Genomic DNA, 72,089 nt, shown 5'->3' on the forward strand with positions numbered 1-72,089 from the left:
TGTTATTCTCTTGGTATATTAAAATCATCATTTAATTTTCTTCTGTCTATGATAATTTCTGATGAGAAATGAATTGTAATAAGGTTTTTCAAAGATAAGGAGTTTTTATTTTCTTTGGAATATTTTGAATATTTTTTTCATTTCATGCATGATAATACAATGGATTTAAATGGAGTTTCTTTTATGCTTTTTATATCATTGGTACAGATACAAGACCTACCTTCCCTTCTTCCTTTTCTTCCTTCCTTCCTCCCTTTCTCACCCCCTCCCTTCCTTCCTTCTTTTTTTTTCCTTCCTTCCCTCTTTCCTTTCTTCATTTTTTTCATTTTTGTTTTCAGTACTTAGGATTCTTCATGTTTTCAAAGATGAGGATGGGGGGATGGAGTCCAGGGCATTGCACATGACAACTAGGCAAAACTCTACCTCTTGTTTTTTGTTTTTTGTTTTTGTTTTTGTTTTTGTTTTTTGTTTTTTGTTTTTGAGACATGTAGGCCAAGCTAGCCATAGACTCATACTGCTCCTGCATCTGTGTTGTGCGTGCTTGGGCCACAGGAATGTGCCTTTATGCCAAGCTTGTAGCATTTCTTGAATCTCCGTATCCTTCAGAAACTTCAAAAGTTTTTCAGCCAGTATCTCTTCAAATGTTGATGGAGACTTGTTACACGTCTCATTCTTGTCAGAATGCAATCACACAATACTTAGAACTCTTCATCTAGTCTCACACACCTCTCAAATACTTGTCTTTGTTTTCTATTGATCTCTTCTTCCTATGGTTCTATCTACATATTTATATCCCATAAATACTCACACTTATTCTCCATCATCTGTTTTTAGTCTATCATATATTAAGTATTTAATTTCAGTTTTAGTGTTTAAATTCCTTGGAATTTCTTTGATTACTTAGTTGAGTACAATTCTCATCTAAAATTTACATCTTCTCCTCTAATGGTTTTTTAGTGGAGAAATTTCTGGTGAGGACAGATAGAGCTTGTAAAATCCTTCTCAAGATGGGAGATTAATTGAAGCCCACTTATCATCTCCTCTTAACTTACCTCTACCAAATAGTATGGTCTGTGCCACCAAAGATGTCACCCAAAGAGAAAACTGACCACATCTGGCACATGTTTAGAAACCCATAAGCATGGATTTCCTCTTATTTATAAAGTAAGGTAAGGGTTTATAGCACCCTATTCTCTCCCATACCCACAATTCAAAGGGCTTTCATGTTCCCTTTGTTCATGTTATTCACTTCTTCTTCCCATAACCCTAACCCCAATGGTCTGTCCCTTTAACTCCCATTCCCCTTAGTTTGATCACTACAACTCTTTGCACTCACATGTTTCCAAATATTTACATATATATGTCTAGGAAATCATACCAAGTAATAACTGTGTCCTTACTCAATGCAAATTGCCTAGCAGGTGCTCACTTACCACACAGAACAGAGTAAGTAAACGGGCCAGTTTCCCTTTCTCTTGGGGGTACTGTCAATTCTCTCCTTTCTGTCATTAATTCAAGAAATGCTCTTCTTTATTACCTATATTTCGAGAGTCATAGGACACCATACAGGATGCAATCTGTGATTTCTTCAGAAGCGTCACACTGCATCCAAAGCCCCAAGAAGCACGGAAGAATCTCCTTAAAGTCATTTCACACAAACATTTCAATGTGTCTCGCCCCTTTCCATGGGCAAAAGAGCTGAAAATGAAGTATTTGGCTCTTGGAGAGTTATGGTACCATTCTTGGCTCACCTTGATAAATATTGATCTTGTATAAATTACTCAGGAGAGGCAGACGATGGTTCTATGAGCAGCACACAGCCCCCAACTCCCCTTTATGCAGAGACATAAATCATCCATGAATAGGGCCCCACATGCTCTATGAATAAGTCCCTTGGATTCCAGGATGACTGATACTCAAGTATTTTTCTCATTTGAGTGCAGACCTAAATTTAAGCAAGCAATCAGACTACAGACTATGTGAAGTTACAATGCCCTTTTGTTCACAGTAAGGTGAGAGATGCATAATAGGCTTTCAAGGGTAAACATCACATGTTTCAAAATAAACACCATTAAATGTGACTGCACATTGGTGCCCTTAATAAAACTGATGGCAGACAGAAAGTTTCTTTAGAAACATCTCATGTCATGTTCATTCAATTTTAAATTTTAGTTGCTGGTAGAAAGAGGAGTGTGTGTGTGTGTGTGTGTGTGTGTGTGTGTGTGTGTGTGTGTGTGTGTAATTGTGGAGAATTGGTCTTCTTTGACTACAGTTGAATTGAGCCTTTGGTTTCATCTAGAAAGTTGTGAATAGCACAATGAAGGGTCTGTGTGTGGCGAGGAGTCATTAAAACAGAGGACCAGAGGGCAGCAAACATTGGTTTTCTGAGATTCTTGTGGTAAGATTAATAATGAGTGTTTAACCTCTGGGGACTTCATCGCTGGAGAGACATGAAGGAAGATAAATAGACAAACTGACAAATAACTTGTGGTCTCTTGGCAGGGCCAGGAATTTGTCATTAGGGCTCACACAAAGGGTTGAAATGCTGAGACTTCTTGGGAAAAATAAAAGAATGTGACTTATGCTTTTAGGCACCTTTATTGATGTGACTTTCTCCACCTTCTATGCTTTTGTCCTCTGATTCGATTTTTTTTTTAATCTGTGAATTTCTGTAAGTGTAATTTCAATGGCATCTAACTCATCCTTAATAGACCCTACTTTTAGAAAATGATGGACAGAAAATCTTTAATGAGGACTTACAGGCATATATTCAGGGGGGAACTGTGGTAGAATTCTTTTTAGAGGACACGATGGAAGTCAGCCACATGCCAATAATGGGAGACTGACTTACCAAATTAGAAAATATTCCTTTCAGAGAATAAAGGGCAGGAGGTAAGTTCTCAGGCAGACATGGATGTGTCAAACAGGAGGTTATCTAAGTTTCATTGAGCTTAAGCAAGAGATCCAAAGTGATTAAAACCAACACATTGCGTGTATATACACAGTTCTGTGTATGTGGTCATGTCCTGAGAAATATAACCAGAGGAAGACTTCCATGCCCTACATTAAGTATGGCCATGTTGGATTAATTTACAATAACATATAATTTTTTTTTCATTTTTAAACTTTATTTTGTATACCAATCACAGTTTTCCCTCCCTCCTCTCCTCCCATTCCTTCCCCCATGTCTCTTCTACCCCTCCCATCCACTCCTCCGCTGTCTCCATTCAGAAAGGGCAAAGCCTCCCATAGGAGTCAACAAAGCAGGGTATATCAAGTTGAGGCAGGACCAAGCTCCTCCCCCTTGCATAGTGACTGAATTTTTAAGTATGAAATTTTATCTTATTTACAAGTGAACTGTGGACTTTGGGGCCACTATTATAGAATACATTGCATATTATTGTGATATAATGAAGAGAATAGTTAGTTTGCACTGGGCTGTCTGAAATTCAAATTCAATTCTACAATGTTCTGGCCATATAATAACTTTGGGAAATTACATCAGTTCTAAAGCTACATTTCTTTCTACAACATGGGAGAAGCAGTGTATTACCTTAAGATTTTTGGGAGTTGTAAAATGAGATGCACTAATACACTCACTGTGGGTGCATGCCTGTGAAGTGTCTTTTTGTGTCTGCAAAGTTTATTTCCTGTGAGGGCTGACACTACTATCCTCACTAACTATTTGTTTACTAGTTCAGGCAGTCATTGTGTTAGATACATGCTAAGCTTCAACATAGAACAAGCAGATTTACCGATTAAGTCCAGAAATCATACAAATGAACATCAGCTAATTTCCAAGAACTACAAGAGAGAATTGGGAAATCCCTTCTAGAAAGTGATCCTCAACTCACTTCCTCAGAATAAGCTTTAGCTGGTGAAGGATGGAGAGAGGGATGGTAGAGGCATTCTCACTCACAGCATTACACATCACAGAGGGGTTGAAATCTGAAGGGCCTAAAGATGGGTGAGATGATCTGATAGGGGATCTTAGACCTCCCAGACATGCCTCCTTCCCAGAGTTAAAGCATAGAATCGAAGGACAAGTTTAAGCCAGCAAACCTAGGATATTGGGGAGTGAGAGTAAGAGATTCATTTATATTTGTTTGGATTTGGGTACACTGGGCAGCTGAATACAGTAGCATCAGTATCCTTGGAACAAAGCTACTGAGAAACTAAGAGCAAAGATCCAGCAAGAAGGCATAGATATGCCTTCAAATGTCATTTGTTTAAAATGAAGACTCTTCTGATCCAGCAGAAGCATTGGCATTAGGAAGGCTAGTTGAAGTGTAAACGATGTATTTGAGTGAATCTTAGAAAGGGATAAGAGTCATTCTGTTTCAGCGCTCCAATATGCCCTTCAGGTCATCTGACACTCTCATTTCATAAAGGAAAAGACTGAGGTCCAGGAGAACAATCCTTAGTCATTTATCTATTCCAACACTGATGCATCACCTCTGCTAAGGTTGTAGGCAGGAAGAGGGAGATAGAAGGTTCTTGACTGCACAGTGCTTATGATCTAGTAAACAACAGGGCAAGATATTTGATGATATGGCAGAATGGATCCTTTTGAGTAGAAGCTGACAGGAGGAATTCAAGGAGGCTTGGGAAGAAGTTGTAGCACTGATTTTTTTCCCCAAGGATTCATAGCAGCTGTATACCTATAATCCCAGTACTTGGGAGAAAGCAGGAGGCTCAAGAGTTGAAAGTTATCCTTATCTACATATGAAGTTTGAGCTTAGCCTGAGCTACATAAGACCTTGCTTCAGATATGCTCCACCACAAAAGAAAAAGAAAAGGATGCACAATCTTTTTTGTAAGAACAGAAGCAGGTTGATAACACTGTAGGAAGTAAAATCAGGGCACTCAGATAATATGAATACACTGAAGACAGGAATTGGAAATGGAGCATTCACAACTTATAGTACTAGCATCCTGTCTGGACCAATATGCATAGGACTTCCATGATATCAATCCCACACTTGAGCAAAAAAGTAATCTTTGGGACAGGGGGGAGATTAATGTCTGTGACACTATACTTACTAAAGAAGAACATCCACAAATATATAGCAGGTTTACGTTTCTAAGGAGTTTAACTTTCAGTGAGTAGAAGTCAAACGTGGGCACCCTGATGCACACTTGGGGCTTGGGCAGAGGTTAATCTGGACTTGCACAGCAAGACTTTGTTACAATAAAATGGAACAAAAGGATCAGGGGAAGAGAAGAGCATGAGTGGGCCTTATCTCCTTTCTTCAAAATCTTAGGTGGGTGGGGAAATGTAGTGGGAATGAGACTGTGTTCATCTAAAATATGCAAAATGATTAAGTGCATTATTTATTTAATGTAAATAATAAATGGGAGTGAAAGTGTGATTATGCCCCAATTTAGGGATAAGAAAATAAGGTCTGATGATACTCTATGGATTCTCGGGAAACACAAAGTCCAAAGGATCCAGGATCCTGCTTCCACTGTCCTAGCAAGGATGTGACAATTTCTCATAGAAACCCTGGAAAGGGACAGGGATACCCTGAAATTCTGAGAAAGCAAAGGGAGCAATGCGTGGAGGGTGGGGTGCACAATTCCATGCATGAAGACTAAAGGAGATAGAGTTTATAAAGGAGAGAGAAATTTCATCCAATATTTTCTTATAATAAATTTGAAACATATGGCAAGTTAAAAGAACTGTATATTGAATACCCATATATTCCATGACCTAGATTCTACAATAAACTTTTGCTGCAGCTGCTTATTAAGCCTGTCACTTTTCTTGCTGTGTGGTGGTGGCACACGCTTTTAATCCCAGCACTCGGGAGGGAGAGGCAGAGGCAGGTGGATCTCTGTGAGTTTGAGGCTAGCCTGGTCTACAGAGTGAGTTCCAGGACAGCCTCCAAAACTACAGAGAAACCTTGTCTCAAAAAACAAAAGACAAACAAAAGTTTCTTACTTCTTACAAGTAATTTCTATGCAATCACTAGTAGTTACAACTACAGAGTCTATAGTCAATTATTAAAATTCAAATACTGTATCATTAGCTATAAAAGGTCCAGGATAAAATCATCTGTGTCTGTATAGCCAATGCTCAGCATAGGTACTGAGACAGTTGGTTCCTTAGACATCTTTGGTGAACACGTGACAGGTAATTCCAGTAAGGACAACTTGATTCAGCTAATGGAGCTAATACACTCTTTGACATATTAGTAGTAGAAGAGAAAAATATATGGTGGATGGAAGGAACCAGAGTCTGCAAGGGACCGGAGTCTCAGAGGGTTGTCAGTTGGAAAAGGACAAGAATAACTGAAGCTGGTCTTCCTGGAAATCCTAACACACTGCAAATGGATGTGAAGGCTCAACACCTACTTGGTAAATGCCCACTGTGATTCAGTGTAAAATCTTCTTCTGTTCCAGCCAATGCTCCGTTACACAAGTAGAGGCTATGGGGCTGTGGTTTAGCAGTTTATAGATTTAAATTTGGGGGAATTTGTAGAGAGAAAATTGGTTATTACAGGGTAATAGTGTGCATGATTGATTTAAAAACATAAAAATCCAAATTTGCATTAACAGGAAAAACTGGCTACAAAAATTATAATCGCGTTGAACTGCAAGTTCTCTCAAAGCTGGAGAAATTACTTTAACATAATACATATAGTGAGACTGAATAAACAGCGGATTCTGAAACAGATGATGCAGTTTTAATTGATAAAGGCCTAGAAGATTATGGTAAGGGGTTGGACAGTGTGACCCATGGGAGCCAGGTAAAGGTGAGAGGAGAGAGCCAGCTCCACAGAGTTGCAGTCCAGCATCCACAGACACAGCTTGGCATGCTCATGCCTCCCTCACAGACATCATGTGCACACAAACACACAATAGTTGAAGAAAAAAAATATTATAAGATCGTTAAAGGAACTGGAAGTGTTTAGACCAAGGGAGGTGTGGTAATGATCTTCAATTGAATGGTGGGTAGAAAAGTAGAAATAATGGTCTTTAAAAGTTGTTAGGCTGACTTATAGCTACATATGCATATAATATATGACTACGTACTCACAATTTGCATATTTGAATACAAAATGTTAATATTTGCAAAATGCATGTTTAAACGAATGTGAACTAAGACACAACACTTAGAGTACCACTGTGACTTGTTAATGGATAGAAAACGGGTGAGATAACATTGCAGAGGAAGCTGCATGCTGGGATAACGGTGACAAGCACAGCTGAAAATGACAGGAAAGACAAGGATCATCACTGCTCAAAACTGGTCATAGATGCATCTTACAACTCAGGTGAAAGTAGATGGTGGATAGTCCAACTAATGGTCCCAGTTTGTATACATGCAAACACATACATGCATGCATATCACATGTACCTACACATGTACATACACCTGCAACGAGATGACAACAGGGGATGTGGAACTTTGGGGACCTCCTAAGTGTTGGTGACACAAAAGATTGCCCTACATGTAGAGCTGATGATGCTGTGAGTCCTGCCATACTCATCAGATGCAATACCAATGCACTCTGCACATGGCTCACTGGGACCCTCTGGCATGGTATCTCACAAGGGTACTGCAAAGTTCTACTCAGAAGGATCGGCTTCCAAATCACTCAAGACCTTGGTGGCAGAGTCAATTCCTGCCAGGCCACCCAACTGACATCTCACCCCCTAGATGGCCATTGGCCAGAGGCCACTCTGCTTTCCTTGCAAATGGCCTCTGTATTATCAGAGAAAGTAAGAAATGCCAGAGGAAGGGCATGAACAAGAGTGGGAGGTCCAATGTTCACAGTCTGATCTTAGATGCCCCAACGATTGCTTTTGTGCTAGCCTCTTCTTGAGAAGCAAGTCCACAGATCCAGCCCACACATGAAGAAGGGCATTACACCAGTGAGTGCATGCCAGGAGGACAGACTACCAGAGCCAAGAGAAAATGCTGCCTGCTCTGGGCACGGCACCAGAGCTGGGGGAAGGGCAACCCCAGAGGATGGGGGTGATTGATGAGAAGATCATGTGTTTGGAGAACAGAGAGAAAGCTAGAGAGGAACAACAACAAAAAAAAGGAAGAGAGACAGAGAGAGAGAGGTGGGGAGGTACAGCTTTAAGGGTTGGAGATATGATCTTAGGTCACATGACACTTTTTAGGTCAAGTATTTCAGATATGATGAGTGTGAACACAATCCCTTGGACTGATTGAAACTGATAAGGTTAACATCATCTTTTAAAAAAAGATTCTGTGTGTGTGCCTGCGTGCATGTGTGCGTGCGTGCGTGCGTGCGTGCGTGCGTGCGTGTGTGTGTGTGTGTGTGTGTGTGTGTGTGTATAGGTGTCTGCAGAGGCCAAAAGAGGGAGTTGGATCCCCTGGAGCTGGAGTTGCAGGTGATTGTGAACCATCCAACGTGGGTGCTGGGAACTGATTTCAGGGCTGCAAACACTTTAAATTGTCCAGCCATATCTCCAGCTCCAAACTCATATTTCCTTTATGAAATCATGGAGGTAGTTTATTTCTCTGTCTGCTTACTTGGTTTTATTTTAATGGCATTCTAAGAGGAAGCTGGGAAATCGTGGTCAATTGTCCTCCACAGCATTTTTTTTTTGAACCTTATAATCCCCTAAACTAATGATCTAGAGGGAGTGGGTGTGGGGGGGTTCAATATGCTGTTTAGGGAAGGGAGAGTTAGTTAATATTTTGTTTGGGTTTTGTTTTTGAGATAGGGTCTCATGTGGTCTCTTGAACTTCTGATCCTCTTGTCTCAACTTTCTGTGTGCTAGGATTACAGGCATGCTCCAGTCCAGCACAGTAAGTCTGTATGAATCTGGGGGCTCAAACTCAAGGCCTACCAAGCTACAACCCCAGATCTACTAGATCTTTTATCGTGACTACTCACTGTAGTCAGTTGAAGCTTTCCCACTTCAACCTCAAGCAAGGTAGGGGAAACAAGGAGTAGGGATAGGCAGCTGTGAGGTTGGTATGATCCTAGTTGTGCGTGGTGTGTGTGTGTCTGTGTCTGGGGAGGGGGTCTCCCATAACCTATGTGCTTTCAGGAACTTAGAGGAAGGCTTGTTGACTTCCTGAGGGAGGTGGAACACACTTAAGTTGCTGAATCTTTCTCCCTGTTATCTGGGTCAGTTAACCCCAGCATACAGCTGCCAGCTGAGCTCTTCCCTGGCCAAGCTGATCCGCTTTGAAATTCTCCCCCAGGCCACCTCACCCAATGATGTCAGACCCGGGAGAGCAGTGCCAACACCCCCAACAACTCTCCCAACCCCCCCAACCCCCCCCCTCACCTGCAAGATGATGTACAAGGGGAAATGCATACTGTCTTTGCTCAGGAAACATCTGCTTGGTCCAGCAGTCCTCAGGCAGGTCACCGCTTTATAAGTTAGTGGAACACAATCAGATGGGAAGGTGGGGAGCTTCGGAGATTATTCAACCTCACCATCAAGAGTCACAAAGGCAAGTGAGATTGTGAGGAAACGACCTCCAGAGCAGACGCTCTCCAGGGACCGGGCACTGGTGCACACAGTCACATTTCCTAGCTTGTAATGGAAAACGAATGCTGTTTACAAGAGCTTAAAGTAGCTGGAATGGGAGTGTGAGCCAAGCTGTGTAGTGGAGGGTAAACTCTTTTTGGAAGCTTTCAGCAGGCCTGTAATTATTCAATACCTGGCCTGAAATATAGACTCCTAATGAAGAATGTTATTCGGTCTCCCTTGGAAAATGAAACACCACATTCATCGGGAAGCAGAATCCATGACCGTTTAAACACAGGTCTGGGCCCTCCAAAGCTGCATGACATAACACAAATGTCCCTGTATGGCTTGCAAGGAGCTAAGTACCATTCTCATATTGCTTGGATTCCAGAAACTGTTTCTCAGCTCATGAGCTGACCCAGAGGAAATGAGTACAACAGATAAGACAAGATGGATGCTTGTCCTCCTCGCCCCCCCCCCCCCGGCTCTGGCCAGGAAAGAGTGCTGCTCTTTAGGGTCAGGTTAAGGCCCACTAGTGGCACGGCCTTCGCTTTTGTCCCTGTTTGATTCCAATCCCTCCCTTCTCTCAGCGAAACCATTCTTGCTGGTCCTAGAGGCCTTGAATCAGAATGAAAAGGCAAATTGTAATGATGAGGAAAGGGAGAGGAAAAGCCTTGAGACAATAAATGACTCATACTAAACGTTTAAAAATTCTGAAAAGTGTGCCTCACCTGGTGGCCACCCCCCCCCCGAATCCTTATTTGGGGTCAACACAGATGAGGTAGAAGCAGGGAATCACAACGATAGTTTGCTACACTGAATCTTCTACTTTCGTCTTAGACTCATCATTTCTCAGACATGATGAATGGGGCACAATGGAGGTCTCACCTTTGAGGACCCTGAGCTGAGAGAGGTGCCTATTGCATTCTTGATGCTGGCAAGTGCTTGGTTCCATGTCCACACCTTTACTGTCTTCCACTAAAACTCATTCCTTTGGGATCCCATGGGACAATCAGCAGTGGGTGTTGATCTTGTGTTAAGTTTCCCTTTATAGCTTGGTGAGCCCATGCCTTCCCATCATCGTACACATGTGCTATGTCTCGGTAGACTTTGAGTTTCCAAATAGAAGTCATCCCATGTTCATGGATACTCCCTGGCAGATCCAAGAGGAGAGGAAACCTGACCATGATCTGTCACTGTGCTATTGCTTACCATGAGAAAGGGTGCACTTAACTGGTCCCCATTTCCTACAGTCACATGCACCAGAATAAATACACATGCATGTATTCATGGAAACACGTTATAGACTTTCCCCCATAGACCTTTATTTGAACATTCAGTCCCCAGTTAGTGGTGCTGTTTGGAAAGTCTATGAAAATAAAACATTTAGGAGGTGGAGCCTTCCTGAGGAAGTATGTTTTTCAAGGTGGCCTTTGACTTTTTGTAGGCTGCCCCCTACCCATTCCCTCTGCTTCCTATGTGCAGATGAAATGTGATCACCCTGCTTCCTGGCTGCCATGCCTCCCCTGCCTGTTTTCTCAAGAAAAAAAGAAAAAAGAAAGAAAGAAAGAAAAGATATTCTTTCCTACAGTGACGGAGTATTTGAGGGAAAGAATTACTTGTTTTTTGAGCATCTCATAGACTGTGCAATGGTTTTTGCTCTGACAGGGTACACAGCATGGACAAGGGAGGCAAGCTGCACATGGATGCCTGCCTTCATCTTCCTTTATTTTTTCAGTTGAAGACCAGAGCACGGACCACTCTACACAGTGCAGGACACAGTAAGAAGGCTTCAAGAACCTTGGAGACACCCTTAAGGTCACACGAAAGGAATCCCATGATTACAGCTATCTGGGGCCATGGGGAAAATGGAAGGCATTAGGAATGAATAAATCTTATCAGATCATTCCTCCAGGTACAATCCTTCAGAACTCCCTGGTGGCTTAGATATCAGATCCAGAGTCCTCGTGTGACTCTCAGGGTCTCCCCTGGCCTGATGCTACTTTAGGCATTCAGAACACTAGGCCACTGCTCCAGCTACACCAGCCCTGAGGACTCCTCTTCATCTGGAATGGTCCTCTGCCTTCTCTCAGCCAACTCCATCTTACAGTTTTCCTTTGCCCCTCAGACTCTCCCAAGTGTCCCATGTGAAAGCAGACTCTGTGTATCCCTTCTGAGCACTCTCCATTCTTCAGCAGCTTGTTCACTGTCTCCCTCAGCACACCACAGACTCCTTGAAGGCAGAGGACAGAAAGGTCCCCAGACAGACTCATTCATTCCAGGAACCATCCTGCCTGCCCTGGGTCCTGATGACACCAGCGTTTGGAGAAAGACCTACAAGGTGACTCAATGTCTCCATGCTCTTACGGATAGCTCTCCCAGCTGACTGGGTGGTGTCTTCCTGATTTGCCTCTTCCGAATCCTACTGGGAAGCAGGAGGGGCGAAGGGCAGGCATGGCGGATGTGGGTCCTGAGGGAGAAAACTCAATCAGAAAGGGAGGCCAGGGCTCTCACTGTGAAACATTTGCTAGGGAAATGACTCTTTCTGGGAACATCAGTGCCGAGATGATCTTTAACTTGGAGTTGTTATGCAGTGGGGATGATTTGCCTGTGCGAAGAACTTAGCACCACAGTGGCATAGCTTTTGCCATTGGCTTTTACCTGGAATCCTGGGTAATCTGGGGTGCACTTCGTCCAGACTGCCCCATTTCCAAACATCACAGTGTAACTCTGCATATGGCTGAGCAGCAAAATCACCCTACTCCAGGGCAGGACTAAGTCCCTGAAAAGAAGGACCAGTGAGAACCTAGGGAACCTACTAGAATGCCCTAAAACACTGATTTGGAGAGTCAGTTGAACTGAATCAATTGAGATGAACCTTTCTGTCAGAACAGGTTTAGTCTTTTGAGTTTACATCATTTGTTCAACTTTCCCTAAATCGTTTATTAAGTTGGCATAGTTTCCGGAGACCAGTAACTAGTGGAAAATAACTGCTACTATACAAACAACTTCCTGTCTGGGTGAGGCAGGCATGTGGAAAACAGGCCCAACAATGTAGAGGAATGGGGGCATGTTTACAGCTTTTCAATTCAGCCTCTATGGAACTATCAGGCACCCTCATGAAAATCAACTATATGTCCTTTTTCTAGCACGAACTTCAGTGCCGGATGTTCAGAGTCCCCCTCCCCCCCCCACTCCCCCTCTCCGCACACGCACATGTCAAATTTTAATATTATGTCATATAAGATTGTCTTCTACTCCAAATAAGCCAAAAGCCATCTGCGATTACATGAACTAATTAATATTTACTTTTAAGGTTATTTGTAATCTTGAATAAGTAAGAGGGTGGGTATTGTGCATATGAGTGCAGGTGCCCATGGAAGTCAGAGGCACTGGCTCTCCTAGTGCTTGTGAGACACTGGATGTGGGTGTTAGCTACCTAACTTGGGTACTCTGCAAGAGTGGTATATGGCTTTAACCACTGAGCCATTGTTCCCACCCCAAATTCACCATTTTTCCTAAGTGCCTTTCCTAAAACTTGGTATTATGACGGTGGTGCATGCCTGTAATCTCAGGACCTGGGAAACTGAGGCAGGGGGGTTTTGAGTTTGATATGTGGTCTGCACAGAGACTGTATCTCAAAAAAAAAAAAACTAAGACAAATAAACAATAAAACAATCTGGTATTCCACCAGCCTGGTCCCACAGCAGGTTTAGGCCCAAATAACATGCAGAGACACTGTATTAATTATAAACTGTTGGCCAGTTATTAGCATTTCTTATTGGCTATCTCTGTCTTAAATATTACCTCATTTCTATCAATCTAAGTGTCTCCATGTGGTCTTATCTTACAGGAGAGAAGGCCTGGACCTCTTACTCCTCTTGGTCCTACATTTTGATTCCTCTCCACTACATCTTCCAGAATCCTCCTTGTCTCCTAGTCCTGCCTATCTTTCTTTCCAATTGACTAACAGGGCTTTATTCATTAACCAGTAAGAGAAACATATTTGCAGAAAGACTTCTCCCATCATCCATACAAAATCCTTAGCTGTTGAATGAAATGGCTTCTTGGAGCTGGAGTGATGGCTCAGTGGGTAAAGCATTGGCTGTTTTTCCAGACAACCTGGATTTGACTCCCAACACCCACATGGCAACTCACCACCATCTGTCACTCCAGTTCCAGGGCATCCAAATGCCCTGTTCTGGCTTTCACGAGCACCATATACACAAGTGATGCACAGACCCATGCAAGCAAAACTGTCATATATCTTAAAAACAAAACAAAAACCTCTTCAAGAAAAGAAATGGTGCCAGGGTGTGGTAGCACATTCCTTTAATCCTAACACCCAGGAGTCAGAGATAGGTGCATCTCTGTGAGTTCGAGACCAGCCTGAGCTACAAGAATGAGTTCTAGGACAGCCAAGGCTGTTACACAGTAAAAAACCTGTCCCAGAAAACAAAACAAAATGAACAAAAGCCTCTTTAGGAAAGCAAATGGCTTAAGTGACACTGTTTCATATCAATGCTCTGTTGAAAACTATGACCTTCTAATCTTCATGCTTATATTTTACAGGATCATTGTCAGGGGTCAACTTCCATTCATAAAAACGCAAGGCTATTAGATGCCACATTCCTAAAATCAAATGCCAGCCACTTATTGATAATGACATTTTAATAACAAATTTATAAAGCATTCACTTACTTGAATAATCTTATTCCCAGGACAATTAGGTATATGCCATAGAGAGTTTAAATGACAGCGAAACAGTATTCATTTGACAAGGAGTCCGCCTTCCTCCTGCCACCCCCCTTTTCTCCTCCTTTCTTGCTTCCCTCTCTCCTCCCCGCCTTCCCTTCCTCCTTCTCTGTTTTCTTTCCTGAACCAGTTCCTCTAAGAAGCCAAATATATGTGGCCTTGAATGTTTACGTGAGCTGTAAAACTATCTCTTCCTAAAAAGACTTTAATTTAGTGGGTGTTTTGCACTCAGTACCTGCAGACACCAGAAGAGGGCGTCGAATCCCCTGCAACTGAAATTACAGATGGTGGTTGAGTTGCCCTGTGAGTGTTGGAAACCTAAGCCTGAACCGCGGTCCTCTGAAAGAGCAGCCATCTTTCCAGCCACAAATTTGGATTCTTTCTTTTTTTAAGTCTATGAGCTGGTCCAGGTGTCAGAGCAAACAAAAGAGGCCTAACTAGTTCATTCTTTCCAAAAGAATGGGGCAAGAAAGAAACAGCATACAAGAGAAGTGCAAGTCACTGTGTATTTATTCACAGAACACACCCTTCTTCCCAGAGAGAACACACACTCTAAGGAATGCCGCTTTCCCAACCCCTTTCTTCTGGCTTTGCATCCTGAGTTTCCATATCCATTCATCAAGGTTTACACAGAGTTATTGGAGATTTTCCCTGAGATCACCAAGGCCGTGTCTTGGCCACAGAATGTATTTTCCTACAAACATTCAGGACAAAACCAGGGCTCTGAGAGTCATTGATTTGAAGAGGTAGAATTCCAAAGAAAAAAAGGCAAAGATCACACCAAATCACTACTTCAGTTTTACTTGGTTGAAAACTATTATTGTCCTTTCAAAATCTCTAAATGTTCTCGAAGGGAAAGCCATCTTCCTACTCAGGAAGACACAATCATAGTGCTGAGCAAAAGCTATCTTCATCCCTGAAGTCTTGGGGCTTGCAGTCAAATGCACAGCTAGAGAGGTATAGGCAGTGTTTTCCCAGTGGTTTATAGGAAAGAAAAATTACAGATGTGGGCAATTAGGGACATGTGGTCATCTCAGCATATGCTCAGTCAGGCCTGGGACACTCTTAGGGGTCTGATATCACAGCAGACACTGATCCTGCTCAAGTAGGAATACTTGATTCTTACCTCAAATCCCAGGCTATTCAAGTCAACAAAGCATAAAGAGAGTGGATATCACTGTGTCTCCAATATTGGGACTTGGAAGGCCAACTGTGGGCCAAGGGCCACCTCCAGCAGCCACTCCTGAGTTATAAGCAAGAGTATTGAAGTGAGCCTGCTTGCCAGGAAGGATCAATCTTATGTTTTGTCATCCTTCCTCCTTTTCTTTTATCCCCCTAAAATAGTACAACAGAATTTCCCTAACTAAAAATAAACAAGTAGAGGCCACCATTCTACAGTGGAAGAAGGTAGTCGGCCCTGAGAAAGACCAGTGGGAAAGAAGGCAGCAAATGATCCAGGCAACAGGCAAGCATGCCTGGGATACATGTAGACTTCTGAAGATGGAAAGTGTGGCGGGAAGGCTGAGCATCAGTTGGAACATACACAGAGGTGGATGTGGGGTCCCAGTCTCCTTCTTAGGCTTTCTTGGGGTAATTCTGACAAGCTTTCACCATGTCTTTCAAAAAGTTGGGAACCCCATTCTGCAAAGAGGAAAAAAATATGTTTCTACATATTCTTCATTCTCTGGGATGTGCCAAAAGATAAACAATGATGGCTTAGGGGGCAATAAAAGGAAATGAGGCCCCTGATCCAATTTCTACATGATGCGGTCAGAAAAGGGAACAAGGCAAGACCCAGACTGGCTGCTGCTTCAAAGATAGCCTTCCGCGTGACTTTTGCTCATAAAAACTACAGAGCCCCTTTTGAAATATTTACTAAAAAGAAAGGAAAGGGGGACTAGCGAGATGCCTCTGGGTCTAAAAGTACCTTTTTCTTGCAAAGGATGCGAGTTCGGTTCCCAGCACCCATGGCAGGTAACTCACAGTCACCTGGAACTCCAGCCCCAGTGACTCCATCAGCTCTTATGGACTCTGCACATTCCCCACACATACACATAACTTCTTAAGAATAAAAAAGGAAAACAACAACACCAACAACTTCAAAGCAAAACAGACGACCAGAAGATGGGATCTCACCACCCAGCTTCTCTGGCTAACTAGTGTGGCTACTGGGATTAAAGGTGTGTGCCGCCACTGCCTGGCCTCTACGTCTGGGGCTAGCTTTGCATTCTGACCTCCAGGCAAGCTTTTTTAGATCGTAAACAATATATCACCACATTCTTTCATAAAGAAGTGGGAGAATTAGCAAACAGTGTTTGGGGTTAGAGGGTGGGATCATGGTTGTTTAGTGTCAAGCACTGTGCAAGACTTTCCATAACGTCTTACTGACTTCTACGCCAGTCAGTAGGCAGTAATCACCCTTATAAAGTTGGGGCTTCCCCAACTAACACAAAACACTCAGTAGCAAAGCCCAGGTTCTGAATCATGTCTGTTTGCCTCTGATGCCTAAGGGTGTTCTCACTCTCCCACGGGTCTCCTGAGGTCACACAGGACCTGTATGAAGCCTGCCAAATAGTCACAGCAATTCAGAATCCTAGGAGTAGCAGCCTCTAGTGATCTGGGCCACTAGCACAGTTCTTTGGCCTTGTAAAATGAAAACATCAAGGACAACAGTACCAGGGGCTTCCTTTGGTCTGTCTCTAAGCCAAGTCTGTCTGTCTTACCCGCCATAATCAGATACGGACTGTGTCATTTTCCCTACAAGGAACAGACTTTTGTCTGGAAGTTCCAGAGAGTGATCTTGGAGAGTCTGGGGCCACCAGCAGGGAGGGCTGGCATTCCAAGCTAACAGATTCTTTGTCCTTTGTCACAGTCTCCATTCTGGGTGTTGGCCACTCCAACAGTAACCAAGTCACTCAACCACGTTCTTCATAAAAGAGGCTCGTTACCCTGGGGCAATGTGTCTCTTTAACATGACAACCCCCAGGCTAAAGTCAACATTTGTCAAATGCACATACCCTGTCCCTCTCCCCCTATCCCCACCCTTGGCTGCCTCCTGGGACCTCACCTTGGCTGCCCAGTTAATGAGCCAGGACGGAATTTGGCCACCCGGGTTATCAAAGTAGTACATGAAAACTAAAAGGGGAAAAGAAAAGACAATTCAGAAGGGGTGGGGGAGGAGGGGCGGTACTGGGAAAATGCAGTAATAAAACCCTGTAAACCGTCTATCTTCAGATTCAGGCCTGAGAGGACAGAGGAGGGAGCAAGTGATCCCAGCAAACTGCCCCGACCCTCCTTGTGGCCCTGTTAAAAATACAGCCAGGGGGGACAATTGGTTGTGACTCTTAGCTGCCTGACAAATGCTAGACACTTGGATGTCATCTCTCATTTTGTTACCCAAACAGCCCCAAGGAACTGACAGTTAACCTACCTTATGTGTGAGGCATACAGACCAAGAGTTACATGACAGACCCAACAAGCATCACAGGTGCAGCTCAGATTTTTTTTTTTTCCTGACATAGACTACACTCATGCCAGTATGGTAGGAGGTGACGACCCATGCTTCCCTTTGAGGGGAATGGAACTCAATGTTCCTGAGTCTCTGGCCTTGTGCTGAGCCGAACTGTATCCTTCAATAAGCACCTGCCAATCCACTGGCCCTCTCCAGGCTCAGGCCCCATAGCCATAGGCTAACCCTGAAGTGACTCTTCCAAACCCCTCTGCTCTACTCTCAAAGTTCAGATTTCATCTGGCCAATAGAATGCATGAGTAAGGGGCAGCATTGGTGAGCTGGCTCAGCACTGAAGAACACTTCTCACTCTTATAGAAGACCCTGGTTTAAAGCCCAGCACCCACATGGTGGCTCACAAACTACCTGTCACCTAGGTTCCAGAGGATCTGATGCCTTCTGACCTCCATAGATATCAGGCATGAAACTCATGCAGGCAAAACACTCGTGCGCATGATATAATAAGACAAATAAGTCTAAACAAATAAGCAAAACGGGAATGCATTGGGTCAGATTGAAACACCTATGTCAAGCCCTAGCCAATTTGGGATTTGGGTTGAGACTCTTCCCCTGGGCGCTGACCTCCTGTCTACTTCATTCCCAGGCCATGTTTACCTTTAATAAATGAGCTTTTGTACCTGATCTGCCTCCTAGCCACCCAGCCTTCAAGTGGCCCTGGCCAGCTGCTGACCCGCACCCCAGGCTTTACCTCTGCTCCCCTTCTTGTTATCACTCTCGATCGCCAGGCTTTGCTTGTACTGCTTCACTCGGATCACCCCAGACTTCTCAGGAAACTGAGGCACTGAGATGCTCTGGGCCAGAACCACGTAGATCTTCCTTCCGTCCACATCCAGGTCCCGCCGCTGGCGGGTGTAGACATACTGCATAGCCAGTCAAGGCACGGCACCAGAATGAAGAAAGCAGCCCACATTGGTGGCAATGGGAAGGCACTCTACACCTTTTCTACTCAGACCTCACTTACTGCCTACTTTCCCTGCAAAGCTGAGCCTCCTGTCCAACCACAGCTCACTTGGAGAGCACTATCAGCTACCTGTGAATGATCCCTTGGGCTCTCAGTTGCACAGGGATCACATTCCTCCTTTCCCCAAGAAGGCACACACAGAGAGCACTGTTCACTTAGCTGTAATTATGGGGAAGCTAAGAAAACTCTCTCAGACTCAGTTTCCCTGTCTAGGAAAAAAAAGGTGTGATTGGGCCTCAGGTAGAATGTTGGGAGCATTAGAGAAACCCAGGCATAGAAATAGCACTGGATAGAAAGTGTCAGTCCTGTGTCTTGTCGTCATCCACAGCTCTAATCACTGGTTTCTACACACAGCAAGTATCCACGTCATATCTAAAACCATAGAAGTCACATAGACCCTTCAAGTTTTAGTAGGTAGATGTTCTATTTGAGATAGGACTGGTACACCAAGAACGGCAAAGCTACTTCATCTCTAAAAGCATGCACAGAACTTCCCCAAGGTGGACAGCATTATTCTATAACAGACAGTGGCATCTTTAAAGACTTCAATGCATGTGTGGCCCATCTTTATTTTCTGTTCATTTTTAAGGCAGTGTGCAGGGTGATGAACTTCATCATGGCATCTTCATCGATACATATCACATAGACATCCATGTACATCATACTTCCCACCTCCACTGCCCTTAGACAGACTGTTGTCAGGAATTTGTTCACAGAAACAAGTAATCAATATGCTTAGATGTGAGAAAAACTCCCTGCCATTCAGCCAAGCGCTTTACTTTATAAGCAAAGAAATGGAGAGGAAAGGCACTGGGTGTGAAACAGCAGCAGTCAAGAGGACCACGCTGGAGGGAGAAAGCTAGAAACCAAGAGGGTGAGTCCTGGTTGCTCTCTCGCCAATGTGATGCCTGTCATCTCGTTTTCATGGTCCCCACTTCTCCTCAGTAAGATAAAAGGGTCTAGACCAACACTTCATAAACTGTTCCTCCTGGACCCCCAATTCTAGGCTCATCGATTTCCATCTTTGGACACTTTCTTTGGAAAGGCTAAGTTACCTTCTAGCGACCCTATATGTGGTTACTGTTCCATGTGGTCACACCCAGAAATCACACTCCAGTCTCTGAAAGTCCCACAAGCAGCTGCAGCATTTGCAGATGGTTCCACAGGAGCCCAAGACAGCGGCGTTGCCTACAATTGCTTTGAAATGAGAAATGAGTGGGTCCCAGGGTAAGGGTGGTGCCTGGGGAGCCCAGGACAGCACTGAGACAGGCAAAGAGCTAAGTGTTGTGAAGAAAGGATACATCTCTGTTGGACAAAGGGAAAGGGTACTTCACTTCCCAGTATGCCGTCATCTGCCCATCACATTCCTTTTCGTAGAGTTCTGAAGGAGAACACAAGAAGTTAACGCATCTGGAAAGTTCTTCAAGAAGCCTATATAGTCTTAGTGTGTGATAACCCTCTAACTCAGCAGGCGAAGAAACATGTTTGGAAATAAAAGTATATTTGCTATCAGTGAAAGCTTGCTCCTCAAGGATGATCCAGAGGACAGGGAATATGGGAAAACCTAAATAAGCCTGATGCTTGTCCATTGTACCAACAGCATACTGGGATAGAAGGCAACTAGGTATTAAGAAATAATCAGTGGCTTTAAGCAGGTAAACCACCAGATGTCAGTAGAGGACCAGGAGTTTTGATTTTGACCACCACCACCACCACCACCACCACCAACACACAAACACACACACACACACACACACACACACACACACACACACCATCAAGGTTCGCTTCCCTGCAGATATCCAGAGACCGAGGAAGTCACAGAGTCTAGTGTGTTTAGGTTCACAGCATCTGGGAAACAAAAGGTCCATAGAGGGCTGTGTCCTTAAATAGCTAAAAGGTAGGTGAACCCTAGGTTTCTTGTTTCTTTCCTTTCTCCATGACATGCCACAGCCTCAGTAACCAAATTCCCTTCATGTTTGTGTTCTTTGGCCAGGTCATGCAAACTGCAGCTCTCGGAGGAGATAACAAAGGAAAAGAAGAGCAGACACATGCCTAGGCTGTGTGGTGAGCTCTCATCTAACCATCCAGAGAAGGACCAAGACATTTCTGAGGGAGTGGTACAAGTAGCATTTAAAAGAAATCTAATTGTAAACAGACTATTGGTTAGGAAGATTTGTGGCCCTCTCAAGGACACAGGACACTGAAGACAGTCATGAAGGGAAGGGATGAGTATATCTGTTGCCTCTGCCTGTTCAGTATTCACAACACACACACACACACACACACACACACACACACACACCTGCCAGCCCATCTCTTCTATGAGGTCTAAGCAGGTAAAGTGGCCATTTCAGTGCTAGGAAAAGGAGCCAACCATGACTATGATGATCAAGCAAGCGGGGCTTTAGTTTGTTCCTGTAGTATGTTTAGGCCCAATTGGTCACAAGGCTCTCAGGTACTCCTAAAATCCAGGAGCAGTAGGGTAAGGACTTCCAGATTGTCCTAGCAAAGCTAACAGTGTGAAACAGTGGCTTCCACTGTTCCAGAAACCCCGGTATGAAGAGTTGACAGTAGGTAGCAGAAGAAGAGGATCTACAGTTACTTTTCTTTTTAAAACTAAGTGTGTTAGCTGGAATGAGGACAGGGATTTGTAGAATGCCTGCTTCCTCACATTGCTCTCTTCCCAACAGAACACACATAGGCACATAGGCCCCTATGGCAAAGTCTGTATCACATACCTTTCCTCATTAGGGAACTTCGGCACAAGCACAGTCACTCTGAGATGAACTGTGGAGACTGAATCCTGGGACTCCGGCTGACTTTGGTTAAGAAAATGTGACTCTCTTCCCTAGAGTTATTTGCATGACTAAAGTATGAGCCTGTGTCTTGTGGGGGACATTTTCACAAGGAACAAGAGTCTACCCTAGAAGCAGGTAAATACAGGGAAACACAGGCTAGAGATGAAGAAACATCCTGATGGGATTGTGGAAGGACCCAAAGCAGCATTCTCAAGAAGCCAGGAACTCCTGGATCTTTCCCAGCCATGAATATATTCTTTTAAAAAATGGGGTGGGGGTGCTTCTTTGATATTTGCAGATGTCTTGACTAAAGATGCCCCTGGCCATTGGCTGACTGGGCAAGTTTCTTCCACAGTAGCTGAGATGGCAGGGGACGCTTCTCTCTAAGTTGCAGGAGTCTCTCTGTATAATGGTGTTCAATTCTATTTCTCCCAGGGTAAAAAACCTCTACTATATAGACTATGTAGACTGTGGATTCTCTTCCTGCCAAAGGTCATGAAATGTTCTCAGCTTGGGCAGAGTGGGAGGGGGGCAGTGAGCAGGGAACATCAGACAGAACCCACTGCCAGTGGTTTCTGAGCAGGGAGTTTGTGCCATCCCTCATGCAGGTGCCTGAACCCCCAGTGCCCTCCAGACACTGGTACTCTGACCCTCTCACTACCTCATATGTGTGGACCCTTGTTTACTTGGAGATCTTTGATTCATCTTCCAAAAGGAAGTCTGGATACCCAAGTTCCAAACAGGCTTCCGTGGCAATCCCGATTCATGATTAACAAAGCAGAACAAACCAACTGTGAGGACAAAAGGGAGATTGACTCTAAGGCATGGGCAGGGTAAGTCCTGGAAATGGTGAGATGTTTCAGCCTGGAGCACACGAGACTAAATTAGACAAGAAGAGGTTAACTCTCTAATGATCTTTTTAAGCAAGCCGTCACTCACCTTTCACATATTGGTCCCAGTTTTTCCTGTAGTCTAAGTCCATATACACATCTGCAAGGAGAGCTGGTGAGCAGCCTTCCAGAACACCAAACACTTTATACTCATAAAGTCCAGTTGGCTATGGAAACAGAATGGGAGGAAGTCTGTCGATACCAGAGTTGAGATTCCACATCACATGAAAAACAGCCAGGACTGAGGTTCAACCACATCAACCATTGACCTCCTGGTCTTAGTGACCACAGAATAGAAGCAGATAGGACCCCTACTCTCATGTATCTTATATAAAGCTATACTTACTGGTAGAGGGGATATTCATAAGCATTGACCAGATGATTTAGGTAGCATTTAAGAAGAGTTACATAGTAAATAGTGTTTTGTGGGGGCCTATGTCAACAGGTATATAGGAAAAGCCTCTAGAGAGACCATCTCCCAAGATTTATCAGGATATCATGTTCTAAATGTCATTAGGAGGTGAAGAAAGACATGCTTACAGAGAGACGTCTTGAACAGTGGTAGGAGCTGTGGGTAGAAAGGTTATAGATTCAAAAAAGTTTATAGATTTCAAAGACCCTGGAAAACTGTGGTAAGAGGGAAAGCTTTGATTCTCATGGCTCTGGAAAACTAATGATGTCTGTGGACAGAGGCATGGCCAGGTATGACTAGGGATAGACTAGGAATGACCAGATCTAACTCAATTTTAAAAGATCAGAAGTCTTGTTAGAGATCAGCACCATAGGCCAAAAGAGATGGTTCTAATACCCAGCTCACTAATCCAGATGAGAGATGGCGACCAAAATCAGGGAGCTAATAGAAAAGGTGAGGGTGCCAGGAAGGTAACAATAGGAATTGTTGCTGGAAAGATGAGGAGAGAGAAGCAAATCACTAAGGAGAACTCTGCCAACCATGGCTGGACATGGTAGGTGAGGGAGCAGCCTTCACTGACACAGAAGAAACTGGAGAAGAGAGGACCTGTGAGTTATTGGGGCATGCAAGAGTTCTAGTTTGGTCTGGTTGATTTCCAGATACCAGTTACATATCCATGTTACATAGTCAGAGGTCTGAGGGAGGGGTACATTTTATATATCCATGGAGTACAATGAAACTTAGGCATTTGGTGAAGTAATTTACAAGCCAGAGTTTTTCAATTGTTTTTATTTCGGGATCGGGGGGAGGTTGTATGTGTGGCTTGTTTATATTTTTGCTTTATTTTTTATTGAGAAAGAAAACTAAAAAGAGAGCAGCTGTCTGCTTCAAATCATGTTGAAACAGGTGGCCCTGTTGTTTAGGAAAAGACAATTTCTAGATTACACGTACAAGTGAGTTCCTTCCTTCTCAAGTCAAGCCACATTCTTGTCTGTGAGGGCTCTAGGCTCCAGGGGCCCCACTACACATTTCACTGGATACAATGGCAGCTCACAATTCCCTGAGTCTGGTGTGGCTTAGTGTCCCAAGTGGTAAGAGGAAAGCAGTGGCTCTGGATGACAAGAGCAATACACTGACAAAAAAACAAACAAGCAACAAGCCAAGCGGATAAAACACAGCTGTTAGATGGGTCTTGGGTTCCACTAACTACTCACTGAAGATGCTCCTTAAACCCCAAGCCAAGGACCCATGTGAAGTCTAAGAAAGCTTTGGGAGATGCTTCTTAAAGAGTGGCTTCCAACTCAGCTGGCATAGACATTCCAAGTCATATTCCAGTTTAGGAATCTCAAATGGATGTGAAAGAACCCTGTCAGAGACAGAAGTGGCCTGCCAGCTGTACAAGCATATGGCTTGGCTCTCTAATAAACAGATGGTGGCTGGGTGTATCTAAGACCTGTGTGACTCAGCATGGATTGATACCCTGAACGAAGGGTGATCCCTGGGATCTGATGAGAGGCCTCAGGAGAAACAACTTCTGCCACCCCTCAATGAACTGACAGAAAGGACTTGGACGAGGGCTTCCCCATATACACCCATTGACACCAGTACAGGCACATTTTAATCAATGAAGAGACAATGGGCTACTTGTTTAGGAAAATAGAGTATAATGATTCTTTTTCTGTCCCACCAGCCAGCTCCAAAATAATGACATGGAGACTTTTTATGGATTATGAAAGCTTGGCTTAGGTTTATCCCAGTAGCTCTTACAACTTAAATTAACCCATTTCTATTAATCACTTACTGCCCATGCCCATCATTCTTTCTTTGTATCTCCTCAGATCTCTCCTGTGCCTCAATTAGCTCCTCCTACTTCCTATCTTTGCCTAGAAGTCCCACCTATACTTCCCGCCTAGCTATTGGCTGTTCAGCTCTTTATTAAACCAATCACAGAAATATATCTTCACACAGTATATGAATATTCTGCAACAACAGAGGTCCTATTTTCTACATATGCTCATGAAAAACAGGATACTTACATGTTAAGTTAATGATCATGAAGTCTTCCATGATTTTTTTTTTTTTTTTTGACTGTGTCCCTTCCCTTCCTGAGAGCAATTACATCCCTCCATGACCCTGATTCTATCTGTATCACAGAAGAGGACCGGAAAGTCAAAGAGGAAAATAGAATGACCTACAGTTTGCATGAACACAGAAGAATGAACTATTGTGATGACTTCCTTGAGTCCCTCCCATCACAGTAGAACAGAGAAATGCCAGCACTCCAGAGGAACAAGACCATTGCTGCCCCCTTCCTAATCTCTTAGTCCCACATTATCTGGCTGAGCTCCATAGCCTGGCCCTAGTTCCTGGATCAATCCTAGTTCATGATTTCTAAGTGGATATAGCAAACATACTCATCTTTATTTCATCCTTTAAAAAATAAAGTGAATTTTATTCATTATAAAAACAATCTATATTCATTATAGATAGTCTGAAAAGCATTTTAAGAACTATTTAATGAGAGGATGTAACCTCATAATTTATAAGTATCTGCTAATAATATTTGATAATATTTCTTTAAAGGGAACAGACGTTTGTCTATGTAAGCAAATGGGTATGATATGCTATCAACAGGTGGTATTCCTACTGCAAACTTAACAGTATATTCAGACTATGAAAAGTTCACATGAAACAATTATTCACCAAATACATTTCAGTTTTAGAATATTTTGTAGAAATAAGCATTTCCAAAATAATCACAAAACACTCAGTTCAAAACCCAAGCTCATTTTTTCAGTGAGGAAGTTTTCTCAGTGATGAGTGTTAGGATGTGAGCATTGACATTCAAGGGTTGTTTGCACTCTTTAAATATTTATAAAGCTTATACAGCAGAGTGTGCTCTCAGAGGCAGTAAAGAGGCAGCTCTATGGGATTAGGTATCACTGTCTTACAATCTTATGTAGAAAAGCACAATGCTTAGCTTTAATTGAACAGAATTTATATTAACAATGCCTGGGGCCTTTTAAAAATGAGATTTACAAATCATTTGAAACTTTTGTTGTGGATATTTTCCCAAACTTGACAATGTTGTAACAAATAACTCCAAATATGCTTATGCAAGAGATGCTTGGCTTCTCTGGAAGACTTCCATAAGAACTGCCTATGGGAAAAAAAAATGGCTCACACTAGTTTATAGCAAAATATACAAGGTGTCAGGTGCTCCATTCCTAAGACCATTTCCTATACTTCATATACTGAAAGGTTATGTAGTGAATCAACCAATATCATGTATGGAATACAGATGTGGGATGTCCTTCTGTATGCTGCAAATATGTGTTGCTTCTGTTGGTTGATGAATAAAGCTGTTTTTGTTCAATGGACAGGCAGAGTTTATCTAGACTGGAAATCTGAACACAGGAACAGAGAGAAGGAAGAAAGAATCAATGAGACACCATGGAGAAGCAAGATGTAAAGTAACAAGCCACAAGCAAGCCTCATGGTAAAATACAGAATAATTAAAAAAAAAGTGTTAATTTATAGATGGAGCTATCCAATAAGAAGCCTAAGCAATTGATCAAACAATTATAAATATATATGAAGTCTCTGAGTGGTTATCTTTTAAGTTGCTGTGGGAACCCGGTGGGTGGAGAGAAACTGGCCAAGTGGGATCTGGGCTAGATGGAGAAAAGCCATCCACTTACAGGATACAAGTGCCAAAAGAAACAAGGTTTGGTTGATATGGTATACATCCACTTTCTCCATTGCTGGGAGAGCTGTCATGAGAATGTGAATGGCTAGTAAGTTTTCTAATCTCCTGTGTTGGAGAGCATCCAAGTGATGCTCTCTGCCTTCTTTGAATGGGGATGTGATGTTTGGATTTGGCCAACTCTTCTGAGACTGAAAAGCAACAAATAAGAAAAGCAAAGTAGAAAGATTCAGAGTCACTAGCATGATGAACCAAACTAAACTGATATCCACACTGTAAATCTGAGTTATTCGCTATGTAAGACCAAAAAGTACCTTTATTGAGGGCATCCTCAGTCCAGTGTTTTATTACTTGTCCCTAAAAGCAATCCTAACTGATCTAAATTGTCCTCACTGACATTGTAAAATTTTATTTGAAACCTTGTGCTACTAGGAAACGGTGAAAGTTAAAACACATACACACACACACACACCAAAAAACAAACAAACAAAAAAAAACTGACCATGTAAGCATTAAGACATAAGTTTTGGATCCCCAGCACCACATAAAAATTCTGGGGAAGTAGAGATAGGTGGCTCCTGATGCTTGCTGGTGTGACAGTCTAGGTAACCAGTGAGCTTCAGATTCAGTGACAGATCCTGTCTCAAAACAAGGTGGAAGGCTGGAGAGATGGCTCAGCAGTTAAGAGATCTTGTTGTTCTTGAAGAGGACCTGAACAGATAGATAGATAGATAGATAGATAGATAGATAGATAGATAGATAGACAGACAGACAGACAGAGATAGAGATAGATATCAGGAGATCCAACATCCTCTTCTGGCTTCTATGGACATACCTGCATGCACTGCCATACATGTGAACTCATGTAGGTATGCATAGATAGATAGATAGATAGATAGATAGATAGATAGATAGATAGACAGACATGTGAACACACATGAACACATACACAAAAGAAAACTTTGAAATCCCAACTCTACATCCTTTTATGGTACATAATACACTTACAACAAAGGAAATATAAAACAAAACCAACAAAAGGAAATCACTCCCCCATATGGCATAACAGACTCACAAACACCAAGACCTGAGAAGACCCTCCAAAGTCCCTTTCTTTGCTCCACAGATGATTAGCTGAGCTGCCTGTCCTCACTGATCAATAAAATCAAAATGTTTAACCAAACAGAATGAACTTTTCTCCTTGCTTCAAGGCCCTGACCTTTATCCATCCTAACTTGAGCCAGTATACACTTCTCTGGTGACCAGGCTGGGCTTGGGGTCAAAGACTCTCTGACCTCTTGTCCAATCACGCCACCTTTTCATCTCACATCCCATGCATGGTTCTGCCTATCCCTATTTATTACTGTTTGGAAGAAGATTCATTTGCCTGACTTGCACAGTGCTGAAGACCATAGGGCCAAAGAACTGTCCCCATCAAAATAGCCTCCTAACTCCCTGACAGTCCCTTTTGCTAGGTCTGGACTGATTCTTCATTTCCTATTGCTCTAAAACAGAATGTCAGAATAGTGTTTAAACTTGTGAACATTTAAAAGACCATGGGATTATGTATAAATTCACTGAAACACGACAGAAATCCAAAGCATTGCTAAAATGCATTGTCACAGAAAAAGAAAATGGACCATGTGGGTTCTTTGAGAGTAACAGAGTCTCTCTTCACTCTTGGTGAGTGTCTTAGTCACTTTTCTATTGGGCAGAAGAGATGCCATAATCAAAGCAACTTATAGAAGAGTTTATTGGGGTCTTCCTTGTCCTTACAGTTTCAAGGACAACTCCATGGCCTTCATAGTAGGGAGCATCACAGCAGTCAGGCAGACAAAGCGTGGAGTGGTAGCTGAGAGCTCACATTCTTATCTGAAAGTATGAGGGAGGGAGGGAAGGTGGGCGATAGATACATAGATAGATAGATAGATAGATAGATAGATAGATAGATAGATAGAGAGCAAACTGAGATTGCCATGGGCTTTTGGGGCCCCAGTGACACACTTGTTAAAGTGACTTCTTTTACAAGACCATCCCTCCTAATCCTTCCCAAGCAGCTCCACCAAGTGTGGACCAAGCATCTGAACATAAGAGCCCGAGAGTCATTCTCCTTTAGACCACCACAGTGAGCTGAATAATTTAGGGTGCTGACTGATGTTCACTGCTTCCAGCGCTGCACAACCCCTGGCTTATGCTGAAAAATAATAAGGAGATGTGAACAAGGAGTAGAGCAAATGTAGATGCCTGAAGGGAAAGTGTGGAAGAATGCCAGAGAGTGAGAACGCCTCCAAGGGACGATTATTGACTTGCTGCCCTGACCAGTGGATCTTATGTCAGGAACTGGATGGGGACTGAGATAATTTTTACTGAGAATGGTTAGTTTTGAGAGCATTACAGACAATAGAGGTCCATTTGCTTTATGCATGTCCCCTCCACCTATTTGGAGAAGTCACCCCATGTTGCTTGTCCAATAAGGAGAATGGTCATGTGAACTAAGTGACTAACTAGTCACAGTGGTCCCTGCCCTTCTGCCTAAGGAGAGCTAACTATGGCTTCAAAGGGCCACTACAGTGGGCATTATATTGATGGCCAATATTTAATTACTTACATCCATAAAGAACTACACGTGCCCTTCCACTAAGTAACTCATAAAAATCTCACAAGCTGTGAGGGATCTGGGTTCTTGCCTCTGAGAAGTAGCCAGCCACAGGCTTCATCTTGACCTTCCTCCCCACCATGAGCTTCCCTTGGGGATCCATCAATGGTCGATAGCCACACAGTTTGTTTAGAGGGGTTTTCCCAGGTCCCTTAGACATGCTGTGATTCTTTCAATAATATTGGGAATTGCATTGTTAGCCATAGTTTAGTTTCCCAATAATTTCATAGTCATGATCTTATTGATTCCTCAGCATGGTCCTTGAGGTAGACAGAAAAGTTGCTGTGATCTCCATTCTTAGCATATTTGTTAACTTTATTATCATTTTTTCAGGATTTCAAGACAGGGTTTTTCTGTGTAACAGCCCTAGATGTTCTGAAACTAGCTCTGTGAACCAGACTGGCCTCAGACTCACAGGGATCTGTCTGCCTCTGCCTTCCAAGTGCTGAGATTTAGAGGCATGAGCCGCCACCACTACCTGGCACCAATCCCCATTTTTTATATGAGGAAATGAAACTCAGAGAGACTGAATTACTTGTGTAAGTCCAATCATTACGATCAGGTCAGAGGCAGACAGGGAGTCTTTTGATCCCAGCTCCTCTACCCAAACAGTGTCTCATTTAATTCCACTCTCTACATGTCTTATCCAAACTCCTGGCTAATGACTAAGGTAAAGAAGGCCCATCACATGAGATTAGGCAGGGGCCACCGACCAATGATGTGAAAGACACCAGTGACTTGCTAGGAATCAACTGATGACAGCTGGTGGTGAAGCATGCGTGACCATTTCCTTCCTGCTGCTCTAACTTCAGAATGCACTTCTCGCTGGAGGGCTTCCCTGAGTCCCTACGCCTGGTGCATCTGCCCAACTGTGCTCCGGATGCTCAAAGTGTTTTATAGATGCTGTTTCTGGAAAACTCAGACTTGGACCAGAAGGAGAGCAAGACAGGAGCAAGGATAATGTTCTCAATTTTAATGGTCTAGATGCAGCCAAGTATTCCTCTGTTGTCCCTAAGAGTTGTCTCCTGGACTTCATAGCCAGAAATAACATCACAGTGGTGACAGGTCAGACCACAAAGCTTGGAAACAGAAGTGGGTATCCTACTCTCATACTTGGAAACAGATGTGGGGTATCCTACTCAACCTCATACCCACAAATCTAACCCTTGGGATCAGCTTTCTCACAGGACTCACACTCACACACTCATACACTCACCCTGAGAGAGAGGAAAGCCTGTTGCCTGTCTCCACACTCTTGGGGGAGGTGACAGAGAAGAGAAAAGTGGCCTCTTTATCCTTTGGAATATAGGTGCTCAGCTTGTATATAAGTTGGCCCTGCCTGCTAGTAAGCTACAATTCAGTGAGCGCCCTAAGTCTGGAAACTTTCCTGTCCATCACAATGGGAGCCAGAAGAGTAGGGAGGAGCAGGCAGATTAGGCTTATCATGCTGCAGTCAGAGAAGTTTGTGGTGCAAGTTGGATTAGATCCAGCTATGGGATAGTAGAGAAAGCTTGTAGTCTGCAGAGACTCTTGTCAGCTAAGGCCACCCGTGCTTCCTAATACAGTCCACAGTGCAGCCTGGACTTCACGTGGTTGGCAGTACCAATAAGAGCCATCACTAGGAAATGACTGTTGGCTGCTGTCCTAGCTGAGACACAGCCAAGGACTAGCACACACAAGGGTAGTTTCTTCTCTGAGCCCAGTATGGAGAAATAACCTACTAAGTCATCAGTCAGAGCCTTTCAGTCCAGCATCTGCCTAAACCACCTCTGTGTGCTAGATTCAGTCTATAGGCCATACTGTTTACTATTGCCATGGTAACTCAGTCCAAAGCTGCTGCCAGACACGGTAATAGATCACTGAGAAAGATCTCCTAAGAGTCTATGTTCTTCTTTTCAGAGAACATATGAGTACTGCTCTGAGGACCACACTTACTCCCAGGGGGTCACTAACCCAACCATCATGGACAGCCGATCCTCTCAAAGACATCATATCTTCAGTAGTCATTTCCCTTGTTCTCAACTGTTTATAGCATTCCTCATCTTCTGAAGACTCTTCTGCCTCTGACAGTACCTCTCGGTATCAGAAAGCCCACAAGTGCCATGTTAGACTGTCCCTAGACATCAGTGTTACTGGAAGAACAGTCATTGAACCAGCAACCTTGGCAACAGGTAAATGTGTCATAGAGAAGGTCACACGGGAAAGGATCAGCCCTGAGGTCCTGGGCCTATGTTGCCATGGCCAGATGTTTTTTTTTTTTTTTAAAAAAAAAAAAAAAAATAGGTGCTGGGGATTGGAACTCGGCCTTGTGCTTTCCCCCAGAAGTTCCCTTTCCTGCTTAGCCATCTCCTGCTCATCAAAAACTTTCCAGGCCATGCCTTGACAGCTTTCACTCAGGATCCAAAAAGAGATGCCACAATAAATGTATCATTTAAGTCTGGGGGCCTAGAAAAGAATCTTCTCATTCCACATTGTTTCTATCCCTGTGCTCTATTGTTCTATTTCTCCTCTCATAATTGTGTCCTGCTTCTAACTTCTCCATGCTTCTTCTTCATTTCCCTACACTCGTTTTTCCTACATTCTTTCCTTTTACATTTCTGTCAGCTTCTCGCTCCAGCCATTACCTCCCTAGTACTCTCTCCCCAAATATCTCTGTCCCCAGGGGTTAGAAGCAAAGGTTAAGAATTACAGAGTTAGTTTTTCAATGCTCAGGAACACTTTTCTAAGCTACACGGTAAAGGAGGGCCATCGTCATGGCAACATAAAGTCCCAAGGCCATAGGAGCAGAACTGGGACCAGAAGTGGAGGGCACAGTGCCCAATGACAACTTTAAGACAGATCTACTGTTAGTAGGCTGGCAAGTGAAGAATAGGCATGCTTTTCTTAGTCACCTTGCTTGGACATCTGCAGCTCTGACCTTGTACATAGCTGTAAGGTTTCAAACTTATGATCTATTTACAAAATGTCTTTAGTTTGATCTTACTCTGAGGTGAAAGTGAGTTCATTGTATGCAGTAGTATGAGTAAGAGAACAAGTCAGGCCGTTAAGAGTTAGCACTAGTTAACCCCTTGTATCTCTCATGGTCCCAGACACCTGCTCTCTCTCTCCCTTCCCGCTGTTTGATTTTCTTCACAGTATTTTACCACCCAACATTGCTTTCTAGTGTAGAGGGTTTATTCTCACCAGTGAATCCAGCCTATTCATGGAATTGCCTCCTTCATTCACCAATGACTGCAAAGGCAGAAGCATGGGACTCCCCTGATGCCAGGATGCATGAAAACGGGGCAGAGCTGAGGTCTGAACTCAACTGCCTGCCTCTAAAGTCCATGCTCTGCCCATGATGCCACTGGCCAGCCCTCATCTAGCTTTACTGGCTGTGTCCTTCCTTGCCTCTCAGAAAGAGGCATATTTGATGATTCTATCCCCAGAGACTAGCTCACACCAGTTACTACTCACAAGGCTTCCTGTGACTTTTTCTCATTTCTACCTGTGTGTTAAGAGAGGAAGCCCATGCCTCATGTTTGAAGGAGTGGATGAAGAAACGCATGTGATAGTATTTTGTACATTGCATGCTGATAAGTTATTGCCACTACAACATGGGTAGAAAAAGGAATGGGTAGATTAAAATAGAAAGTCCAAGCAAAAGATTATAGTGTTGGGGAGAATTGTCCTGAAGAAACTCTCCATGTTGCCTGTCAAACATTCCCATCTAGGAAGGCATGGTGGTACATGCCCATAAATGCCAGCACTCAGGAGGCTGACCCAGAAAGATCTCTGGGAGTTCCAGGATAGCCTGGGCTACACAGTGAATACAATGCCAGACAGAGACCCATAATGAAACTCTGTCTCAAAATATATAAATACAATTACATGAGAAGTCCCCTTTGTCCAACAACAGGATTCAGAATCATTTGCACCTACTTTACAAGATGGCACAAATTTACTCTTTAATTTAAAATATAATTTTTTACATTGAAGAATCTTCTAAGGCCACTGCTCTGCATTTGTTTTAATATTTTCAAAACATCATAGTGAGCCTGTCACAAGCACATTTAGATGTGATCGAAGTTTTGGTTCTCTCCATCCTCCTTTCAATAAAAGATGTTAAGTGAGGAACCACAAGGAGCTGCCAGATGACCATCTGAGGTGAACTGCCTCTGATGCTGAGGATGGGAGGTCAAGCAGTCAGTCATCAATAGTGGCCTTGAAACCATCAACAGCAAAGGCCCATCAGTGCAATCTACCTATACAGCATTCCTAGCCAAGCCACTGGAACCTTTAGGGAAGGGACACTCTCTTAGAGCCACAGCATTTCATTTAGCTCTCACACAGTATCAATAAATACTGACTGGCTATATAACCAGCCTTTGCTTTCTTTTTTAATATGTTGGTAATGAGGCAGTACATCTCTTCCAGGATATCCCATAATACATTTCAGGTGCTCTACCAAATGGTGATCTAGGAGGTAGAATAGTGAAGGGGCTTTGTGGACAGAAGGACAGTATGTTACTCTTGTAGTACTTCTTAACTCTAAGTCTTATATGGATCATGTACCTTCCCAGACCTCAATTCTTTATCTTCATAAACAGAAAATGGTCTAAATGCATGAGAATGAGGAGACACTGCTGGAAAAGGTGAACTGAGACCTTAGTATCCAACCAGGCTGCACATGCCTTCCTCTCACAGAGGCAGAGGGTTTAAGAAACAAGTGTGGAATCTGAGCAACAATGGAGAGGCTACCTTAAATGCCTTTCCCTGGTAATGAGATTGATGACTAACTTATATGCCATCATAGAGTCCTCATCTAGTAGCTGATGGAAACAGAAGCAGACACCCACAGCTAAACACTGAGCCAAACTCCTGGAACCCAGATGCAGAGAGGGAGGAGTGATAAGAAAATGGGGGCAAGACCAGACTACAGAAACCCACAGAGACAGCTGACCTGAACAAGGAAGAGCTCATGGACCCCCAGACTGATAGCTGGGAAACCAGCTATGGACCAACTCAGATCCCCTGAACATGGGTCTCAGTTAGAAGGCCTGGGCAGTCTAAGGGACCACTGACAGTGGAACCAGGATCTATCCCTGGTGCATGAAAGGACTTTGGGAGCACATTCTCCATGGAGGGATACTCCCTTAACCTAGAGGCAGGAGGGAGGGCCTAGTCCCTACTCCAAATGACTTGACAGAATGTGTTGATCACCCTCCCTATGGAGTGTGTGTGTGGGGGGGGGTAATGGGAGGGGTGCCGGGAGACATGGAAGGCAGGGAGGAAGGGAGGGAGAGTAGAAGAGAGGGAGGGAGAGGGAACTGGAATTGATATGTAAAATAAGAAAAAAAGAAAGAAGTATGGAATCATACAGCTGCCTTCAGATGCCGGTTCTAATCTTGATTAAGCACACCTTTCTATATAGGCAAAAAGGAGATGGTCAACAGTGTCTATCATAGGGCTGAAGTCAATATCTGGTGTCTGTATTATAAGAAAATAGCAACTGTTAGCTATTACAATGACTAGTAGTAAGTCTGTGATGAAGGGTAACATTGTAGCACTTGTCAGCTATTACAATGACTGGTAGTAATTCTGTGACTAAGGGTTACATTGTAGCAAGTGTTAGCTATTACAGTTACTGGTAGTAATTGTGATTAAGGGTAACATTGTAGCAAATGTTAGCTATTACAGTGACTGATAGTAATTCTGGGACTAAGGGTAACATTGTAGCAACTGTTAGCTATTACAATGACTGGTAGTAATTCTGACTAAGGGTGACATTGTAGCAACTTTTATCTATTACAATGACTGGTAGTAATTCTGTGGCTAAGGGTAACATTGTAGCAACTGTTAGCTATTACAATGACTGGTAGTAATTCTGACTAAGGGTGACATTGTAGCAACTTTTATCTATTACAATGACTGGTAGTAAGTCTGTGGCTAAGGGTAACATTGTAGCAACTGTTAGCTATTACAATGACTGGTAGTAATTCTGACTAAGGGTGACATTGTAGCAACTTTTATCTATTACAATGACTGGTAGTAAGTCTGTGGCTAAGGGTAACATTGTAGCAACTGTTAGCTATTACAATGACTGGTAGTAATTCTGTGACATCTAAAGGATAACGATTAAGATCACAACCTTTTTTTTCAGGTGCTGAATGTGTGGCACACAGGACAGTGAAGAGATGGAAGCCAAGAAACCTGTAAAAAGATGAAGCAATATGAGGTGAGAGGTGCTGAGAGCCCAACCTGAAAAAGGAAAGAAAGAGGAGAGGGAAGGATCGGATGCCTGACACACAAATTGCCAAGTGCCTTGATAGGTAGCTGGCAGGAAAAGTGTAAGGATCAGGGAGACTACAGAAGAATTTTTGTTTGTCAGCATCCACTTTCACACAGGGAGTTGCTAAAGTCTCACTAGGATGCTGATTTTGTCTGTTCTGTATGGAGTGTCTCTTGTTCATCTTGGAACCAGTGGTCCTGCTATATAACAGACAAGGTTTGCTGGCTAAATAACTGCAGTCCTTAGCACAGCACGGATGCAGCAGGGGGCACATGCCTGTGGATGCATGTGAACACAGTCTGAAAAGACAAAATAGCAACTAGAAGTCCTCTCTGTGCACTGAAGTTTAAGGGAAACATAAACAAAGTCATCGCCAAACTCTGACATGGCAGAGGCATGCAGTAAAATTTCCTATTGCTGACCTCATGAAGTATCCCAGGCCCCAGAGGACTATGAAAGTGTGTGGATGCAGGCTGCACTGTGACCTTAAGGAGGAAATACCAATGACCTTAGCTGACAGGAGTCTACCTTTACAGACTAGAACCTTTACTTATTTCTGTATAGTCCAGTTTATACCACAAACTTCTTTTACCAGGTTGGGAACCTTCCAACAGAACTTTTGTCATGAATGTCACCAGACCTCTGTGGAATTACTTCATCCCCCCCAGGGCTGTTTCCTTCACTGTAACACTGTGGCCTTGTGCCAGGGAACTTTGGTTGCCTATGACAAGTGTCCATTTTCTCCCACCTGGGTGGCTAGTTCCAAAGACTTCCAATATGATGCTGCAAGATGCTCAACAACTAATTCCACTCCTCCTACAATTTCCATTGCTCTTTCTGTGGAAGCTTCAGAGCAAGTTATTAAATACAACTTAAAATTAGAACACACAGAACCCAGTGTCTGAGTCCAGTCTCTTTCCCACCTGTCTCAGAACATGGCCTTGCTCTACCCCATACAACACTGGCAGGGGGAAACCCTGTCCTCTGCAGGCATGGACGTGGTCTGGAATCAGTTGACCAATATTTTAACTCTATCGTTTGCTCCTAACAAACTACCTCCGGGATTACTCATTTCCTATTGTCTATCAACTGATTGCTGCCAACTCTCTCTCTCTTGTGAATGTAGACAGTCACACACTCCCAAATGCCCATAGGCACAGCCCTCCAGCTCCATATTTGAACCTTATATTGGAAGCATTATACCCTCTCCTGGTTAAAGGCCAGACCTGAGACCGGGTTGGCACATCGCCCAGTCTCCAACCATGGCCATTAAATACAATTCCCTGCTCCCAGGCCATTTGAATTTTTGCAAACGCTACAGAGTAAAACATAAAATATAACAATCCACAAATCCTGCAACAAGAATGGCCCGAGGCTGAGCTCAGATAACGTCCCAACCACATAGGATTTGAACAGGGCAAAGTAACTCAGAGGAGCCTGGTCACTCCAGCAGGGCACCCAACCCTGTGGGGAGTCCTGACCCAGGTACTCAAGGCCCTGATCTCCAGCAAGCGGGTCAGCTGCTACCTGGTCCAGCAGCCGATAGATGGTGATGCCGGAGGCCTCCACTAGCAGCTGCCAGTCGGCCCCGGCCAGGGCCGGCTGCTGGAGCTCGGCACAGGCCTCCCGGAACTGCTCGTCCGAGAAGCAGCCCGCAGCCCCTGCCATCCTTCCGCAGCCTGGATACAGCGCCCCAAGCGCAAGTCACCCACAGGCCCTTAGTGAGCTCCCGAGCAGTGTCACAAGGTGGCCCCAACCTGATTGGCGGGGAAGAGAGAAGGCGGGACTTGGCCTTGGAGGCAAGGCGTTGGGGGTGGCAGGGAGTGCAAACTGGGTGGGGTGGAGCAGAGGCTGGAGGGTGGAGCGGAGACTGGAGGGGGTGTGTCCGGGCCTCAAAATGGGCGGGGCTAAGCAAAGGTTGAGAGGAATAGAAAAAACTAGAAAACAGCTAGAGCTTAACTGGGGAAAGAAGAAAGGACTGAAGTAATAGACTTCTTTGGATGGAGGCGCTCACTGTGTGGCCGGCTGCTATCTGAAGATGGAAGGTGAAAGGACACCAGCCCATTAGAATACGTCCTGGCAGGTCTTGCCCTTCTCCTCTATTCCCTTAGCCTTGCTAAAAACTGTTACATTGCATTCCTAAAGGTAGGCACCATGGTTTATTCCTTTATTTGGCCACTTCCTCCTCCTGAGGCTGACGACCATGGCCCAGCAATCAAAAGCCCCCTTTGGCTCACCTAATTAAAATGCACAATTAAAATTAAACACCTCATCCTAACACGGGGGTTTTGCCCTTTACTTTTATAAGTGGCCATTTGCCTTTGTGCCACATCTGTCTCCTCTCTATCCAGAGGCAGCCTTTGTCCCTCCAGGAAAATACCCCTGCCCTATTTCCCTTGCCCCCTTCCTCCTCTCCCTAGTCCTCTATCTGCTTTACTATCTACAACATCCTCTTCCATTCTAACACAGACCTTCCCCCTTTTCCTCTTCTTAAACATTACACCTGCAAAGTCATTTGATGCTGTTTTTCTGCCTCCGTCAGAAAGCAACCACTTTAACTTTTCTTTGTGAAAACAGGTGTTTGGTGTGTTCTGGGAGGGAGTCCCCTTCAGAAGGTTTCTTTGGAAGACTTGGGGGGAGAGGCAGCAGAATATAATAGCTTAAAAATCTCAGAGGTCAGATGCTCAGACGATATTTCAATAAAATCACTCTTCCTTCTGCTACTCATTTTGAAACACTATTTTGGGTATCCGTTCCGTGGAATCATCAGAAGGCCAAGGGAGTGAGTACATGGCACAAAAATAGTTAAGGAACTGAATCAGAATGGGTAAGATTTGCCACCCCAGTGAGAACAAAGCATTTGAGAGATATGGGATCTGAATTTCTGCAGCTTGCATAACTGAAGTCTCATGGTATTACCGAATCTCTCAGCAGAAAACTGTGCCTGGCTTTGAGTATAGTAGGTAGTTTAAAGATCAATGCAACAGCCTCATGGTTGCCAATAAGGTCTGGAAAGCCATGTTGCCTAATAAGTAAACTGGGTCAAGGACTATGCTACTTTTCATAGTTGAGGGCCATAGAATATGCTTCCCAGGGCCTAGCAAAGTAATGTGTAATGATTATACCCTCTTGTTCTGCAGGAATAAACTGAAATGCAGTTCTTTCTATACTAGAGGGAAAAAAAGTTCTTAGAAAAACTATTTAAAGCCAGATTACAAAGGCTCCAGGATCCCATTGGCCACAACACAGATAAATCACTACTCTATTCAATTCAGCATGGGTTTTCTTGTTGAGGGCAGAAGGAAAGTAAGATATTCCTAAACTAAACACAAAAAAAATGTTTCAAGACAAATTTTCTATTTTAATGGTGGCTTGTAAGCTTTCTCGGATTTGTAAATACTATATTTGACTCAAACTAAAATCTAATGCTAAAACAAATAATCCCATCACCCTCAAAAAAGAAAGAAAGAAAGAAAGAAAGAAAGAAAGAAAGAAAGAAGCACTGTGGATGATTTTAAAATATCTTCAAGGAATCTATTCTGAAAGTATGCTTTCATAAAATTGTAGCTTTGTCACTACAGAACAAGTGATGAATGAAGACAGGTCCAACAGAGTGGACAGTACCACAGACAACATAAGACACCAAATTCAAACTGCATTCATTGTCTGTGTTTAAATAGGTCATCTTACACAAACACACACCCCACATTTATTTTATTATAGTCAATGGAGGATATAATAATTTTTACAAGTAATTTTTCTTTCATGCAGTCCAAAAACTCTAGAATGACTTAGAAAGGGGTCTAAATAGGCCTTTTCTTGACAGTTTACACAAATAAATCAATCTGTCTCCTTCATGAGAAAAGGCCACTTTTCAGGGCATTGGAAGGACAAGTTCTCACAATGCAAACCAGACTGGTCTTGAGCTCACAGATATCTCTGCCTCCTGTATGCTGGACAGTGTCAGGGGATGTTCTTCTGTATATATGTTTCTCTTATTGGTTGATGAATAAAACATCCATTGGCTAGTGGCCATGCCAATAGGTAGGGCTACCAGATGAGGAGACAGAGAGAGGCAGCCAGAGAGAGAGATGCCATGCTGCCGAAGGAATAACAGGCCGGATTACGGGTAAGCCACATATTCATGGCAATACATAGATTAATAGAAATGGATTAATAATTAAGAGAGAGCTAGCCATTAAGAAGCCTAGCCATTGGCCAAACAGTTTAATAATTAATATAGCATCTATGTGTTTATTTGTGTTGAATCGTCTTCAAGACCAGGCAGAACAGAAACTTCCATCTTCAAATGATAATTTAAAAAAAAATCCAGACTAATATAGTTAGCTAGTAGCAAGCTCCATTCTCTGACCTCCAGACAGGCTTTATTTGTGCAAGAAAGATATCACCACGGGAGGGAAGATACTTTTTAGATGAACTGACCACACAGTGACCTAAGCTCCTGGTCTCTGATAGACAAGCTAGCTAAGAAAAGCCAAACAGTTCTATACACACTGCATGGCTGAGAACAGAGACATACACTCTAGATTTTAGCACAAAAGAGACAAAGTGAAAGCCATGGAGAGATACAAACACCAGAACGTCTCAGAATGGATGGCTCTGCCCCATTCCTTGCTCACCCTTCATCCTTGTTCTCCATGCTCTGTTTCTGGAGAAACTCTTGCTTAGAAGAGGCTGCTGAGCTGGAGCAGAAGAATGAACCCTTTCTGGCTCCCTTTTGGCACCTGCATGCTTGCAGAAAATATGCCTTAGGTTATGCGGTAAAGCCAAGGGACAGGTTCTACCCCTAGTGTCAAGCCACTGGGAGTGCTGTCATTCTATGCTTACCAAAGAATGTCCTCTCAACAGCTTAGTGTGGCAAAGGTGACATGCTGGTCCACTGCAGATTTGGATTTTAATCTATCTCCCCTTGAGGCTGTAGGAAGAATGTGTGCTTCCCTGAGAGATGGGAGATGTCATTCTGTAAATATGTTTCTCATACTGGTTAATGAATAAAGCACTTTTGGCCAATAGGAAAGCAAGAGAGGAGGGACTAGGAGTTAAGGAGGAAAGAGGAAGTAGTAAGGAGGAGTCAAGATGGAAGACAGAAAGAACAGAATGTGGGCTGGCTCTCTCTCCGGTAAGATAAGACCACGTGGAGATTAATAGAAATGGGTTAATACTTAAGACAGAGCTAGCCGATAAGAAACAACTGGCCAACAGAATAATATCAAATACAGAGTCTCTGTGCATTAATTGGGGCTGGTGCGGCAGTGGGACAAGACCGGCAGCAGAGGAAAAACTACTCCTTACACCTGAGGATGAGGACTTTCTCCTATCATCTGAAAGACAGGGAGAGTTCAGAGGATTCAGGCTTTATAAGGGGACACTGGTCCAGCTTTCCCACCTCCTGTTGCTACAACAGCATCTTCAGTGAAGCACAAGCATTAGTACCTCAGTCTGCAGTCCTTGAACTTTCTGTCTTCTGGGGTCTTAGGACCCAAATACAACAAGTCTGCTTTGATGTTTGCACCCAGAATTTGTGAGAGCCACAAAATAAATAAATAAGTAGACACAGAATTTGACTCAGGACCACTGAACCTCTGGGCTGCTGCCAGAATCAAAACAGGGAAATATTTTCACAACCAGAGTACATGGAATTGTCATAAAACATAACACCCACAGAAGATGGGTATACAAAATAGAGTAAGAAGAAATGGACACTGGGGGGGGGGTTGTTCCATTGGTAGAACACCTGATTAGCATGCATGAAGCCCCAGCTTTAGCCCCCAACAGCAGGGGGTGGGAGGGAACCTGAGGGAACAACTCTCCATATGAAAGGATTAGAAAGAGGCTTTAATCTTTTGATGAGAGCCAAGGAACCCCCAAACCAGGCCAACATGAAAGGAATTAGTTAATACATTTATAACAAACTAAAGAAGGTCCAGGTCATAATAAAAGAACTGAACACTAAGAAAAAGTGTTCTTTGACTTCAACTTGATAAAAGTAGAACTTCTACAAATGGGAAATGCAGTAACTAAAATGAAAACTTAAGCATTGTCAAATTGTTGGCTTGCTCAAATGTAAGAGTAACTGATACAGGAATGAACCAGTGTCCATAAGAGAAGAGCATGCAGAGATAAAGAAACTGAAAGTATGAATGAGTGACTAAGATACACGTCGCTATGTAGAAATGTCAAGTATTACTGACTGGGATCCCAAAAGGAGAGTGAGTATAAAGAACTTGGGATATAGGATGAGTAGGTTGGGGAGGAAATAGAAAATGGGAGAGGAAAAAGGACACAGGAAAATAAAACAGAACTAAAACTTTCAACTGCATGTAAAATATCACAAGGCAAGGTAGGTAGATAGGAGATAATGATTAATTTTGGTGTTGTTTAACTGTGCACATAAAAATAAGGATTTGAACTCCCAAATATCAACAATAAAAGAAAATGAACTATGCAAAAAAAATGAAACAAACAAACAAAAAAGTATGATATTTAAGTAGGAATTTCACCAAAGAAATGTTACCAAGCAACATGGATAGATGTTTGGTATCATTGCTCCTTAGCATAATTTAAATTAAAACTGGAGATGGGGTGGAGAGATGGCTTAGTAGGTAAGAGCGCTGGCTGTTCTTCCAGAGGTGCTAAGTTCAATTCCCAGCAACCATATGGTGGCTTACAACCATCTATATGGTTTCTGATGCCCTCTTCTAGGATAAAGATGTACATGCAGATAGAGGACTCAAGCATAAGAAGACAAATCTTAAAAGCAACAACAACAAACAGAATGAGGTATAATTATATATCTATTAGAAAGGTTAACAGCAAACGATTGATTGATCAGGCTAGGTGGGTGGCTCCATGGGAAAAGACTCTTGCTACAAAGCCAGGTGGCCTGAACTCAAGCCCCAGAATACACATGATGGAAGGAGTAAACCAAATTCCACAAGCTGTCTTCTGACCTCTACACATGTGTTAGTGGCATGTATATATACACACACAATAAATAAATAAATGTACAAACAAATAAATACATTTTAAAGTAAAAAGAGAGAAACCTGATCAAAGTGAGTGTTGGCAAGGCTGTGGAGGAGCTAGAACTCTCTCTCTGTGACTCTGTCTCTCCCTCATTCTCTCTGCTAGTAGGAGCAGAAATGGTCTAAGCACTTTGGGACACTCTTGATAATTTCTTAAGAACTTAATACATAACTACCATACAAAATAGCCTTTCTGTATCTAGACATTCAGCTAGGACTTCTGTTCATACATGGACTATATACACATCTTTATAGCAATGTTTGCATGGCAGAAAGTTAGAAATAATTAAGATGTTCTTCAGTGAGTAATCAAATAGACCACATTTTGACATGTCAATCAGTAAAGCAATAGCCAGTAATAAAAACTTAAATGATAACTATATTGGGCTGGGAATATAACTCAGTTGTAAAGTAGTTACCTAAGATGTCTGATGACACAGGTTGAATTCCCAAAATGGGAGGAAAATGTTTGTGTGTGTGTGTGTGTGTGTGTGTGTGTGTGTGTGTGTGTGTGTGTGTAATTCTATTCATTAAAATCATATGGTACCCTAAAAGACATGTCCCTTCTCCAATTTCCTGTACCAATGAGCACACTCAGTGACTTAGATCTTCGCTTCTATATACCATCCCTGCTAAATACTTGGAACATCAGCTTTGAAAAGGGAACTGATAAGCTTGATGTCATTGTGTGCCTGAAACTAAGGAGACATTCAGAATACTGCTTTCATGTCTAAAAAGATACAGGAGTTGGCTTGTAGGAATAGCCATGGGCAAAAGTCTGGGAAATGTGACAAAGAAGAATAAGAATTTAAAAAGAAACCTTGTGGCTCAGGAGAGGGCTCACTGTTAAATCACTTGCCATACAAGTGTAGTGACCTGAATTCTATCACCAGCATCCATGCAACAAAAATGGGTGTGGTGGGGCACACTGAGATTCCAGTATTAAGAAGGAAGAGGAAGATGGCTCCCCAATCTAATCATCAAGCCCCAGGTCCCAGTGAGAAACCCTGTCTTAATAAACAATGTGTGGAAAAATAAAAAGCAATAATAAAATAAATAAATAAACATCAAGGTGGGACTAGCAAGATAACTCTGCAGATAGAAGTTCTGAGGACCTGAGTTCAATCCCCAGAATTCACAGGAGAAAAATGACTGACATATATATGTACACCAACTGACATCCAGATGTGTGTCACTACATGTGCACACAAATCATGCAAACACACATACATATACACACTAATAATAAATAGTAATTTTTAAAAGATGCAAAGTTCTTAACGAGCAACATCTGAGGTTAACCTCTAACCTACATATGTACATGGGTACACACATAAACACACAAGCTTGACATGCCAACACACCTCCACAAACATCTGAGCTCACACATGCATGCACATAAAGTATCCTGTGTTTATTGATGGGAGGGAGATGTGGGGAAGAAAATTGAGTGGCAGTGATGGAAGGAAAGCTCCATTGCTGGATATGAATGCCAAATAACTGTAATAGAAATGAAATACTTAGAAAATTCCCCTTTCTCACCCTCAGGGTTTTGTTAGATGCAGGAAACGATCTCCAGCAGATGCTAAACTGCAATATGAAATGTTGTGTTGATTACAGGTCACCTCAAGTTACTGCCCACAGTTACACAGGAATGTGTAACTCTATGGAGAGATGTGGTCATTGACACAAAGATCAATGTTTTCCTAAATAATAGGACAGCTAACAATACAGTTCCCTGAAATTGCACAATCAGAAGTTGACACCATCATCTAAACCTTCTTTGCCTAATGTTTAACCTGGAATCAGTCAAAGGACACCAACCAAATAGATGAAGTAGAAAATCTGTCAAGACACTTACTTTAATTAAAACAAATAAATAAATAAATTGAAACTGTGCCAAAACTCAAGAGAAATAGCAACTATGTGTGATATATAAATTCTAACTGGATTATAGAATTTCAAAACATTGTTAACATTTCTGGAATAATAAAAGATATTTGAGTAAGAAACTTGCAGGTGATCTTACAGAATTACTCTTAATATTTTAGCATAGAAATGATGTTGTCATTGACAGAATGTAACTTTCATTTTTGGGAAACATGGGCTAAGTTTCTCAGGGGATAAATGCCATGCTCTCCCACAATTTGCCTTCAAGTGTCTCCATTAAAAAGGAAGTAAACATAAAAATATATAAGCAGCTGATGAAGTTAGAGCAAGGGCATCCAGGCCCCTATTGGTCTGTCCCTCCAACATGTTGATTCATTTGGAAGCATTCTAATACAATGTTAGGGGGAGATATAGCAATGTGTTTTCCTGGGTATCCTAGCTCCTTTCCCTGATTCTGGGAGCAAATGCCCTGACCAAAGCAACATGAGGGAGAGGGCAGGATTATTTGGGTTACATTGCTCAGTACATCCATTCTGGCAGGGTAGTCATTGCAGCAGCGAGAGCTTAAGAGTCTTGGTCACATCACAGTCCAGAACACAGTAATGAACTAATGCTCACTTGGCAGTTTACCTGGATTTTAGGTATTGCATGCTAAGGAGGCCTTGTTGCTGTAGGAGATAATATGAGGACACACAGAGCAACCTGCTGAATACTATATTATGCCTGTAGACTTTGGTGTCCTGATTAACGACATCCTCTCTTCTAGGTATGCATCAACTAATGGTCTTTTAATCTCACAGCTCTTCCAACCGACCTTCTCACAGTCCCCTTAGATCACACAGTTTGATACTGTTGATCCCTGGCTAGGCAGGGCCTATGCCCCTCCGTGGCAGACAACAAGTAGTTACGAAAGATGGAAATCAGCCACCATCAACCCTTAAGATTAAGGAATCAAAGTCACCAAGAGGGAAACTGAGGCAGGATAGAAAGGTGGAGAAAGTAAAGGAGATATGGGAAAAGAAAAGATCTCCTCCTCATCTGGCTGGAGTCCCCTGCTGGTTGAGAGTCAAGAATTCAAGCACAGGGATGGTGAGATGGGTCAGAGGGTAGAAGCCATGGAGGGCAGGCATTAAAATCTGAGTTCAATTCACAGAGCCTACAAAGTGACAGGGGAGATTTGATCTTCCTATGCTTGTTATGACATACACCCACATGCCTGTCCTCACTCATACCTGCACATGCCTGAAAGAAATTAAATTAATGATTTAAAGAATTGCATCATAACTAATAAAATTTGCCATGAAGTTTACCTACATAGAAACAATGCTCCAGGTCAGTGGAGATAATTAAAATAAGAATATTAAACTAGCAATAAGCCATATATAAAGCCTTAACTTATATGACCTTCAAGTGTGACTTTACCTCTTCACTGGATGTGAATCTGAACATTTCTGGGTGTTTCCCAAATAAAACTATAAACTTTGTTTACAATAAAAACATGTCTTAGTTCCCTTATGGAACTCCTGTGACTCAGGGTTTTCCCTTAGCAGTTGTATGGTTCACAGTGCGACCCAGAAACCACCCTCTAGGCTCACTTGATATCATCTTTGATATAACACTTGATAGCTCTTTGATATGCCATTCAGAAGTGGCCCAAATCCAACACAAGGCTGTTAACAAGATGTTTAAGCTGGGTGGGCTCTCTTTTGCGAAGTTCACACCCAATATTTAAGTGCTTCTTACCCTTGCCCTGAGTGCTTCTTCTTCTAGTAACCCTCATGTCCAAACCTACATTGGTTCCTAATATACCTTAACTTAAAAAAAAAATGAGCAAATGAATAAATACTTGAATAAGTATACCTGCATTTTGCTACAGATGTCGGGAAAACGTCTATCCACTCCCAAAAGGACCCAACAACAAACCAAAGAACACTCCATGGAAGTTCACTCTCAGTAAGCTTACTAGGCATACTTACAGAGCTCAGTGAGGGGTTACAAGCAGCAGCCTGGGTAAAGCTAAGGCAGCCTCAGGAGGAGGTCTACACCCAGCTCCTCACTGCATCATAGATGGAAAGCCCTCAGTTAACCTTCTCCGGACTTCCCTTCTCCTCTAGTCCCTTCCCCAACCACCTTCCCAAGTGCAATTAGCATGCAAATGGCAGAAAAGAGTGAGACCAGATACTGAATTGAGGGTTCAATGACACTCTCTACTCCTTCCCCTTCTTTGAGGGATCCCAGTAGTCTACAGGCTTTGTCTTGATGGCATCTTGCCTGGAAGTACAACTGATCTTGCAAAAATGGTGGAGGGCTTGCTCTTAAAATTGAATTCTGCAAAAACATGATATTAGCCGCCAATCAATTTCCAATATCAAGTTTCTTCCTGCTTAGATTCCCAAAGAGGTTTTTATTTCCTCTGCACTGACACTTGATTAATAACTGTATTCATTGATTAAGATATTCAAACATCAGAGACTACCATTCTGATCAATTTAAACTCTAAATCCACTGAGATTTGGGCAGAAGAAAGGATACTTATAGTTTGTGACACCAGTTCTAAAATTCAGAGGAATGGTTTAGAGATGAAGTTCTTTGAAAAGACAGAAGGTATTTTTTTTTTTTAATTCACTAGTGGAAACCATTTCCATCCAGCAGCTAAAAGGTGACTTGGTATCACAGAGAAAAGATCTGAGTGGGATATTTTCCCACTTCTCACTTTTCACAGAGATATTTTTTACAACATAGCACTAATTGGTAAATGATTCCCCCAAACAGAGCTGTGGTAGGGAGATCTAGGACCCCTTCACTTTAAGTATTAGGAAAACCATATTGGAAATTTTTGCTGGCTTATTCAGTAGTGATATAAAAATAATACCCGAGTGGATGAACTAGAAAACACATCTGAAAGATCTCTGTGAGGCAAAAAAAATCAACTCATGAGAAATTCCTTTTTAAAGTTGTATTTTTTTATTATTTTATTTTATAAATGTTTTACCTGTGTATATGTATGTGTACTAACACATGCAACACCCAAGGTGGCCAGAAGAGGGCTTTGGATTTACAAAAGTAGTGACCCATCACACACTAAATCCACGTTCTTTGAAAGATCAACAACTTAGTTCTATCCCTGAGTCATTTGTCCAGCCCTAGAACATTTTAGGCTTCATATTTCCACCCCAATCAGCTCTGTTCTGGCTGATTCACAGTGTCCAGCTGTGCTGAGGTTTGGATCTTGAATGTTGTCCTCAAGTCTGTATCTTAAACGTTTGGTCTGCAATGCACGGTCCCGCAGAGTAGTGGTAGAACCTTTTGGTGGCAGTGTCTTATGGAAGGAATGACCTGGTAGGGATATGACAGTGGGAGCCTGTCCCTTTTCTCTTCCTCTTGGTTACTCAGCTTTCATGAGATGAGATGAACAGTTTCCCCGTGTGTATTCACCATGATGTGCTACCCAAAGCCATGGATCCAAGTATCCATGAATTGAAGCCCCTAAAGCCAGGGGCTAAAATAAGCCTTTTCTTCCTTATGAGATGCCTTGGAAAGCCGGTTTGTTACAACTAACTCAGATAGAATGCTGACATCTTAAAATGTGCAAAGTCGTGCACAACAGTTAGTGTTGGACTTTTAAGTGACTCACAAGTTTTATTGTGACATGACAATGGAGAGGCTTGAGGGAGGCAACACAGGGCTGTACGTAGATTGCTTCCTGGACATGAAGACCTGAGTTCTATCCCAGTGCCATGTAAAAATGCCAGCAGCATGGCATGCAGTTCTAATTCCAGTGCTGTCGTGCTGTCGAGGTAGAAACTGCAGGGTTCCTGACGGTCTCTGGCCAGCTAGTCTAGCCTAATTGGTGATCTGGAGGCCAATGAGAGATTCGATCCTAGATAAAGCATACAGCGTTCCTGAGGGTGATACCAGAAGTTGTCCTCTGGCTCTTACACATATGTATGTGGGTGTATGCTCATACACCCCACATCTCACAAAGCCTGCTCTAGCTGCTCTCCAAGGCAGACACAGCGACCTCTATAACAAGCCAACCATGCCAAGTACTCTTTATAAACCCAGAATTGTGAAAATTGTATGTGTTAATTCCCATGATTCCAGTCTGCAATCAGTGCTGTGCATGATAGAAGGAGTCTGTGCTATTCTACTTTAGAGCCCTTTCTCTTAGGTTTAGGTCACCCACAATAGACACAAAATTTTCTCATCAGTGTATCTACAAAGGCCTCCATGCTCCTGAGCTTTCCATGCTTTCAAACTGAAAAATGACTCTCTTACTCCTCTTGAACAGATTCTGTTTTTATTATTCCAATGCTTACATGTTAATAAACAAGTAGACACGACAATGAAAGAATTAATTCAAGGCTGTATCTGATAGTTCCTTCCATTTACATTTAATTTCTTTAAGCTCCTAACAGCTGCTGGAGACTAGAAAGCTGCAGTGAGCACAGGTTCCTGTCCTCAGCCAAGTGCCCAGGTGAGAACATGACACAGCAGTTAAATATTATCCAGGCTACCAATTTCACTTTACAGGTAAGAAAACTGAGATGCAAGGATTTGGGAGAACATTGTCATTCAATTACTTGAACCACTGAACATAGCTGGCAGGAGAAAGGACTCTGCAGTTTTGCCTGTTAATACAAGTACTGTACATGAAGCTATGAACTTGATCGTTAAAAGAGCCAGGCTTATCTGAATCCTGGAAGAGATTCAGAGAATAAAGTCGTCACCCACCTGCCTTCCAGGAAGGGGATTCCAGAGGCAGACTGGCTGTATTGTATTACCAAGTCCTTTCCGCTTCCTAATCACTGTGAGGGATGAGTCCAGCACCAGGACCTCTCAGCCCAAAGTGTAGAGTTTCACCTGGGCTGTGATTCTGAGCAAAATCACACGTGGGTTAATCAGCATGAATAGCAGTCTTTCCCTGTATGCTTGAAGTTCTCTCTATAACAAAAAAAGGCTTCAAATTTGTGACAGAATCTGACTGCCTTCCTCTGGGAATGTAGACCATGCTCTGGGTAAATTCAGTAGTCCATGAGGAAAAAAGAATTCATTAGGGTCCCTGCTAATTGCTGTCTTGCTAGGGCTATGTTTCCATGAGGATAGATAAAATTTATCTGAATGTTTGGATACCTTTGATGAATTCCTTCTTTTTCCTTCAAACCCGCCATTGATGTACCAACAATCTCTGCCCTTCCTACTTCCTCTGCAGCCTGAACTCACTCATTTTTGTTGTTGTTGTTTTGTTTTCTGTCTGTTCTGGCCATGCGAAAGTAAAGCCACCTTCACAGTTCCTCTTGACTTTTGATTCTGATCATCTCTTTGTTGGATCCACTCCTCACCCAGAGTCTAGAACTTAAGATGCTAAGCATATCATATCATTCCTGTCCTTGCAACTTGTTATAGCTTCATTTCTGTTGCTGTAACAAAATAACCTGACAAAAGCAACTTTGACGGGGAAATGAGGTTTGTTTGGCTTATAATTCCAGGTCAGAGTCCATCTTTGTGGGGAAATCAAGGCAGGATGAAAGTCACTAGTCATATCCACAATCAATAGCAGAGAGCGAGAACAAATGCATGCAAGCCCATGCTTTACTTGCTTCCCCCACTCCTGGAACCTAAGTCTAGGGAATGGTGCCACGTATGGTGGGCTGTCTTCCTTATGTCCATTAACATAATCAATACAATTCCCCATAGACATTCCCACAGATTGTTCCTAGTCTAGCTAATACCTCAGTGAAACTCTCCCCAAGTGATTCTAGATCATAGAATCTAACCACCACACAACCCTTATTGTCATCTTATGGCATCAAGGAGAATTCAAGTGCTTTATTCCTTGTCCTCAGACTGTTGCCTGCCTACATCTCTGTTCTCATTACCTTCAATCTCTCCTGTCTGACCTTTACATTCTGAGCTATGTCCAGCGTTTCTCCACTTCCTGGATGTCATCCATGGTGTTTTCTATTCCACACCCCCTTTCCTGGAACTCTTCACATAGCCTTACCCTTCAGATAACAGGGTGGATTGGGCTTCCATGGACCCTCCTTCCGTAGCAATTCTCCCCATTTGAGAATTAGTCCTCCTCCTCCTCCTTCTTTTTCAAATGGGTTACTTAGTATATTGCAACAGTAGAAACTTTTCCTTTTCTTCCTTAAAAAGAAAAGTAATGCTCCTTGTGATAGACCTAGAACTGCACCCCAGTCAAGGTAGGAGGAAAATAAAGGCAAATGAGTGCTTATCTTATTCTGTAACTAAATGAGCACCTGTCTCCTCAACTAAATGATAAGCTTTGCTTGAGATGAAGCATAGGGGTGAAGTTCTTACATAGGATGAGCAAGACTGAGTTCAGTCTCCATTAGGAAAAACTGTACAAACCTCTTGCACCACCCCCTACTCCAGCTCTTCAGCTGGCCCTGTTCGTTTCCCAGCTAGTCACCCTCGTACTTTCATCTCTCTCTCTCTCTCTCTCTCTCTCTCTCTCTCTCTCTCTCTCTCTCTCTCTCTCTCCCTCTCCTCCCCTTCTCCCCCTCTCTCTATGTATATGGAGAAATTTAAGTAAGGTGACTTACAAAAGTCTGGATATGCAGTTTTTGACAGGAGAGCTTGGGCAGCTTACTAGTGGTCTCATGAGCCCCTCCTGGCATTATAGACATTAACTTTCAATAAATCCCCAGGATGAGGGTGTGGTCTTGATCTCCTCACCACTCCATGAAGGAATTAATGGGATACTGATGGGTCTGATCTCATGCAGGTTTTGTGTAACCACAATCATTGAGAGCTCAAGCGCAGTTGCATGTCACTGGAAGGCAGTGTGACACAGCACTCCATCCCTTCCACCTGCTCAACTCTCCACCCCTTCCTACTCTCCATTCTCTCCTCTTCTGCAATGTCCCTGGAGCCTTTGACCAAAATTTTTCTACTATCTGTACCAATCATTTTTCTTTTTATTAATTTTCTTTTTATTATTAGTCTCAGCAAAAGAGTTGACGAAGGGGAAAGGATTCTGCTAAGACCAAACCTGAGAATCAGTGTGCCAGAATTTGTAGAGAAGTATTAATAGTGATATCACAGCATCTTTGTTTTGTTTCTTTAAACAGATACTTACTGACTACTTAATATGTATCTGTGACTATATGTGTTTCTTAAAAGTGCATTATCTCACTTTAACCCTGACTTACGTGTCTCTATTCCTAATTTTCGATCTATTTTTTATGTGTCAACTAATTAGTTAATTTTGTGTAGATGCACATGTGCTAAACTTCATGTGAATGTCTGAGGACAACTTACAGAAACTGACTCTCTTCTCCCACCATGCAGGTCCCAGAGACTAAACTGAGTACTAGGCTTGTCAGAAATCACATTTACCCATGAGTCAGCTCAATGCCCCCTTGTGCCACTGTTTCCATTTAGTAGGTGTGACTGTAGCATATCCACAGATATGTAGAAACAGGACCCAAATCTAGGTCTTTCTACTTTTATTTCTTATAGCTTTCTTATAGCTATGAAGCTTGTACCCTCACATATTTAGAGAGGTGAATATCTTTTTTTTTCCTTTAGTGTTCCTTAAGGGACACTAGGTACTTTCTAAAAATGACATGACACAATCTCCCATCATCTCTTCTGATTTGACCTTACCCCTTCTCCCACGATGAAGTGGAATCTGGAATCTCATGGTCTTCTGACTATATCAAAAGGTATAGTGGCTGATGCTTGAAATTAATTCTGGTTACTTAAAACATTGAAGCAGTAGGATAATGAGTTCAAGGCCAGCCTGAGCTACATAGAAAGACCTGTCTCAATTAGTGGGGATGTCTGGGAAAGAAACTCAGTGGAATATCAAAGCAAAGTAGTGGTGATGTCCTGTGAGTTCTACAGCTGGGTCATAACTAATGGTACAGCTTCCTGTGTCTTCCAGAACTGGCTCAGAACCCAAACACCATGTCAAGAGGACGCCCACACAGCCTGTGATGTGGGTGTCTGGGAAAGGTTTAAAGTCTTTGGGTGCATCCATAGCAGAGCTCCGCACCAGCAGCTAGTATGGTGATAGTTCAGCCTCTCTAGAGGAACATGCCAAAATGTATTAGACTGGCATACATAACATGGTCTGGGCAGCCCAACAATGGCTTTCTGCCCACTCAATGCACTGAGAAACCAGTAGCTGCTCATTCTACAAGTCTGTGTGCGTCAGTCATCGAAGTCTGGTGCTGAAGGGCTTGGAGGGTCCCTGAAGAGCCTCTGGTCTTCAGTCCACATTGAAAGCCTGAAGAATCTGGGTTCTGACACCAGTGAAGGGATGCAGCAGTGGCGGCAGCGGCGGCAGCAGCAGCAGACTAGATGAACTTGCCAATGAGAACAAAGGCAAGCAAGCAGAGGCCACACTTCTTTCTTGGACCTGCTTTTATCTGGGTCATCCCCAGAAGAGGTCACCCCCACTCAGGACAGGTCTTCCCAAGGTAAATAACTTAATTAAGAAAAGTCTCTTACAGGTGTGCCCAGAGGCTTGACTTTCAGTTGATTCCGGATCAGTCAAGCTGATGACCGAGGTCAACCATCACAGAGCTCTTTAGTCCACTTCTCCATATCTCCTTGACACAAGTGTAGTGAGAAATCCCCATGTGTCTGTGTAAGGGGTAATAAGGATTTATTAAGATATGAAAAGGGGAGATATAAACTCATGAGTTCAGGATATGGTAAATCCAGTTGCAGAGTCCTTGGAAAGCTAGAGACTGATCACAAGCTGCTTCAACCATCAGACCCCATCTTCACCACCCAAGAGAACTCGACCTTCCTTTTTAAGAGGTCACATTGGCAAGTGAGACACACTGCTTCTATCAGGCCAGACAGCCCAAGGTCATGGACGGAGGGAATGCCCTCTACACACAACTCAAGCTCATCCCTTGCAAAGAGATGAGCTGACTCTATAATGTTCCACCTAAATTACACCTCAGGGCTCTTAAGCCACCAAGGCCTGGATTGGGTTGTTTTATGCAGCAAGATAACTAAAAGAGAAGATGCACATCCCATATACCTGCAGCACTAAAGAATAAAAAACTTGACATGGAAAAATAAAAACCTTTAAAAATAGAAAGAAAATGTTATTAGTGTGTCCGTACATGGCTTTTTGCTTCATTCTTTAAATTATGTGTAGGTATGTAAATGTGAGTGCAGGAACCCACACAGGCCAAAAGATGATATAGGATTCCCTGGAGCTGGAATTACAGGCAGTTGTGAGTTGTCTAGTATGGGTACTATGTGTTACAAGTAAGTTTTTCTGACAGCCTGGTCTCACCGCCACACTGGCCCCAAATAACACACAGAGACACTGTATTAGATATAATTCTGTTGGCTTGTTACTAGTTTCTTATTGGTTAGTTCTGTCTTAAATATTAACCCATTCCTATTAATCTAAGTATTTCCATGTGGTCTCATCTTACTGGAAAGTGGGCCCGGACCTGTGTTCTCTCCAGTCTCTACATGCTGACTCCTCCCCACTACTTCCTCAAATTCTCCTTGTCTCCTAGTCCCGCCTATCTTGCTTTCCTATTGGCCAACAGTGCTTTATTCATTAACCAGTATAAGAAACATATTTACAGAATGACATCTCCCATCATCTCCTCTTTTCTGTCTAAATAAAAAGAAGGGTTTTACCCTTAACATAGCAAAATATATCACACAACAGTTATCAAATCAGAATCACAGTTAACAATATTTAGTTCATTAACATTTAGTAAGATTTAAGAAATATTCCATCATCTACTCTATCTTTGTGAGTTTAAAGTCCTATATGTAACTTATCTTTAATCCTAACTAAGGAAAAGTATAACCATAACTATCTGTCTTTAACTCCTTCAAAGACAACAGAAGGATGGGAACATAGTTCAGGTCCACTCTAAGAGTAATTAATACATGCTCTAAATCACTGAGACATCTTTATAGCCTCATAGTTTTTGTTTGTTTGTTTGTTTTGTTATTATTTTTATTTTGATATAGTCTTGCTAAGTAGGAAAGGCAGACCATAAACTCTGTCCTCCATTTCCCAATTCTATGATTACAGGCATGAGTTATGATCAGCTGCTACCTGTAGGTATTCACATGTAACATGTGTATTACTATCAAGAAAAAATACTACTAACTGTTCCTGTGTAACATAGAATATGTTTATAGCCTCTTTCATTAACTTCTCTGCCTATTCCTGCATATGTAAATATTTTGGAATAAAAGCATTGATATTCATTATTGATGTTTAAAATACCCATTTCCAGTTCCATTAAGGATTTATTTTTACATTTATTTTTTGTGCAGGAGGGTGCATGTGTTTCGTAGCACCTATTTAGAGATCAGAGGGCAAGCTGTGGAAGTCAGTTCTCCCCATGTGGTTCCCAGGGATCAAATGCAGGCTTGGCAGCAAGCATCTTTACCTGCTGGGCCATGTTGCCCATCCTGTATCTTCATTTTTAAATATTATACTTTTACCTTTATAAAATGTCTAGAGAATGATTTCAGTGCTTAATTCTAATACTTTCAAACTATGTCTTCACTATCCTGGAGTAAAAAGTTTAAAGTGTAAGTTAAGAAATGTACATTCATGCTAAAAGTTTTATAGATGTTAGTTGCTTTAACTTTGACCTTAGGCAAAATGGCTTGATTTATTTGTGTACTGATTGTTCCCTATTCAAAAGCCTCAATTTTTTTTCACAGGAAGTTCTACTTTCTTCTCACATGGGAATCTGCAGGCATTCATGATGAACTATCTACTGACACAGAAAGAGTTTGGCATGTATTGTAAGTGCTAAAAATCACAAGTTTATAAAATCCCAAATCACAATTTTTAATAAGTGGTATGTATATAGCACATCTGGGGTGTGTGTGTGTGTGTGTGTGTGTGTGTGTGTGTGTGTGTGTGTGTGTGGTGTATGTATATGTTCATGGGTAAGCATAAATGTGCACATGTAGAAATCAGAGACTGACACTGGGTGTCCTGCTCTATTGCTCTCTACCTTATATTTTGAGATAGAGTCTCACACTGGACCCAGAGCTTACCATGATAGCTAAATTTGCTGGTTAGTGGGCCCCAGGAATCTTCTTCTCTTCCCTCCTTTTAAGCATTTGATCCACTGAGATATTTGCCCAGATCCCTGCCACATAATATATATATATATATATATATATGTGTGTGTGTGTGTGTGTGTGTGTGTGTATGTGTGTGTGTATCAGGATCTCACTATGCAGATCAGGCAAGCCTTGAATTCTGCCTGCCTATGTCTCTTGAGAGCTGAGGTTAAAGGTGTGCACAACCATGTCTGGCTCAGCATGTTTTTAAAGAATGATAATTCACATATGTTTAAGAATAGAATGAAAACGCAATAAATGTTGATCGTTCTATTGTTGGAGTGATTAGTGTGAGAATATACAATGAATGATTCCTTTAAGAGATAGTTTACATGTTTGTACTTTGGTCACATGCTAGGCAGAACTGTGATCTTGATCTTGTTACATTTATTTATTCAGTACCTATCTACAGTCAATAGAGGGCCCAAAATGAAGACAAAAAAGAAAGTGTGTAGCTAGTTAAAGGGTTTCAAAACACTAGTAATTATTTTTATTTATTTATTTTACTAATCTGTCCTTTTTTTTGGGGGGGGCCAGGTACTGACATACACTTTCTGTATTGCAATGGTTGGTATGAAATTCAATTCTTATAAGGATTGCTTTCAGTATGACAAATTAATTATTAAAATAAATGGACAAAAAAGAAAGTATTTGGGCTTGGGTTGCATTAAAGGTGTTGGTCACCTTTAATGCAAACATTGAGGAAGGTGAAGCAGGTAGACATGTATGAATGGAGAGCAACCGAGTCTACAAGTTGAGTTCCAGGAAAACAATGGGACACCTTGACTTATAAAAAAAATTTTACAGGAAAGGAAAACAAAGAAAAGAAAGTATTCAAATAGAAACTTGCATAGATAAATATTCCAATTTAATAGTCTTTATTGAATCATATGGGTAATTGGTTAAATTCTGAAATATATGTGTATGTGTGTGCATGCGTGTATGTGTACATATATATGCAACAATAATGTAGTATACACTTAGAAAGTTTGTTACCTGAATCTCAGAATAAGTTTCTGAAGGCAGTATGGAATCATTTTAAAAGGAAATTAATAAGTAAGTGAATAAACCATTGACCATCCATATATGTACACACTCTTTCATAAATAAATGTACAAATAAGGTGTATGAAAGATATTGATCTTAATGTCCCACCCTAACAACTTCATGACCAAAATGAAACAGATAAAGGTAATACTATGTGGGGACCCAAGTAGTCTGTTCCAGATGCTTAGAAGTAGGAGTAGATCTCTCTCTCTCTCTCTCTCTCTCTCTCTCTCTCTCTCTCTCTCTCTCTCTCTTTCTCTGTGTGTGTGTGTCTATCTGTTCCTCTGTGTGTTTGTCTGTTTCTCTGTCTCTCTGTATCTGTCTCTCTCTGTCTCTGTCTATCTCTGTGTCTCTGTCTCTCTCTCCCCCCACCTTCCTCTCTCTGGCCTTTCTATGTAATCCTGACCTTGTCCTGGAATTCTCTGTAGACCAGACCGGCCCACAATTCACAGAGACCCCTCTGACTATGGCTCTTGAGTGCTGGGATTAAAGGTATGCACCACCACAGCCAGATCAAAGAAAACATTTTTATTGAAAAAAGAAGACTCCATGTGATTCTAAGACAGTTTGGTCTACATAGTGAGTTCCAGGACTACATAGAAAAACCTTGTCTCAAAAGTAAATAAGTAAATAAAAATACAAATAAAACTTTTTGCATGCTCATGGGCGCACGGGTTCACATACCCATGGGTGCACATGCATAGACGATAAGAGCCAGAGGATAATTTAGGGTGTCTTTCTTCATTTCTTTTAGACAAGTTTTGTCACTGGAAGCCCACTATTTAGGCTAGCCTGCTCAGTACATTCCAGGATCTGCTGTCTCCACTCCCAAAGCTGGAATTACAGGCACAGAAGTCATGACTGGCTTTTTACATGAGTGTTGGAGATTTGAACTCAGGTCCTCATGCTTGGACAGAAAATGCTCTGAGCACCTGAGCCACTTCTCCAGCCTCCTTGATTGCCGTTTCTTAAACCAACACTTGTGGGTCTTCAATGAGCCTTTCCAGTGGGTGTTGATTATTACTGACTGCTGAGTCAACAGATGGTGGGCTTACCTGAATGAGTTCTTAATTAAGCTCGAATTTTGAGCATAGTTCTTGAGTGTGATGTAAGGTTTTGATTGAGAAAAAGCCCAGAGTTTAGAGACATGGACAAAACCATTGTTACCCACCACTTTTTCTTGCTTTCAACTTTATTGGTTTTTGTTAGCCACATACTGCTAAATGCATCCTTCTCGTAAAGGCAAAAGAACAAGCAACACAAGAGTTTATGGAGTGTGACAGAGAATCTATGGGCAGTCCAGCATGTATGTATAAACTGACTTCACTATATGGTTTCTCTAATAGCTAGAAATGTAAACAGCATTCTGGTCACACTAAAAATCCACACAATTTCAACAATATTTAATACCAATAGAAACAAAAGGGTTTAGGTACATTTATTTCTTAATTGTATTTTTCTGTGTAGTTCAGACCTCTGGTTCCTAGGTTTAAGAGTTGTCTTCTCTTCCAGAGTTCAGTACCCAGAAGCCATACTGGGTGGTTCACAGCCCCTGTACCTGCCATGCAGCGTAGTTGACACCTACTTCTGGACTCCTCAGACATCATGTGCCTCCCCACATTTGCACAATTAAATATAATTAAATATAAAATACAAAGTTTAAAGAAACAATTGTGTTAAGTATGATGGTTGACTGCTTTAAAAAATACTTGTTTGGAAGAAGAAAAACTTGAAGTCCTATGTCAGTTTCAGAGACAAGAATGCCACTTGACTTCACCTCACTCCTGCCCCGAGTCTTATAGACCATTGGTTTGCATCAGCAATGTGCAATCCAGACTGCTCAGGCTGCCAGAGCTCACAGAAAAGCTGTATGAGCAGTAAGGTAAACCAACAACACACAGAAAAGCTGTGTGTCACACACACAATACAGGCAAACCAACAACACACAGGGACATCTGTGTTACAAGTTCTCCAACATTCTCAAGTAGAAAAATACTAGTGATTTAAGAAATGAACACATTTTTAAATGGCAGTTTTAGTAAAAAGAAGAAAAATCCAGTTTATCTGCCCCCCCCAAAAAATGAAAGAAAAAACTATTTTTGGATAGAATATTTAATGGTGCTTGGGAGGGGCTAGAAACAATATAGACAATAACAACAAAATATCTTTTAGTCTAAAGTTTCAGCTCTCTTGTAAGCTAATAAAACAATAATACAATACAAAATTTAATGATCTGTGCTTTAAAAAATATCTATCATCTCTCACAGGAAACAACCCATAGTCCTGGCCAAAGAGAAGTAATGTTTGGTGTGTGTGAGTGTGTGTGTGTGTGTGTGTGTGTGTGTGTGTGTGTGTGTGTTTGTGGTGTATTTATATGTCAATGTGTTGTATGTAGGTGCACTAATGCACACTATGCATGCATATGGAGCCAAGAGGTAGGTACCACGTATCTTCCTGTATCACCTTCTACCTTATTTATTTATTTATTTATTTATTTATTTATTTATTTATTTATTTATTGAAACAGCCTTTCACTGAACCTGGAGCTCAAGGACTCAGTAGTAAGATGAACCCACCAGCAAGCTTCCAGAGTCCTGTCTCTGTCTCCCCAGCAGAGGGCTACAAACAGTTTTGTTTTTTTTTTTTTTTTAACTTAGGTGCTGGGATTCGAACTCAGGTCATGGCAGACACTTTGCCAACTGTACCATGTCCCCTGTCCCCCAAAGGGACAGTATTTTAAGCTCAAAAAAAAAAAAAAGGAAGAAAATCGCCTGTTTTCTTGGGAAGCAACCATCATTCACACTGTCTTCTGTGGAGTATGGAAGATGTGAAGAGAACAGTTAGGAGTTGCTTTAGCTGTTTCTGGGTTTACGGTGAGATGAGCAGTGGGGGCACATGGAGTATCAAATCCACATTTGCCTGCTAACGGGGGCTCTCTGTAAGCTGAACTCAATCAGAAGCAAATTCTGGAACAGAGACCATGGAAATCTACAGATCAGCCAGCCACAGTGACGGGATAACAGGGCAGGGCTGAGATACCATGCCACTGTGATAGGTGCCCAGAATGTAAACACACAAATTATAAAACAGTCAAATGGATCCAGGAAATGAGCATGAAGGTCCGTCTGTAAGATAATATGTAACTGGAGAGTGTGTTCTACTACACGTCTTACAGTGACTGCCTCCTTTACAACAACTAGATGTGATTCCCTACCAACTCTGGGGATTTTGAGCTTTCCCAGATGCAAAATTTGCTCATTTCCTATCGCTGATATAAGGATTCGGGACTCAAGGAAAGAGCCATCCCAGAGCAGAGTGGAAAAGAACTAGAACAAAAGTCAAAGAACAAGGTGGACGATCCACCCGGGACACAGAAATCAGACAGGCCTAGAGTGGAGGATGCCCCTCAAACCCAGCTCAGTCTTTCTTAGATGGACCGAGGCAGGGATGGGAATTCATCTTTTAGGACACCCGTAGGGTATTATATAGCTGTGTGCTCAAGGCTGTCAGGAAATTATGTCAGCCTTGTTGTATAATGGGGCTTTGGTTATTTTTACTAATATTTTCTGTATTTATGATCTTCTACATTAAGGAACCACCCTGGATGTTGCTGAAGAGGATTGCATTGCTTGGGTCAACCTGGGCGTTCAGAGTTCTCCAGGCTTTAGGTCAGCAAATAAAAGCACTCATCAGTGTCCCATACGACATGCTGCCTTCACCATGGCTGTGCTTGCAACTGCCCCTTCACACCCTTGCCCTCTGTCATCCTATATTGTAACAAGGCTGGTGTTGCTGTCCCCTTTTCCAAATGAGTGACAGGCACAGAGTCATTACTGTCCACAGTCATCTTTGAAGCCAACTAAGATCTGATAGTTTTTCCTCAAAGAATTTCCTTTAATTTTTATTTTATGTGTATGGGCATTTTGTGTGCATGTGTGTCTGTGTATCCCATATTTACAGTGCCTCCAGAGGCCAGAGGAAGACAAAGAGGACATTGCATCCCCTGGGGCTGGGGTTATAGATAGTTGTGACCCATCAATTGGTAGGTGCTGGGAGTCAAGCCTGGGACCTCTGAAAGAACCACCAAGCCACCTCTCCAACCCCTGGTACAATAGCTTCAATGCAGGCATCAGAAACTATCAGCTGAGTTTTGCTCAAATGTACATCACTGGCCTCATTGTGCATCAGGTTCTCTCTTTGGTACAGACTATACAGATAAATTTTGTCCTGTGCTCTTGAGTCACTTTCAGTCTCCTAGATTAGTGTAGATACAAAAGTACCTCATTGCTACCCTATTTGGTGAGGATAAAGAGCAAAGAGACAAACAAGGGTCTCAATTAAGGGAAGTTTTTCGCCTTGGGATGATTTAGTCAAGTCTGAAGACATATGGTTGTCACAACTAGGGGGTTGTGACTCAGCAGCACTGAGTAACAGCAAAGCCATCATTTGTTATTCTGGAAGAACATTACAGTTCTTCAGAGTTCAGGAATTTTCTGGCTCAGATAGAGAAGGGCCAGCATTGAACATCATGGGACTAGAAGGTACTCAGACACATGTAGCCTGAAGATGGAGGAGAATTTATCAAGGAAGATGTCTTAGAAGCAGAGCCTGATCAAGACAGGCAAAGAGAGATGTGCAAACAGCATCTTGGGTGATCAAGAACAGGAACACAAAGTACCATGCTGAGATTTGTAATGTGAACCAACCTGGGTCTGAGGCTGGAGATGGAGGGAACAATTCATGGTGCCCAGTCGGGGAAGGAGGGTCTCCTCCTTTTATCAGATTGGAGAATGGAAGTGATATGGTTAAGTTCTCGTACCTGTTTAACTTGGTATATTAATGTGGAATAAAAGGCTGCAATCTTCATGTAAATAAAGAAACGCAGGTACACCACACACACACACACACACACACACACACACACACACACACACACACACACACTCCTCAAATAACCTAAAGCAGTAACACAGTGCTATGTATCACAAAGGGAGTTAACACATTGAACAGAGCCACACAATGGCAGTGTCACCTTTCGGGATTCTGAGGGATTCTGAGGGTGGGGAGGAGTGAAGCAGTAAGGAAATGCACACTCCCTGTGACCAGAGCACACCCTCTTGGCAGCCTATGGGAGCCCGGTTGCTTCTACAAAGCCGGTGGAGCTCCTCTGTCCAAAAGTCTTGTTGGTACAGGGAGGACAGCTTCCTGTTCCCAGCGAGCGTCACCCTTGGGCTTTCCTACCCCTCCTTCCTAGAGTTGGCTACTCCTGTGTCCTGTCACATAAAACTGTGAACCGAGGTCTCGGACTGACGTCATGTCAGTCACAGCAGGGTGAGGCTCTCTTAGTGTGCATTCTGGCCCCTGGAGCTTGACTTCTGAATTGATTTTGCAGCATGTTATGTGATTTGAGCATCTGCACACACCTTATTGTGTCAACTTGTGGTCAGCAAGACCAGAAATCCGGGCACAACATTGTGAACCTCAGATTTCTCACAGAACTGAAGAAAACATTTGTAGTGTAGTCAGTCCCTGAGCCAGCCTCCTGAATGGAAATGGATGGATAGTCTCACGGTCTGACTGACAAGGTCAGTCAGTGGCTTTGAAGACAGTTGTTGCACTAGTGGGTTTTTTGTTTGTTTGTTTGTTGTTTTAAGATGAGGTTTCCCACAGCTGCTCTGGCAGCTTGGGTGGCAATATTGACTTTCTCCCTAAGTTCTCTGTCCTCTGCTCTGATACGCTGAGTCCACACATGTATAAAGAAGGAAGGGAGGGAGGGAAAGAGAAAGTTAGGGGGGAAGGGAGGAAGGAAAGAAGGAAGGAGAGAGAGAAAGAGAGGTATAAGTTTACTTAGGACCTCACAGATGGAACTTTCAGCATTTGGGTCCCTTGCTCGCTGCCATAAAGAGGAAAGACAATGCAAGTCCAAGTCTCCTGATTGTCACTTCATGGCTGTTTTCATTGCACAACAAGTGTGGAGAGTTAGAAATGTTAATTTTATCATGGAAGTGATCCAAAACCTTATGTTGTGACCCTGGGGTGGGGGTGGTTGAGTTCTCCCAGGGCTATGAACAAAAGTTTTCCACACTAAAATGAACTTAGAAAGTAAATAATCAGAAATAATTCTGGGGAGAGAGATGCCCCCGAGAATACCGAGACCATCCAGTTGGCCATCCTTCAAAGGTATCAATGGCAAACTTACTGAATGCAAGTGGTCAGTTGGAGTTTGGAGTTGTCTTAGGTTTCCTACTCTGAGTCATGATAGCAGAAACATCTTGTTCTCCTTCTGGGGACTTGCACGCTCTTGGGATGATTGGTTTTTTTTTTTTTTTTTTTTTTTTTAACCAAGTTCCACGCTTTTTTTTTCAAAGACAATAATGTCTTTTCCTGTATAGTTTACTTAAATAAACAAGAAAGAAACAACGGATTTAGCTGTCCTTATGAAACGAGACTTAATTTTTTTTTTTTAATCTAAAGAAAGAAGCCACTGACCAGTGCCCCCTGCTTTGTTCCATGAGGTAAGTTCATAAGCAGTTTTATTTTGAATTTATTTCAGCTGGACCAACAGTTCTGTTTCCTACTGCCCACCCACATCATAGACATCAAAGATGTCTCAAATAGGTCAAAATGTGTCCAGAAGGTTGTGTGAGCCCGTTCTGTACTCAGTGGCCAGGGTATTCCTGCAGAGGCTCTGTGGCAAGGTGGTGGCATGTTTTTACTGGCAAAATGGTCATTACAAAACCCAAGCATTTATTGTCAGTGAGCAGACAAGCTTCAGGGGCCACAGAAAGCACATGTGTCATCTGAGTTGGGGAACAGTGTGAGGAAGACAATCTGGGGCAATCAAGTGGTGGTTTTAGTCCAGTGCACCCCCATTTTCCTACAAATGTCTAACAAGTCCCTAAATATCTTCGCTTGAATAACAGAGTACTGTTTTACACCCACCCACCATCTTGGATCATTTGTATTAAATGAAGCAGTAAATCTATGAAAACAACAGAGGCAATGAAACCAAATGCCTAACCCCTACCTGTGCTTTGTCCCCTTTCTTTCTGCTCATCATCTGGGGTTTAAAGTCTACGAACTCATCTCCTGATAGCCAGTCCCACATAAAATCCACCACCAAGCTGTGCTGATCTTAGCCATCTTCCGAATTCCTGCTTTTCATCCCTTTCCAGTATCAGGGTCCCAGGGTCCCAAATTCTTGTCAGCTGTCCCAGCCTGTTCTCCCCTTCCCTGTATGACTTTCCTCCGAATATTCCAGCACTCCAGTTCAGACCACTACATATAATGCAGAGCTGATTGTGGTGTCCCATTCAAAACCACTCTGCTCTGAAAATAACCTCCAAGTGCATCATTTGGTCACTAACATGACCATAAATCATCTCCAGTCCCTCTTTGGCCATTTCCAACCTGACCTGTGCAAGCTACTTAACATTCTCTGCTGGAGACTCAAACTTGTCAAATTCCTGTTTATGCAATGCAGATTACCCCCTCTACCCAGAGTTACATTTTCTCTCTCATTCCTTACAATGTCTTATGCTTGTCTGGTATGAAGCTTCCAGTCCCCATTCATCCCCCCAGGACACACTTGGTCCAGATCAATCATTCTGACTGGGATTTGTACAGCAGTTTGCTGTGCAAATGTAGCCTCTACCCTGGTGCTCATAGGCCTTTCCTGCTGAATGAGGTCTGAGATGAGACCTCATTTTTACCACTGCTTCAACAGCTCCCTGGTCACCATGTTTACTAAGTTCCTGGTCTCCAAAAGGAGTACAGTAAACATCGAGGAACCGACATGCCCTTAAAGAGAAGGAAAGGTCTGGGAAACCCCTAAAATATCCGTGCTGCTATAACATCTTCTCTACACTCTGGTGTACCAACAACCCATGCCAGTCTTGGCTTCAAACACACCCAAACCCCTCTCAATGCTCAGGATCATAGGGAACAAAACACACAATTTAACCTTTAAATTTTTTTTCAGAGAACTAAGGGTAACCTGATGCAGTAGATAGCCACTTTTAGGCTACTTTCCCAGAAGTAAATCCAATGGCAGTATGTCACCCTGTAATCCCCTCGAAAAGAGACTGAATCCCAATGAAAGCTATCCATACACTCCTAAACAAGCACAAACAATGGGCAATATTTTCCATGTGGCACAAGGTAGAGCCCCTAGAGTTACACCTTGGTTCTGCCACTTTCCCTAGTAGGGTAGATTCATACAAGCACTCCCACTGCACACTGCAGAGGCTGGGAGTCCTCCACAATAAAATACAAGCACCAGTCCCTGGGCTGTGGTCTATGCGCGGTACACCATAGACGCTTCTGCGGGACCTGCATCTATGTCAGTTGTTCTCAACCCATGGCTTACAAACCCCAAACAGTTATGAAGTGGCAACAAGAATAATTTTGTGGTTGGGGAAGGGTGGTCATCACACTATGAGAAACACCACAAAACTTTCAAAGGGTGGCAGTGTTAGGAAGGTTGAGAACCACTGTCCTCAGAGGTCCATGCTATCCTGCCTCCCCATGTGTGGCATCTAAAGCAAACCCCTTGTTCCTCATTCCCACTAGATCTTTCTACTTAAAGAAAATCTTCCTGGAGTGTGTTTGGGAGGAGTCCTAGCAAGACACACTATCCAAAAAGAACACAGAAGCACAGATCCCTTTCCAAAATGTCCCTGATTTCAGAGTAAAACTGCAGACACACCCTTATTTTAACAAAGAAAATAAGAAAGAAAAAAGAAAGCATTAACTAGGAAAGAAGCTGGCCAACTCCCCAAATCTCAGTGAATTCAACTGGGCTGGGTGATGCCTGAGATCTTCACAAGCTGATTGGATGGAGAGGAGCTGAAGGAACTGGCATCTTCCCGGATGCTGGACCCCAGCCAAGCAAAAGCAAAATGAAAGTGGGAAAGTAATCAAACACACGTGAGGGCCGCTCTTATCCAAATGCAAAGCGTGTGTGTGTGTGTGTGTGTGTGTGTGTGTGTGTCTGTGTATGTGTGTGTCTGTGTATGTGTGTGTGCGCGTGTTCCCAGTGGAGAAAATGCCAGCGCTCCAACAGCAGAGTGAGAATGTCCCTGTTTCTACTGACGGAAAATGTGCCGGTGACCTCTCTCACCATCCTTCTTGCTTCACCCTACTACCATTCCTCCTGTCCCCCTAAGCAACTGTGTCTTATTACTAAGGAAGATGGGATGTTTGTAAGTAAGGGAAATTCCCACACTGTTGTGGGCGATGCTTTGTGGCCATGATTCTTCTGAGGTGTGGCCAACGGGTGTGTTATCAATGCCATGCCTTCTGGGCATCCTCAGAAGAGGAACATTGGTGAACCAGCTTACCTGACTTCAGGGGGACAGGATACCCAGGCACCACAGCCATGATCACTTCCCCCATTCTCATTGCTTGAATATACTGGTGACAGAGGTCTGTAGAGGATCCTACTCTATTTCTCCAAACCTCCCCCCACCCCTGCACCCACTCCACCCCTCCACCCTCCCCACTCCTCCGCCTCTAATACAGAAGACCACGTAGGCGGTTTTTGTTTGGTTTTGTTTGGATTTTTGTTTTGTTTTTCATGCAACTACATAATATTACAAAGGAGTGATATCAAAAAGAAAATCTTGGCTAGAAAAAAAAACTTGAAAATGAATGTTTGCTTAAGGATTTAAAAAGAGAAAAACAAAGTAAAAGAGGTCCTTAGTGTCCTTTTAAATAGTTGGATTTCTATGGATTCCGTCTTAAATTACAATGGATGGTGTTGGCACACAGGAAAACATAGAGTAAAATACAACAACAGCACGTAAGGAATTTCCTCTCACCAAATTGTCTCCGGTCCCTTAATGGCCTGTAAACCTCGCTGAGTACTTTGTGCACGGTCCCTAGCGTGGTGATTTGCATCCTGCTGTGGGCCTTGCTCGTTGGTTGCTTCTAGCAGCTGTCTCAGTCGGATTCTGGCTGAGAAAGGTAAGGCTCGGTTTCCTTGCTCTTTGAAAGATCTGGGAGAGAATTGTAGAATGCCTGCCCGGGTTCGCGGTGGGAGGACTGTTATCATTCGTGCGTTGGGAAGCCTTCAGAAAAGTTTTCCAAACTTTAGGCTCTTCCTGAGCCTTGCGCTCTAAAAAGAGCCTGAGAGATTCCCCCCCCCCTTTTTTTTTTTTTTTGCACGTAGAGGCTTTGCAGAAAAAAGACTGGATGCATTGTGTTGAAATTTTGCACGTGGGGCCAGGTGTCCCTAAGCGATTCCCCGGGGTGCTTAATACCAAAAGCATTTTGCAGGCATCACCGTGGATTCTTTTTGAATTTCTAGTTGAGGGGGTAAAGTTGATAAAAAACCGCTGATGTCCCTGGTTGCCTTGTGGCTACATTTTCTAGCACGATTCCTGGTTAATTCCTGAGCTTTCTATTTCTTCGAATTTACCAGTGCAAATCAGGAGTTGTCTGAGTTTGGAGACGGGTGTCTTCATACCCAGACAGATACCTACACACTGTGCTGAGAGAATGGCACGAACCACACCTGAAGCTGTGAAAAGGCTGAAGCTTCAATAGTAGAAGTAGCACCAAACCTGTGGTCTCCCTCTCCAGAGTCCTCCACTGTTCACTCTCCTGACTGCTTCAGCCCTGGGCTCACTGTGGGAAAGGATGTCTTTCTCCTCTCCAGAGAGCCATTTCTTTACCTTTGGTTTAGGAAGCAAGAAAGAACAGTCTACAGGAGGATAGTATGGTGTTAGAGCTTCTTTGGGGTTCCTGGGGATCTGCTTGATTTGCAGAAAATCGCCTGTGCTGAGAATTAGGGAGGACTTGCCCCAAGGATGGGCATTCTGAGGTAGAAAGACATTCTCTTTGAGAGCTACCACTTGATGTAGCCCAAATCATGGTCTTGTCAAATGCCCTGGTTCCAAATATGCCCAATCTCAGCCCCCTGGTGATGTTACTCCATTTCTCCAGGGCTCATTGAAAGCTGTGAGGATAGTAGCAGTCTAGGCCTCTAAGAAGCCTGCAGGCACCTGCTCAGCCTCAGCCAGGTCTCAGGCACTTCTCAGTGTGTTCTCTTGGAACAAGGAAACCCTTGCTCTGGCAACATCTGAGAAGAAAGGACTTCTGGTCTCTGTGTTGCTGTTAGTAGACCGGGCTGAAAGGTGAGAGCTAGGCGAGGTGTCTAAGAGGAGCCATGTCAGTGGCTAAAGAGATCTGAGCATCCCACAGCTGGGAAAACAAAAATACTCCAGGACTAACATGAATGTGTAAACTGTACCAGGATTTTGTGAGACTTTCACAGATTAAAGAGAATATAAGTGGATAACATTTAGAAAAATAGGAACAGGCTTCTTGTAGTTTCCTAGTATTGTCATCGATCTTTTTCACCTCTGGCTTTATGCTTCTCAGGTACTTTACAATTTCCAGCAGCTTATCTGCAAGAAGCATAATCATACCAGCTGTTGACTAGGGTGGGACATAGCCTTGAGCTTATTATTTGAGAGAATGGTCTGTGTGCTCAAATATTGCTGATCAAAATGGGCCAAGGAACAGCGGGCTTGACATACGCAGAAAGATAGTTATGCACCTTCCTATTCAGGTTCTACATTTAACAAGTTCTATCGGTGAGCTGGTACCCATTCATAACCGAGGTCCAGTGGGCCTGGTGGTGAAGGTCTGTGTAACTCTAGCTACCTGACGAAACAGACAGGGGATGAACTGGGAATGTAGCTCAAACAGAATACTTGCCTAGTATGTATGAGACCCTGGGCTCAATCTCCTAAGAAATAAAATGGGACCAAAGCAAGCATTTGTTTCTTGGGGAACTTTGTCATATTGCTTTAGCTCTTCGAACCTCCATAAATCATTTGCAAGTGAATGAGACTCAACTAATGTGTGGCAGTCCTTAATATTATGCCACACCCATAGTAGGCACTCCGGCCGTAGTAGCAATGTTGATGATAATAGTGATGATTTCAGGTTTGTCAAAGCTACTCATCTCCTAGCACAAGTAGTAAACAATCCTGCTTAAATCAAGAGAGCCAGGGTTTCCCAGCCTAACCAGAAACACAGTACTCCCCACCCTCCCCTATAAACCAGGGAACATCAAACAAGGGGAGGAGGATGTTTAAGTTTCTCTTGGCCATCTCACACATATATAAGTAAAAATACTGGTAGAGCTAGGAGCTTGGAATTCTGCTGGCCTAGAGGCTGGGTTCTGCTGCTTGAAAACTCCACAGCTGTTCCTGCCTCTGGGGAACGTCTGTCTCCCAGTTCTGCCCCTCAACTAGGTCTGCAATGCTGACTCTGGGATTCTCTTGGATCCTCTTGTGAAAATGCCTGATGGGCAGGCAGAGGGAAGATCTGGAGATCGGCTGGGGGAAAAAATGAGTAATTCAAAGCAGCCCACTTAGTAAACGCTGCGAGAGAAATAAAAGTCCATGCTGGTTCCTGTCTCTGGGGACTCTAAAGTGATGATCCCGAATTACCATGTCACCGAGCAGAGCAGAGTTGGGGCAAGCCAAAACTCGGAGTCTGCTGGCAAGTAAAAGAAGGAGGGGAAAAAAAAATGACAGGGAGGGGCAGACCAGAGGAGGAGGGACTAAATGAGAGGGGGAGGGAGGGACAAGCGTCACTCACTTAGTCACTTTAGGGGTGGCATGAAAGGCGAGCTCCAGCATTCAAAACCTAATCCACAGTTAAGTATTTTTGTCTTTTCTGTCCCCCAGAGACAATCCCTGGCCTGTCCTTTTACCAATGCCCAGTGGGTGACAGGCTCTTTCCCAGAAGCTGAAGGAAGATACTCTGGCTGGTCCTTCTCTCCCAAGTCAAGTGGCTTCGCTGGCAATGGATTGCCTTTCTGTGAGGTATGTGTTGTTAGTCTGGGGACAGATCTTGCTTTTTTAACAATCTCAGCTTTGTGGAGAGGGAGATTTTTTTTTCCAGATATCCTTTAACTGACCTAGCAGTATAATTTTAGGGTATCATTAGACAATAGTAGTTCATGTGTTGATGATTAAAATATATACAAATTACAGTCAGGTAGTCCTCTCTAACTTTCACTGCTTGGTGAGTGATATTTTGACCACCCAGGAGTACAAAGAATGAAGATCTGATTTGATGTTGTGTTTGCTTTCAACCAAGGCTTAATACAGTCAAAGGATTAATGTCATCAAAAGCCTCCTCTCCAGTGTCCCGCAAGTCTGCAGTCTTTGCAACTGTTCAGTCTCTCCAGGGTGCAAGTCAGTGACTCAACATGTCTGAGCCTCAACCAAACCTTCTTCCTGGTTTCTCAGACCAGGCTTTCAACCAGATGTTTTTTTGATCTTGAGTTTTGTCCTAAAACCTTCAAGTTCAAAACACCTAGGAAGGGGCAAGTTTTATAAAGAAGGACATTGAAGGAAAATGAACTGGTTAATTTTTGTGACTATGCATAGTTGTATGAGCATCTTATAAAATGCAAAATATCACAATTCCTTGCTGCTTTTAATAGAAAGTTTGAAAGTGACAGCTACTTAGTTACTCTAATAATTAACAGTCAATTTTTTCTTAAGCATTGGGAAAGTGGAAAAAGAAAAGAAAAAAGAAAAAAAAAAAGAAAAAGAAAGAAACCATTGTATCCAAAAAAAAAAAAAAAAAAAAAGGTCTGAAGTGGTTGGAACCTAATTTCTAAACTGACCGTTTGTCTCAAGAGATGAGCAGCGGGAATGGTGGAGGTAGGGTGAGAGCTGGGGTGGGGTGGGGTGGCGGTAGGGGTGGAAAGGTTCCAAGCATACACTTGGCCATGCACCTTGCTTCAGGAGCTATCGGTTGATAGAGAAGCATGCCATTTGTACACTTGTATTTGATTTCACAAGCAGTGAATGGGCGATAGCTTGGAAAGAATGCACATCGTGCTTGGCAAAATCGGCAGAGTTCAAGTTGCTGGGAGTTGTGGGACTGTTTATAGCATATTCTTCTCTTGAGCGAGCCATCTTTGGTAGGCAAAGAGGAAACTCCTAGAGGACATTTGTAGACCACCAAGGAATATGAAGTAGTGCAAAGTGCTTCCTGCTTTTTGTCTCCTTTTTTTGTGCATAGCTGCTTCCCCTTGGCCCGATGTAAAAGAATGCAATAAATGAGAAATGCAAATAAGCGAGGCTTGTGCTCCTGTGTGTCCTGGGACAGGAGGTACCTCTGCACCTTCTGCTTCTGTTTGCTTCTGGTGCTGGTCACTTAGCTGATGTCTCCTGCCTTCTTCTTCACAGCTTCTGCCCTGGCCAGGCTTTTCAAATCTAGTCTGTGAAGCCAGGTAGGAAACACCCCCAGAAAAATGACTGAAGAACCCATAAAAGACAACCTGGGATCCCCAAATTCTCCCACGCCCGTGATAATGGAGAAAACCCCTAAGAGTGAAGTTGTGATCACCACTGTCCCCTTGGTCAGTGAGGTGCAGCTGATGGCCGCCACAGGGGGTGCGGAACTCTCCTGCTACCGCTGCATCATCCCCTTTGCTGTGGTGGTTTTCATCGCCGGGATCGTGGTCACTGCCGTGGCTTACAGCTTCAATTCTCACGGTTCCATCATCTCCATCTTTGGCCTGGTCCTTCTGTCCTCTGGACTTTTTTTATTAGCCTCCAGCGCCTTGTGCTGGAAGGTGAGACAAAGGAATAAGAAAGTCAAGAGAAGAGAGAGTCAGACAGCTCTGGTGGTAAATCAGAGAAGCTTGTTTGCATAAGGCTGACTGAGACCAAATGGGAAATTCCATCCTAATGTTCTGCTCCGACTTGTTGAGTTGTTCATATGGAACCAGCCCAGGACGGAATGGGCTGAACTGTGGAATGGACTACCAAAATGAAAATAGGGCATATAGAGGACTGAAAATGAAGGGTCATGACAGTTCCCCTTTGTAGGGAATACCATCTTTAATGACAAACTTAATCCTAAGGGCTATCTGTATGACAAAAGAATCAGCTTTCTTTTTATCTTAAGCATTTGCAGAGCATGGGATTTGTACAACACTAAATGACAGTTGGTTCATCTAATAGAGTACCCTAGGGTTGATGGACAGATGAAAGAACCCTGGAAATAGTCCACACTCTGGAAGGTGGTGTTATAAAAATGTTCCATCAAAGGCCTACATTGGTTTGGGATTTCCATGCACCTAAAACATTCTGTTATATATATTTTCCAATGAGTTGATTCTCTGGCCTCCCTTTAAAAAAGATTTTCTCTTTGAGTAACTCATCACTAGTGGTACTTTATCATGAAGAATAAACTAATTTTTTTATGTATTTTAACAATGGACAATTTTAGATGATTATAATGATAATGTCAGAAGAAAGCAGGAAGGTAGAAGATAACACAAATGGCATGGGGGGTAAATTAATACTGAAGTAATCGAATACAGCACCTTTAATGGTTTTTATACAAAAGTTTAATGTGCATTTCACTCAAAATAATAAATACTCATGGCTGCTAAAACTTAAGTGTTTATTTCTGCTGTCCTTATTATTTTAATTTTTTTAAAATTTGATTTATATATATCCATGTGAATCTGTGTTGGGGTTTGTGCATCTGAGTGCAGGTGCAGTTGG

At 42.7% G+C, this 72,089-nt stretch overlaps 2 protein-coding genes across 3 annotated transcripts; one reads left to right on the plus strand and one right to left on the minus strand.

The window, feature by feature from the left end:
* Positions 1-14,712: 14,712 nt before the first annotated feature.
* Positions 14,713-37,235, minus strand: Pctp (phosphatidylcholine transfer protein). The gene is made up of 6 exons (XM_051194803.1): positions 36,974-37,235; positions 22,451-22,568; positions 20,012-20,091; positions 18,438-18,609; positions 17,288-17,355; positions 14,713-15,861 (listed from the first exon to the last, which is right to left on the minus strand). The coding sequence occupies exons 1-6, from the start codon at positions 37,112-37,114 to the stop codon at positions 15,796-15,798; spliced, it is 645 nt and encodes a 214-aa protein (XP_051050760.1). The 5' UTR covers positions 37,115-37,235; the 3' UTR covers positions 14,713-15,795.
* A 29,172-nt stretch (positions 37,236-66,407) lies between these two features.
* On the plus strand, positions 66,408-71,981 carry Tmem100 (transmembrane protein 100). 2 transcript variants are annotated; one of them, XM_051195018.1, is made up of 3 exons: positions 66,408-66,504; positions 69,243-69,380; positions 70,761-71,981. In XM_051195018.1, the coding sequence occupies exon 3, from the start codon at positions 70,826-70,828 to the stop codon at positions 71,228-71,230; it is 405 nt and encodes a 134-aa protein (XP_051050975.1). In that variant the 5' UTR covers positions 66,408-66,504; positions 69,243-69,380; positions 70,761-70,825; the 3' UTR covers positions 71,231-71,981. The 2 variants fall into 2 exon arrangements, with proteins under 2 accessions (XP_051050975.1, XP_051050890.1); XM_051194933.1 differs by lacking the exon at positions 66,408-66,504 and having other exon boundaries at positions 69,170-69,380.
* Positions 71,982-72,089: the final 108 nt, after the last annotated feature.

The sequence above is a fragment of the Phodopus roborovskii genome, unplaced genomic scaffold, assembly GCF_943737965.1.
Source record: "Phodopus roborovskii unplaced genomic scaffold, PHOROB, whole genome shotgun sequence".
NCBI classification, from domain to species: domain Eukaryota; kingdom Metazoa; phylum Chordata; class Mammalia; order Rodentia; family Cricetidae; genus Phodopus; species Phodopus roborovskii.

Coding starts and splice junctions, on each gene's coding strand:
- Pctp (XM_051194803.1), bottom strand. CDS start 37,114: ATGGCAGGGGCTGCGGGCTGCTTCTCGGACGAGCAGTTCCGGGAGGCC. Junction 17,356..18,437: donor TAACAAGAAGGGGAGCAGAG/GTAAAGCCTGGG, acceptor TTCCCCTTTTAG/TTTTCATGTACTACTTTGAT. Junction 15,862..17,287: donor TCATTAACTGGGCAGCCAAG/GTGAGGTCCCAG, acceptor TCCTCTTTGCAG/AATGGGGTTCCCAACTTTTT.
- Tmem100 (XM_051195018.1), top strand. CDS start 70,826: ATGACTGAAGAACCCATAAAAGACAACCTGGGATCCCCAAATTCTCCC.